The sequence below is a fragment of the Rosa chinensis genome, chromosome 6 (genome assembly GCF_002994745.2).
Source record: "Rosa chinensis cultivar Old Blush chromosome 6, RchiOBHm-V2, whole genome shotgun sequence".
NCBI lineage: Eukaryota > Viridiplantae > Streptophyta > Magnoliopsida > Rosales > Rosaceae > Rosa > Rosa chinensis.
In genome coordinates this window covers 37,998,177-38,070,265 of record NC_037093.1, presented here as the reverse complement: position 1 = coordinate 38,070,265, position 72,089 = coordinate 37,998,177, and the positions used below count along the sequence as shown (strand labels likewise).

Here is a 72,089-nt window from a genome sequence, read left to right as displayed (position 1 = left end):
TCGCTATGTTCCACTCACTCTCAAGCCATCAATAACCAAACCATGCAACTCAAATATGCATAAACATTTAATTCAAAAAGGAAAACAACTAACCGAATGAGTCCCGAGTCCCCTACCTAGATTCCGATGCTTTTCTTCACGTACTCTGAGAGTCACGAACCTTCCATTCCTCGGGTAACTGGAGTCCTAGATTCCGACATGATTCCATATTAACAACACTTTCTTAGGGAAATAATTGTATAAACCTCAACAAATTAAATTGTCCGACCATTCCCTAGTTTGACCAAAATTTACCAATAACTATCGATGAGCTTCCAATTTCCAATAAATATATGGAGTCTCTGTCCAAGCTTATAAATTAAGCTCAACCTTGTATTTGTATTTAATTGTGCTCACTGCACATATTTTAGATAGAACCAATCTCTACATTTAAAACCACTTAATCCCAAGGATTGAACAACGTGGTACTTCAATTCCTTTAAAGGCAACGTGACCTTTTAACATTTTTGTCACTACTTGCTTAATTAGGATATCAATTCCACCTTACAAATAGAACTAGTTTACAACTCTTGTCAATTGATCAAAACCACATCATTGCACTTTTACAGTAGCCTACTACTTTCACCAAAATATACCCATCAAATAGTCGGGTCCAACTATAATTATCCAAGGTGACCTCTCACTTACCTTGTAAAATCTTTAGATTAAACTCTTCCTTCTTGCTGGATTGTTGGACTAGAAACAACAGTATGCTTTCTCCTCCTGTTCTGGTTCAGTCAAACAAAAGCACTCAACAGTTAACACCGCGTACCATAACTCGTAAATAAACCCAAATTCAATTCAGTGCTAGAACCTTACCCTTAATTATCGGTTCCATCATTGATCATTCCTTCCTTCCAAAGTTCAATTATTGGCTTTGTTCTTACTTTCTCTTTCCTTAGCTTTGAATTTTCTGGAACCCAAATTTAACTGCAGTCTCCCTTCGGCACTGGCAACAAAATTGTCAACCAAAATCAGAACCCAATCTCTCTCAAAATCAAAAAGGAAATTCATACTGCCACCACAAGTGGTGGTACCATGGTGGCAGCCTATACCACCACTCACCAATTCAACCCACTCAAGGAATCGAGCTCCAACAGATGCCAATCCATGCTTCAGGAGGTCGGCGACGAACCCAGAAGCAAAGGACGACCAAGGAGGACAGCGGCTCCGCTGGTACCCGAACCACCAAAACATCAATTCGTCAAAACCCATCCAAAACTGAAAACTAAGTATACCAGTACGTATAGCTCATCGAGAGGATCGATTTCCATACCTCATGTAGCCCCGAAGATCGCCGGAAATTGCAGAAACTTTGCCGGAAAACTCGAAGCTTTCGGGCTTCCGTTCTCTCTCCTCGCTCCATGCATGGACGATTTGTGACCATAGGCAGAACTACGACCACAAGACGCGTCGAACATGACCGGTTCGCCGTCGTGTCGTTGCCGGACGCTGGAGTTCCCGGTTGGGTCACCGTCGCGGGTCTCGAGCTGCAGAAATGGGTCGATGCTTCTGTTCGTTTCTGGAACGATCTAGTGCGTCCATCAAGTCTCCTCTCTTATTTAAGGGGAAAACGATTTTGGATGGCTCAGATGAAGCGGTGAATGTTTCAACGGCTCAGATCGTGCCAAAACATTTCCTTTTTTATATAAAATGAATTTCCATAATTCCTAAACTTTGGAAATTCATAATAAATAGGTCAGTGTCCGAAAATTTCCCTGAAAATTCTCACGGACTCGTCACATCGCGTACTTCATTATAGAGTCTAAATTTTGAAGACTCCACCTTGTGAAAAATCTCAATAATTATTCCCGAAGATTTTTAACAATTACCGATATCGTCAAGTTTGGAATAACAATTACCGATATCGTCAAATTTATTCCAAACGATCTCACCTTATCTCGATAAATTTTTCCGGAGCTCACAGGGGGGGTCTTGATTAATTAGAATTCTTGACTGCGTATTGACAGAGGCTTCCTAATTTTTGTTGCTGCAGGTTCAGTTTTCATTGTGGCAATTTGTTGATCAACTGGTGTGCAGAGTTAGCGCTAGCCATCCTTTCAATTCTGGTGCGACAGACTCCTTCATAACCTTTTGTTCACAAACTAAAACAATTAAACTTGCTTTTGTCTTCTTGCTTAACACGTAGAGCACCAACTCAAGCAATTCTTGTTCTAATTAATCAATTAAGCTTGCCCCCCATTTTTGTCTTCTTACAGATCACATCATGACCTCAAAAGATCATTTAATTAAACTTGCCTATCATTTATTTGTCTTGTTTGCCACACACCACCGCTTCAAGCTCGTCACATTTTGGCTTTTTTTTATTAGACCACCGTTTCAAAAACAAAGCAAAGTTTAATTAATCCTTCCTTTTGCGTTTGAGCATCTGGACCATGTTCTTCCATCCATAAGAATTTGACAAATGCTTTTTATTGATTTTAAAGCTTTTGTCCACACTCAATTGTATTGCTTTAATTTAAACCCTTCTGCATGCTTTGGTTACTTCACCACCGCCAAACTCCACCGCCAATTTTGGGTGACGCTTCTTGATTGGTATTGCTTGTGAGCTTCGGGTTTTGTATGGCTTGTTGGTGCAAAAACAACTTGACTGCAGATTTGTTCACTTTGCGGCGTCATGATCAGCAACAACTTCAAATAAAAATCAACTGAAAGCATCGGTCGACCATGGAGAAAACTTTGGTAGTGTTCATGAACGACCTCAGTTCTCGTAAGTTTTGGTAGGACGACCATGACAGCGTCATTTTGGAGGGAGTTTTTAGCACTTTAACGGCTGTTCGTGAACAACCAATTTTATGCAATAACTCTTGCAGGAGCAGCACCATTTCGGAGGAGTTTTGAGCATGAAACTTGGTTGTTCATGAACAACCACTCTTGTTTCAATGCTTGAGCATTTGAGGCAACAACAATGTCAATTTGACAGGCATGGGAAGAGTCTAATAGTTGTGGTCGTTCATGAACGGCCTATTTAGAGTCTTGAAGGGCTGTAAGACACACGAGGATTAATTGGAAAAGCATGTATCATGAACAACCACTCTTAGGGCTGGGATTGGGCCCGGCCCGTGTAAAATTTATAGAGCCCGGACCCGGACCGAAATTTTCGGGCCGGGCCTAAATAACATTTTTTCAGTTTTGGGACCGAGTTGGGCCCGGACCGTTTTTTTCGGGCCGGGTTTTCGGGTTTTTTGGGCCCAAAAGGCTTAAAAAAAAAACTAAAAAAAAAAAAAAATAGCCAGATCTGAGAACAGATCTGCTCCAAACCCAAATTCCTCCGCCCCCAAAGCCGCCTAACCACCACCATCCAAATTCCAAAGTCGGGTTTATCCGTATTGATAAGCAATTAGTATACAAAATAATCAGTTTATTGATTGATGTGAACAAGGGTTCTTAGACTAAGTGAAAAAACCGGAGCAAGAAGAGAGATGGATGAAACCAGTTGAAAAGGAATCTCAACATATGCAGAGAGAAGGTGGCAGACCAAGTGAAAAAACCAGCCAAGAACCATTCAATTACAAAGGGAGGGAGCGTGAGAGGGGTACTGGGTCTCTAATGATCTACAATTGATCTGATGGAGAATGAGGACTAGGAAGAGCAGGGAAAAGAAAAAGAAAAGAGAAAGGAGGCGTATGGGAAAAGAAGAAGAAGAAGATAAGAAGAGAGAAGAAAAAATAAAAAAAGGGGAGAAAGGGAACAAGAAGAGATAGGATTCTCTTGAAAGAAGAGAAAGAAGAGGAGAATGTCAGAACAGAGAAGAAAGAAGGGAGAAAAGAATAAAATAGTTGTAAAAAAAAAAAAAGATAAAATAATCTATGCAATTATACATGATTCGGGCCTTCGGGCTTTTTTTTTCTTCTAAATCTAAGGCCCGAGCCCGGCCCGTTATATAATGATTTCGGGCCGGGTTTTATAGAACTGACAAAAAAATTTTAAGGGCCCGGACCGTTCGGGCCGGTCCCGGGCCGGTTCCGGGTCGGGTTCCGGGTTTCCGGGCTAAAATCCCAGCCCTAACCACTCTTGTTTCAATGCTTGAGCATTTGAGGCAGCAACAATGAATTTGACAGGCATGGGAAGAGTCTAATAGTTGTGGTCGTTCATGAACGACCTATTAGAGTCTTGAAGGGCTGTAAGACACACGAGGATTAATTGGAGAAGCATGTATCAAAGAGAAGGCATGTGTATACCTGTGGCTTTTCTCTTTCTTTCTCTGGTGGCTTCTTCTCTCGTGCGTCTCCTCTTCTTTGTATTTCTTTTGTTCTGCTGTCTAGCCTTTTTTCTCCTTTTCTCTGCTGCCTCCCTTTCTTTTATGTCGAGAGTCTCCTTTTGTAGGCAATACTGAGGGAGTCTGTTTTTGATCGGATAAGCCTTTATTTAAATTTGAATGCGTACATTCAAATTTCAAACTAAGTTGACTCAATCTTCATGTGCATTGATCACGTACGACTTTTATTTCTTTCTCTCTTGACCGACTCATGCATGATCTGTTTTGATTGCATGGGAGTTCAGATACTTACGGATAGGATCATAGATTCAAAAGAAACAAAAGAACTTAATAGTTAAGGCCAACTCGTCATTTCTTGTTGGCTGACTGTTTCTCTTCCTTAAGAGATAAGCATAGAGACTAATTAAGCAATGCTTGGCCTACCTCCCTGCGCACTTGTCTCTTTTGCTTTGAAACCCTTTGATCAGACAATTACATGAGATTGCTTTACGTTTGAATTGGTAAAAAAACCAACCAACTTCAAAAAGAAAGCTTATCAATATGAGACTGAATGTATTTTTTTTTTTTCTTGTCTCACAAAAGCTAGCTCTCTACAAGCATATAATTGTGCACCATCAATATATATTTTTTTTTTGTTGTAATGGGCTCCCACTTTTCTGATTTATTTTGAAAGACCACCACCATATAATTTTTGAACTTGTGATTTTTTTGGTTTCAATAGATAGCACACCCATTTATTTACTAAAAAAAATAAAAATATTGTTAGTTTTTTGTTTTTATCAGAGTAGGGAGAAAGGATCGATAAATTACTCCTTATTAATTACGTCACTAATTATAGCCTTGAACATAATTATAATTATAAAATATATTTTTTTTTGGTCAAATTTTTTTTGTGAGAAAATAGTTATATGTGATCTAGTAATAGATTTCGAAAATAGTTTAGTCACCGGCTAATTTAAAAATCGATGTCAGTAATATGCATAGAAATCGGTATTTGAGGAATCGATGTTAATGATATTTTTTTACATCGCGTGAATTCCTCACCGATGTAATTGTCATGATGTCTAAGGCCAAAATTCTAGTAGTGCGGGAAACGACACCGCCTTTCAATGCATGAGTTAGTAGCACATTAGGAGCCCAGGCACAATGTGAAGCCGGCACCACCCCATAGCATGTCGGCTCGAGGTGGGTCAATGTTGCCTTTGGATAACACGTTGACGGCGGGGTTGCTTTGGATCAGCTGAATGCTTGAGTTTTTGTGGCAAAAGCAAATGAAAATAATCGAAAGGCGTTTATGTTGGATCAACCTCTTCAAAGCTTGCACTGCGATGTCATTATTGATACCGCGACAATTCCATGCCAAGATCTCCATAGGAAAACAAGGGGATGGGGTGCTGCGCTAACCCTAGTTGAGCGCTCAGCAGTGTTCTAAAACTTGGCCACCCAGGTCGCTTAGGTGCCGCCTAGGCTGGGCGGTGAGTCTCCGACTTGATTAATATCTAATCGGTGGTGTTGGGCGGCTCGATTTTGGGTGGCTGCCTAAGAGGCCTAGGCGGGCACTTAGGCGTCTGGGCGGAATTTGCTGGGCGGTGAATCTAGGCGGTTTGGGTGTTTTTTCTTTTCTTTTCAATTCTGGGTCAAGGTAACAGTCTTGGTGGCTGTATCCTGTTATGTTCCGGGACAATCCGATTTGGGTCTTCGCCGAGGTTGTCGATCTGGGCTCGGTTGCCAGCGGTCAGTTTGAAAGTATGGGTAAATGATGCAGTGAATTCTGGATTGATGGTAGATGTATGGTTCGTCGATGCTTTGATCGGTGGTGATCTGATCAGAGGTTGCCGAAAAGGGTCTGGGTATGTTATTGGCTTCTTTGGTCCCATCACCTCTACGTTAGTTCAATTATGTTTGCTTTTCTTGTTTATCGATCCCTTTAGGTGTTTCAGATTTTTTTTGTCAGATGAAGTGTATAGCCTTCACAATTATGGATCTGTACTAATAATAGCTCCTGCAAGATGAGGTGTTTTCGATTTGGTTGGTTTTTTTATATCTATCAGGAAACTAAATGGGAATTGAATTTTTGCTATAAACTGGAGTTGTTCTTGCAGAGTTGTAGTCACTTTTTGTTTGGGGTTTTGAGTAATTAAGTTATAGTTTACTGTATTATTATCATATATGGGAAGGAATTCTACAAAGGTTTTCAATCACTGAAGGAACAAGAAAATGGGGATGAATTGAGTAATGATAATAAAAAAGTGTGATGACCTGGTTTTCTGTTATTTAAATTTGGTATTTAATAATGGACCAGTTGTACGAATAATTGTTATAATGCTTTATTCGTAGATTTTATATGGAGTAGAATGATTTTCGTACGTATAATAATTGAATTTCACAGTTTAGGGGGTCGTGTGAAGTTTGACTTTTTATATGTTGGGATTCTCGGAAAATTTCCTTCACGAAAGTTGTAGAGCGCGTCGATACGAGTTCGTGGACATGTGGAACGCGTAAATCGGAGTTCGTATGAGGAAGTTATGGCTATGGAAAGAAGTTTCCATTTTAGTATATAAGGGAAAATCAGAATTTTATTTCATTATTTCCCTTTCCATTTCCGGAAACCATACCCTCTCTCTCTCTTCTCTCTCGTCCGCTCCCTCAGTATCGAAGATTTTCGACTGACCCGACCCGAACCCGGCCGATCCGACCCGACTTTTCCGGCCAACTGCGGCGGTCTCCGGCCTTGAAACTTGGCCAGCAGGGTCGCCTCTTCCGTCTGGTCGTCCCTCTGGTGGTCTCTATCGCCGATTATTCTCCACGGCGGCGCTGCAAGGCGGTGCAGCCTTGTGTTTTCGGACCCGGCCGGAAAACACAGCTCCGACGTCGGCACGGCTTCGAGTTTTCTTGGTTGAGCTCAGAACTGCCTCGCCGATCGATCCTTGGTCGTTGTTTGGATCGATTCACGTGAAAATTGGATCAACTCGGATTGGATTACTGTTCACGGCTTGTGAGGTAGTTTTCGATCCCTTAAGCTTGTTTTCTGACTTCGATCCAGTTATGAAAGTTCACAAGCATGCTTAGATGAAGCTTTTTGATGTTGGGAGTTTTGTAAAATATTGAGTTTTGGCCGGCGACGGTGCGCCACCGTCTGTGGCGGCGTTCCGGCGGTGTTCTGGCCATGTATGGAACTGTTTCTGCTATTATATGTCTTCTACTCGTCGATACGAGCGTTTCGATATATAATATGCAAATTTTGGAGTTCGATTGGATTTGTTATGATTTTTGCAGTTTCATACCGATCAATTTATTTGATCCGTGAGGATTCGAGCGTCCGATCGATTTGTGGTTTGGTCACATCGATCGTGGACGTATTCCGAAGACTTGGGGAGGTCTCGGATGTGGTTTTGCCTCGATTGGCGCCACTTTGGGGATTTTGGTTCAAAACAGGGGTTTCGGACTTAAATCATATATAAATCATTACTAAGTTGGAACCATATGTGATTAGGTACTTGACGAAGTATTTGGGCGAGTGGTTAGTGATAGTTTTGGTTCGGTTCTGTATTGAAGACGCAGCAGGAGTTCAAGGTGAGTAAATCTCACAAGGATCTTTATGAACAGAAGTACCATTATTGTTTTGGCGTTATTTATTTAACTGCAAACTATAGTTGCTATTAGTAGGCATTCCTGAGCGAATGACTACACATATATATATATTTAGATGAAATATGTATCCTTGTGAATGATTATGATGAATAATAATATGCATGATGGTGTTCATATTATTGTTAAATGCGACTTTTCAAGAAACGATATTATAGAAAAAGATGTTTTCTATTGTTTGGAAAGTATTGAGCTTGATGTTACATTTTGAGTCAAGTGTGACTCATTTTAGATGTATTGGTTTTAGTATCAAGGGTCACAGATGGTGAGCAGGGATTAGGAAAACCGAAACTAGATGTTGTACGTTCTTAAGTCAGATGCGACTTACTTAACGTTGATCTCAAGACCAGATAGGGTCTAGGAAGATCTTACGTCACAGATGGTGATAGATCATAGATAGCAACAGGTTGCAGATGGTAACCTTGATGTTTGACTTCATGACCAGATGGGGTCTGAAGATCATGAGTCACAGATGGTGATCAATGGTTGAGATGAGACCAGATGGGGTCTAATGATTATAGGTCACAGATGGTGACAGGTTGCAGATGGCGACCTTGATGTTGATTTCCTGACTAGACGGAGTTTGAAATCATATGTCTCAGATGGTGACAGATCACAGATGGTGATAGATCACAGATGGTGATCAAGGCAGGAAATAGGTAATCACGTTCTGGTTAGGACGAGTGATTACAATTTCAATAGGGTTCTAGTTTATCTACCATGATAGCTTATGGGAGTAACAGTCGAGGTTGCTTGAGACTCATAGGTTCGCGGCTTAAAGGAGAGTTCAGATGGCATTCTTCTTTAATTGTCTAGATGAGACTTGAATTGCTACTTGATGGTTAAGTTAGCAAATAGGATATGGTCATAGCGGTGACTCATGTTGTCCTTTCTGTGGAAAGGATATTGAATGTTAGAAGGATTCATGGCTGCATGTTTCCTTAAGTAGATTGATGTGAGTTGTTGATTGATGTTCATGAGTTACTCATACGAGCTTGAAGAAGCTTACCGGGTTTGTTGTTTGGCAACCCCGGTGCACCATTCTTTTGGTGTAGGGGCTAATCCTGCAGGTCAGGAAAATCGTGGCTGAAGCTGAAGTAGCTTGTTGGCAGCAGGACGGATAGGAAGCAAATTTTGTTGGCTTTGCCAGTATATGACTTCCGCTATGCAGTAAGCTCTGAGGAGCATTTACGTTTTATTTGTGATGACAATTAAATTCGTAAATTTGTGTAATATATAACTCTGTGGAGCGAGTGTATGTTATTTGGATAGTTCAGTGTATCATTAAGTACTTGTTTTAAAGAAAGATGTTCCAGGTATTTGTATTGATGACTGAACATTCACGCATGTATAATTATGGGATTATATATATCGATTTTTATTGTTGTAAAAATCAGGGGCGTGACAGATTGGTATCAGAGCGTAAGGTACATATTTGGTGACATAATCAATACTCCTCGAGTGATAGCCCGTCTGCAGCGGATCCCCATCATATGCTCTTCGGTATTGATATAGTCATTGGATATGTAGTGAACGGTAGGATGTGAGTCGTCAAGGTAGTGTCGGCTCAGGGGATGAAGTGTAGGAGCTAGATGTAGCTTCTATGAGTTATAGACTTTTAAGGAATGATGACCTTTAGTCTAACTCAAGATTTACGTAGGGGATGGAATTGTATCCTTGACGTAGCATTGTGGTTGATTGAGTCATAGCGTTGACTTATACTTGTGTTTGAGAGTTATACATGTATTAACCACATGTTGTTATACTCCTTAGGTGATGGACCCTTGAGGAGGCAGAGCTAGGGGTCGAGGTAGACCCAGAGGCAGAGGTAGAGCCCGAGGTAGAGGCGGGATTCCTCCTCCTGTTGAGGAGATGTTTGAGAATGATGTGGAGGCATCAAATGTTGAGTTGCCTGTTCCACCTGTGGTGGAGGTTGCTAATGTTGTAGATCCTACTCGTTTGTCGAAGTTGGCAAAGGAGATTTCGAGATTGGGAGGAGTTCCATTTCAGGGAGGTACGGATCACATGTTGGCAGACCAATGGATTGAGAATATGAAGACCTACTTCGAGATGGTCGTCTGTGACGACATTGAGAAGAGGAAGATTTCCACATTTATGCTCCAAGGCGATGCACGGGTTTGGTGGAATGGCACACAGAGGGTGATGGACGTGTCCACCATGACCTGGAATGAGTTTGTGGAACTGTTCAGGAAGAAGTACTTTCCGCCTTCAGTGAGGGAGCAGATGGAAAGGGAATTCATCTCGTTAGTCCAAGGGACTAAGAGTGTGAGGGAGTATGAAGCTGAGTTCTCAAGGTTGTATCGCTTTGTGAGGCAGATGGATGCTGAGAGCTTAGCTATGAAGTTTCAGTGGGGACTGAATGCTTCAATCCGGCGCGATGTCGCTGTTCTGGAACTGAAGACGGTAGAGCTCATTTTTGTTAAGGCTATGGCCATTGAGCAGGAGAACTTGACTCTCCAAGAACACGAATCGGCTGAGAGGGATTTCCAAAGAAAGGGAAAGGCAACTGCGGGGAGCAGTAAGGCATCTGGGAATCGAGGTGGATTCTGGAAGAGACAGAGGACTAATCAGCAGGCACCAGCTAGGGCTGCAGCTGCACCTGCTAGGGTTGCACCTAATAGGCCAGTGGCGAACCCGAAGTGTTTCAATTGCAATGAGATGGGCCATGTTGCTCGAGATTGCACGAAACCTAAGAACTTGGCATGCTTCACATGTGGCCAGACGGGGCACTTCTCAAGGGATTGTACCCAGCAGCGTAGGGGACAAGGAAATCAGCAGAGGCATCTACCTCCGGGAAATGCTAGGGTGTTTGCTATTGGTCAGCAGAATGCCGGAGTGGAAGGTACCTTGTCCTTATTTGATTTCTTTGCTAGGGTGTTATTTGATACGGGAGCGTCCCACTCTTTCATATCTAGTTCTGTGGTTGATATGTTAGGTTTAACTCCTAGGCCTCTTGCTAGATCCTTGTGTGTTATTTCCCCACTTGGTGTTTCCCTTGAGCTTGATAAGTTTTGTGATGCTTGTCCAATTGTGATTGGTGGTAAGGAGTTTACCGCGGCCTTGATTGTATTAGCAGATCATAAGTATGATGTCATTTTGGGTATTGATTGGCTGAGGCCAAACCATGCTATGATTGATTGCTTTGAAATGGTAGTGTCATTTCATATACCTGGGCAGCCGGTGTTTCGTTATCGGTGTCTTAGGTCAGATACTGCTTTAAGGGCAGGATTCTTAGCTCATGTGGAGTCAGTGAGTTGTACGGCAGTTATGGCAGAGATTTCTGTGGTTTCCGAGTACAGTGATGTATTTCAGGAGATACCAGGATTACCTCCGAGGAGGGAAGTGGATTTTGCTATCGATGTGATACCAGGTACTGCACCTGTATCTATGGCACCATTTCGGATGGCACCAACTGAACTTAAGGAGTTGAAGGAGCAAATTGATGGTTTACTTGAGCAAGGGTTCATTAGACCTAGTGCTTCTCCTTGGGGTGCACCTGTGGTGTTTGCGAAGAAGAAGGATGGTTCACTAAGGTTGTGTGTGGATTATCGGCAGTTGAACAAGGTGACTATTAAGAATAGGTACCCTTTACCTAGGATTGATGACTTGTTCGACCAGCTTAAGGAAGCTGCTGTATTCTCGAAGATCGATTTGAGATCTGGATATCACCAGTTGAGGGTGAAGGATGATGATGTTCCTAAGACTGCTTTTAGGACTAGGTATGGACACTTTGAGTTTGTTGTCATGCCTTTTGGTTTAACCAATGCACCTGCAGCCTTTATGGACTTGATGAACCGTATGTTCAGTCCGTACTTGGATAAGTTTGTGGTAGTGTTCGTGGATGATATTTTGGTTTATTCCAAGACGTTGGAGGACCATGATCAGCATCTGCGGATTGTGCTACAACTTTTGAGAGAAGAGAAGTTGTTTGCGAAATTCGAGAAGTGCGAATTTTGGCAAAGGGAGATCAAGTTCCTTGGTCATGTAGTTTCGAAGGATGGAGTCTCCGTGGATCCTTCTAAGGTGGAAGCAGTGATGAATTGGGGCCAACCCACTACAGTTACTGAGGTACGTAGTTTTCTGGGTTTGGCAGGTTATTATCGGAGATTCATTGAGGGATTTTCTAGCATTGCTTCGGCTTTGACCAAGTTGACCAGGAAGAATGTCCAGTTTGTGTGGACTGAGGAATGTGAACGAGCATTCAATGAGTTGAAGGCTAGATTGACCTCAGCCCCAGTGTTGACTATTCCCACAAGCGGTGGCGGTTTAGTCATCTATAGTGATGCGTCTCATCAAGGTTTGGGATGTGTATTGATGCAGCATGGAGGTGTTGTCGCTTATGGTTCTAGACAGTTGAAGGTGCATGAGCGTAATTACCCCACTCATGATTTGGAGTTGGCTGCTGTTGTGTTTGCCTTGAAGATTTGGAGGCATTACTTGTATGGGGAGAAGTTCGAACTCTTTTCGGATCATAAGAGTTTGAAGTATCTGTTCTCTCAGAAGGAGTTGAACATGAGACAGAGAAGGTGGATGGAACTCATAAAGGATTATGATTTTACTTTGGAGTATCATCCAGGAAAGGCCAATGTGGTGGCGGATGCTTTGAGTAGGAAGCCCAGAAGTATGGTTGCTTCTATTATGGTTCAGGAGTGGCTTATGCTGGAAACTGCATCTGAGTTTGACCTTGTGCAAGTAGGAGTTGAGAATGGGAGTTTCCTTGGAAGTATCACGGTACAGCCTGCCCTGATTTCCAGGATCATTCAAGGTCAGAAAGAGGATGAGTTCTCACGCGCGAAGTTGGCAGAGTTAGCTACAGACGTACCCATTGATGTTCTAGGTGAGTGGACGGTGGGAGTAGATGGTGGTTTGAGGTTGAACCATAGGTTGTATGTTCCGGATCGTGTTGACCTCAGGGGAGAGATTCTTCGTCAGGGGCATCGATCGCGGTATACTGTGCACCCTGGAAGCACTAAGATGTATCGGGATTTGCGAAGGCAATTCTGGTGGAATGGAATGAAAAAGGACGTGGCAGAGTATGTTTCCAAGTGTCTTACTTGCCAACGTGTGAAGGCTGAGCATCAGAGACCTGCAGGTATGTTGAAGCCATTACCTATTCCCGTATGGAAGTGGGAGCAGATCTCGATGGATTTTGTCACTGGACTGCCTAGGTCCAAACGAAGTCACGATGCAGTGTGGGTGATCGTGGATCGTTTGACGAAATCAGCGCACTTTCTTCCGGTGTCAATGACGTATTCGGTTGACATGTTGTGCGAGCTTTACATCGAGGTAATCGTGAAACTTCATGGTGTGCCTGTGTCAATTGTTTCTGATCGTGATACTCGGTTTACTTCAAAATTTTGGAGCGGTTTCCAAAAGGCCATGGGAACTGATTTAGATATGAGTACGGCATTTCACCCTCAGACTGATGGGCAGACTGAGCGGGTGAATCAGGTGTTGGAGGATATGTTGAGAGCCTGTGTGTTGGACTTCAAGGGAAGCTGGGAGGATCATCTGCCGTTGATTGAATTCTCCTACAACAACAGTTATCACTCCAGTATTGGCATGGCACCATATGAGGCCCTGTATGGTAGGCCATGTAGATCTCCGATCTGCTGGGCAGAGGCAGGAGATAAGGTGTTATTGGGTCCTGAGATTGTCCAGGAGACCTCTGATAAGATTTCGGTTATCAGGGACAGGATTCGAACAGCACAGAGTAGACAGAAGAGTTATGCAGATTTGAAAAGGAGACAGGTTGAGTTTAAAGAGGGTGATCATGTGTTCTTGAAGGTCTCACCCATGAAGGGTGTGGTGAGATTTGGCAAGAAAGGGAAGTTATCGCCAAGGTTTGTCGGACCTTTTGAAATTCTGGAAAGGGTAGGAGATTTGGCTTATAGGCTTGCCTTGCCTCCTATTATGTCTGGCGTGCATAATGTTTTCCATGTGTCTATGTTGAGGAAGTATGTTCAGGATGAGTCACATGTGATTGATTATGGTACGATTGAGGTGCATGCGGATACGACCTTTGTTGTTGAACCTGTTCGAATTTTGGATAGGTCAACAAAGCAACTTCGAAGGAAAGAAGTTGACTTGGTCAAGATATTGTGGAGTCACCATGACGAGGGTGATGCTTCTTGGGAGTTGGAGTCAGATATGAGAGCGAAGTACCCACAGTTGTTTGTTGATGAGCAAGCGTGAATTTCGGGACGAAATTCCTTTAAGGAGGGTAGACTGTGATGACCTGGTTTTCTGTTATTTAAATTTGGTATTTAATAATGGACCAGTTGTACGAATAATTGTTATAATGCTTTATTCGTAGATTTTATATGGAGTAGAATGATTTTCGTACGTATAATAATTGAATTTCACAGTTTAGGGGGTCGTGTGAAGTTTGACTTTTTATATGTTGGGATTCTCGGAAAATTTCCTTCACGAAAGTTGTAGAGCGCGTCGATACGAGTTCGTGGACATGTGGAACGCGTAAATCGGAGTTCGTATGAGGAAGTTATGGCTATGGAAAGAAGTTTCCATTTTAGTATATAAGGGAAAATCAGAATTTTATTTCATTATTTCCCTTTCCATTTCCGGAAACCATACCCTCTCTCTCTCTTCTCTCTCGTCCGCTCCCTCAGTATCGAAGATTTTCGACTGACCCGACCCGAACCCGGCCGATCCGACCCGACTTTTCTGGCCAACTGCGGCGGTCTCCGGCCTTGAAACTTGGCCAGCAGGGTCGCCTCTTCCGTCTGGTCGTCCCTCTGGTGGTCTCTATCGCCGATTATTCTCCACGGCGGCGCTGCAAGGCGGTGCAGCCTTGTGTTTTCGGACCCGGCCGGAAAACACAGCTCCGACGTCGGCACGGCTTCGAGTTTTCTTGGTTGAGCTCAGAACTGCCTCGCCGATCGATCCTTGGTCGTTGTTTGGATCGATTCACGTGAAAATTGGATCAACTCGGATTGGATTACTGTTCACGGCTTGTGAGGTAGTTTTCGATCCCTTAAGCTTGTTTTCTGACTTCGATCCAGTTATGAAAGTTCACAAGCATGCTTAGATGAAGCTTTTTGATGTTGGGAGTTTTGTAAAATATTGAGTTTTGGCCGGCGACGGTGCGCCACCGTCTGTGGCGGCGTTCCGGCGGTGTTCTGGCCATGTATGGAACTGTTTCTGCTATTATATGTCTTCTACTCGTCGATACGAGCGTTTCGATATATAATATGCAAATTTTGGAGTTCGATTGGATTTGTTATGATTTTTGCAGTTTCATACCGATCAATTTATTTGATCCGTGAGGATTCGAGCGTCCGATCGATTTGTGGTTTGGTCACATCGATCGTGGACGTATTCCGAAGACTTGGGGAGGTCTCGGATGTGGTTTTGCCTCGATTGGCGCCACTTTGGGGATTTTGGTTCAAAACAGGGGTTTCGGACTTAAATCATATATAAATCATTACTAAGTTGGAACCATATGTGATTAGGTACTTGACGAAGTATTTGGGCGAGTGGTTAGTGATAGTTTTGGTTCGGTTCTGTATTGAAGACGCAGCAGGAGTTCAAGGTGAGTAAATCTCACAAGGATCTTTATGAACAGAAGTACCATTATTGTTTTGGCGTTATTTATTTAACTGCAAACTATAGTTGCTATTAGTAGGCATTCCTGAGCGAATGACTACACATATATATATATTTAGATGAAATATGTATCCTTGTGAATGATTATGATGAATAATAATATGCATGATGGTGTTCATATTATTGTTAAATGCGACTTTTCAAGAAACGATATTATAGAAAAAGATGTTTTCTATTGTTTGGAAAGTATTGAGCTTGATGTTACATTTTGAGTCAAGTGTGACTCATTTTAGATGTATTGGTTTTAGTATCAAGGGTCACAGATGGTGAGCAGGGATTAGGAAAACCGAAACTAGATGTTGTACGTTCTTAAGTCAGATGCGACTTACTTAACGTTGATCTCAAGACCAGATAGGGTCTAGGAAGATCTTACGTCACAGATGGTGATAGATCATAGATAGCAACAGGTTGCAGATGGTAACCTTGATGTTTGACTTCATGACCAGATGGGGTCTGAAGATCATGAGTCACAGATGGTGATCAATGGTTGAGATGAGACCAGATGGGGTCTAATGATTATAGGTCACAGATGGTGACAGGTTGCAGATGGCGACCTTGATGTTGATTTCCTGACTAGACGGAGTTTGAAATCATATGTCTCAGATGGTGACAGATCACAGATGGTGATAGATCACAGATGGTGATCAAGGCAGGAAATAGGTAATCACGTTCTGGTTAGGACGAGTGATTACAATTTCAATAGGGTTCTAGTTTATCTACCATGATAGCTTATGGGAGTAACAGTCGAGGTTGCTTGAGACTCATAGGTTCGCGGCTTAAAGGAGAGTTCAGATGGCATTCTTCTTTAATTGTCTAGATGAGACTTGAATTGCTACTTGATGGTTAAGTTAGCAAATAGGATATGGTCATAGCGGTGACTCATGTTGTCCTTTCTGTGGAAAGGATATTGAATGTTAGAAGGATTCATGGCTGCATGTTTCCTTAAGTAGATTGATGTGAGTTGTTGATTGATGTTCATGAGTTACTCATACGAGCTTGAAGAAGCTTACCGGGTTTGTTGTTTGGCAACCCCGGTGCACCATTCTTTTGGTGTAGGGGCTAATCCTGCAGGTCAGGAAAATCGTGGCTGAAGCTGAAGTAGCTTGTTGGCAGCAGGACGGATAGGAAGCAAATTTTGTTGGCTTTGCCAGTATATGACTTCCGCTATGCAGTAAGCTCTGAGGAGCATTTACGTTTTATTTGTGATGACAATTAAATTCGTAAATTTGTGTAATATATAACTCTGTGGAGCGAGTGTATGTTATTTAGATAGTTCAGTGTATCATTAAGTACTTGTTTTAAAGAAAGATGTTCCAGGTATTTGTATTGATGACTGAACATTCATGCATGTATAATTATGGGATTATATATATCGATTTTTATTGTTGTAAAAATCAGGGGCGTGACAAAAAGAAAACTAAGAACATGAAGGATGAGAAGATGCTTCTCAGTTTCTTTCATGTCGGTCACCAACCCTTTAATTCCAATGGGCAGAAGTACTCTTTTTTATTTTTTTGAAGGATGCAAAAGTACTCCTTTAAGGTTTGTCAAAATTTCATTTCTACTATCGAGATAGTTTGTTTTGTAAAATGATAATCTCGATTTTATTAATTTTTAATTCTTTATATATTCTTAATTTATAATTAAATGTTATAAAAATAAATTATAAATTAAAAAATACAAAACCAATTTTTAATTCTTTATATATTCTTAATTTATAATTAAATGTTATAAAAATAAATTAAAAATTAAAAAATACAAAACCGCCTAGGCACCCGCCTAGGCTTCTAGGCGCTAGTCCCATGCCCACCGCCCGACAAGCGCCTAGCGATTTTTCGAACCTTGGCGCTCAGTTTTATAGCAGTCACTAAATTTTATTAGTATCTCTACTTTTGGTGTTCACAAAGGGTATATATTGCAAAGGTTTTGATAAAGTTAACACTAATGATTTGAATTGACTAAAGAATTAATGATGAGGAGGGAAAAAAAAGAAGTAAAATAATAATAATAAATGTGTTTTAGGGAATCAGAAATTGAGAGAAATTCGCTGTGTGTTCTCATTGATAATAGGGGCCTCTTTATATAGAGGATTACAATGCATAGAATCTCAATCATACAAGGAAAGTAATTCTACATTGATTAGGATTCTAGATCCTTCTAATTAAATCCTATTACCACTAGGTCAAGTAACCTAGAGTTTGGGCTAAACACAAATTAGGTTTTCCTTGAACACTCCCCCTTGTGTTGCCCAAACGCGGTGCTTCTCTCGTTGCCTCATTAAAAACCTTGCCGAGTAACAAAAACCCAGTGGGACAAAACTAATCTCGGTCGAAGGGGGAAAAAGAGCACAACACACCCTTCACATTTCGAGGTGAACATGTAGACATCTCCCCCTGATGTCTGCGCCTCCCCCTGATGACTACGATCATGGGAGTTCAGATAATTTCTGCAAGCCAATTCTTGCCACATGTTTCTCGAACGTGGATTTGGGCAATGACTTAGTAAACAAGTCTGCCTCACTGTCCTCAGATTGAATCTAGTTCACTTTGATCTCGAGGAGTGTCTGTTGTTGCTGATTATGCTTGGTGTTATCGCTTTTGATGTAGCCTTGCCTCATTTGTTCAAAACAAGTAGTATTATCCTAAATGCTCGTAGGCTCATCTGTGGTAGACTTCAAACCACAATTGTTCGAACATGCGTAATTATGGATCCAATCCATATACATTCACGAACCACTTCGTGAAGAGCAATAATCTCTGCATTGTTCGAAGATATAGCGACTACGGTCTGTTCTGTAGACCTCCAAGATATCACGGTCTTTTCCCATGGTGAATACTTAACCAGTTTGGGAATGACCATTGTGTGGGTCAGAGAGATACCCAACATCAGCAAAACCTTCCAAAACACATGTCGTTTTGGGATGGGGGTAGTGGACGCAGGCCAGTGTTGGCGGCGTTCCTGGTGTGTGATGGGTCCGAATCCATCATCTCTTCGTAGGGATAGAACAAGCCCATATCACTCATACATCTCAAGTATCGAAAGATATCTTTTACACCAATCCAATGGCATCGCGTTGGCGCAGAGCTATATCTAGCTAACAAGTGCACAACATATGAGAAGTCCCGTCTTGTGCATTGAGATAAGTACAATAATGCGCCTATTGTACTAAGTAAGGCACTTCTGCCTCTAGCACATCTTCGTCATCATCATTTTGACGAAGAGGATCTTTTTCAGGATCAAGACTACGAACGATCACGGGGGTGCTTGAAGGCTTGACCTTGTCAAAATGCCTAAGCATCTATCGACACGATGCTCAAGTTCCAAACCGAGACATAATCGTGTTTTCCCAAAATCCTTCATCTCAAACTCGGATTTCAAGTGTTCAGCAGTTTCCCTTAACTCTTTAAGGGCTTTTAATGAAGATCATGTCCAACATGAACCGCGATAGAATCCGAAACTTGTTATAGAAACGCGTGGGCATATCCCTTCCCAATCAAGTAGTCACTTTAGTGAGCGTTTCAACCTCTTTGTAAACGCGCTCCATGGTCTAGAGCCACTTGACTTGGGTAAATGAAGTTCGCCATGAACCTTCATGTATATTCCGTATCTAGATCCCTATAGAGATACGTAGTGACCATATTTGTAAGCTGCATGTTCAGTTATTCGGAAACTACCAAACTGAAAAGGTAGTGGAGTGCAATGACATCCATTACGAAAGAATATGTCTCATCGTAGTCGATTCCAGGGCGTTTTGTGAGAAGCCTTGCGCCATAAGGCGAGATTACCATCTCTTTTTCTCATCACGCTTTCTAACGAAGACCCATTAGTCAATAGGTTTTATGTCAGGAGGTGTTAGCATCTCTAGCTCGAAAACCTTCCTCTTCGTTAGAGAATCCATCTTAACCTGGATCGCATCTTTCCATTTAGGCTAAATTTCTCTACGTTGGCATTCATTCATCAACGGAGCGTGGTTCGATATCATCAGACTCAACAAACTCATGCGCAACGAAATACGCAACTACATCACCAATTATGATGGAGTTTCTATCCCACGTCTCATGTACACTAGTGTAAGTTTCATAGAGCTCTATATTCTCAGGAATAGGTTCTGACGTTGAGGCATCCCCCAATGATAACCATAACCCGGAAGATACTCATGAGACGGATTTTGAGTGTCGATGATTCAAGGATTGGTTTGTGCCAATGTATCCTTCGAACTCACGGGCCTCCCACGCATCCTAGCTGGGGCCATGGCCTATAACGCCAGAGTGCCACTCTCTTTGGTGTTGGCGCCATGCCTACCTCCATGTAGGGTGGCGCTACGTCCTCTCATAGGGACGTCCTTCCTTGCAGGCATGTTTGCAACATATTTGTGTGATCTCGTCACTTTGACAGGGATCGAGATGAGACATAGTGGGGACAGGCCACGACAATCCCTGTCGTTCCTGCTAAACATCCGTGTTCTTATCTCCCCCTAACGACGGGAAGACTGTCTCATCAAAGTGACAACCCGCAAATCTAGCGGTAAGGAGATCACCTTGCAAGGGCATTAAGTGGCGAATGATTGTTGGAGTCTCAAATCCAATGTAGTTGCCCATTCGTCTATAAGGACCCATCATAGAGCGCAGTGACGGCGCAATTGGCACACTCAAATATGCGTAAGTACGATACTTGTACCCAGTCACTAGCTGTAACGCAGAGGTATATTGAGTGGCGGTGGGTCGTAGATGAATTAGCATGGCTGCATGTGATATTGCATCACCCCAAGCGGATATAGGAAGATTGGTGCGCATTACCAATGTTCAGACTACCATCGTAGTCGTCTCCGTGAGACCATTTGGGTGTGTTCATGGGAATATAATGTCCAACATTAGTCCCAATGCAATAACCATTGAAAGTCTTCAATGTAAACTCTCTAGCATAGTCAAATCCAATTGACTGAATAGGATGATTCGGGGAGTGAGCCCGTTGTCACATGATATGTGCTAGGAGTGTAGCATAAGCAGCATTACAAGTGGACAATGGCACAACACGTGACCAGTGTGTTTGCGTGTCAACCAACATCATGAGATATTTAAACGTCCGCAAGTTGGTTGAATCAATCCACAAAATCCCTACGGATTCTTTGTAAGAACAGAATGAGTAATGGCATATCCTTTGCATAGGACGGTCCCAGTCCTAATTTCCCTAAGGAAAAGGCTTAGTAAAATGAGCAAGAGGCCTTAGAAGCAAACATTGAGTATTAGGCCTGAGCGTTCGAAACGCTATGTGAAGCAAGTTGGTGATTGCAGCATCATCTAGGGCGCCATCACCATGATGGACACCATCCATGGAGTCATGGATAGGGACTATGCCAGCCCTAGGCTGGTGGTGGACAGAGGTGGTGCCCTAGGCAGCAGCGTCGGTCACACTTAGTCTAAGAATCAACTTTTGATTCATGCTTCATTTCGCTCGAAAGAAATGATGTCCATGTGAAGTCTTTTGTAGACGGATCATCATATCATGACTAGGATGATCTATCCTGTCGTGACAAAGCCAATATGTGTATAAATCCAAGAGATCTTCTCTCATAACTTTATTGGATTTAATAGCTCGAATAGTGACATAAAATCCACTAGAGTGACCCATAAACTTCTCTAAGATGCGCCTTTGTTCGCAATCATTAGAGGTAATGCAAAGGAACTCATTTCCGTTCTCTACATGCATTTTCGCATGGAATTCGTTGGCTATTCATAGGTGTGATTTTCCCTATGAGCGTAGAGAGCTTTTGCGACAATAATCAAGGTGCCCTTTGGCAAGGGGAACTTGGGCTATTCCATGTCCTTGAATTAATATTGATGGCCTAGCCATCGTAATCACAAAGTAATATGCTTAGAATCAAAATTGAGTCATAATGAAAAGAACTCGAAATTTTATTCATAAGCCAACGGAGTACATCATTGTTTCTATGATCAAAGAAAATCTAATCCAATAAAAAGTAAAATGGCAATCGCCTACATCTCTTGGAAAATAAAAAGACTTAATCAAAATCGCCAGTTTCTGGGTCTTGATCTTTGTAGTCTTCCACCCTTAGATCTAGATCGCCATCTTGATCTTCTTGTGCCATGTAATTTGCTTCCTTTGCTTCACGATACGTCTTGTATGCGTTTGCAACATTCTGGGGTGCGGTACATGATTTGGCCCAATGTTCAGTTGATCCACATCGAAAACAAACATCATTATGGTCAGGCTCCCTTGATCGATGCGCCATTGGGGCGCGATTTGGACGACCTATCCTCTTGGTGGCGTTACCACCATGGTCGGAGGCTCCGCCTCTCTCTCTCTTGGCGATTTCCTTCCTCTTTAGGGGGAACATATGGATCAGAATGTCCAGAATTGTCCCTATCCTTAGGGTTTCGCTCCTTGAGTCCTCCATTGGGGGTGCGACTATAGTTAGACTCCGGAATAGGCTTAGTTCCCACGGGTCTAGCATTATAGTTCTTCACAAGAATATTGTCGTGCTTTTCAGCTACGTTCATGGCGCCAATGAGCTCATGAAACCTTGTGATACGTCCTGCATTTACATCAATCCGATAATTCTTTGAAATCATCAGTGCAGAGACGGGGAAGGTAGAGAGAGTCTTCTCGATCAACATCGTATCAGTTATGGCTTGGCCACAAAACTCCATCAGAGACTTGATACGAAGAGCTTCCGAGTTATAATCAAGCACAGACTTGAAATCACAAAAGCGGAGGCTATGTCATCGCACTTCTAAATCAGGAAGCAGGGAGTCACGAACGTTGCCAAATCACTGCTCAAGTTCTACCCATAGCTTTCTTGGGTCTTCCTCATTGAGGTATTCATTTTGGAGCGCGTCATTCATGTGCCTTGTCATGAGAATTATGGCTTTAGCTTGTTTTGCTTCGAAAGCAGTAGCTTGCTCAATGGAGAGCACATTCTGACCAGGCTCTTGGATGGCTCCTAGAAGTCCATCAGCCTTAAGATGTTGGCGCACATCTCGGACCCACCTATGGTATCCTGTGCCAGTTGTTTCTAGTGGAACGAAGTTCAACTTGTTCAGGTTACTCATCCTGAAAAACAACACAAGATTAGGGTTAGTTTCGGAGCGAAAAGGCTACCACGAAAAACTATTAAATTTCTGAGCGTAGTCGCTTCCAAGAAATTAGGGATTTTCTGAGCGTAGTCGCTTCCAAGAAAATCAGATTCCAAGAGGGATTTTGGATTAGATCGAAACAACGATGTATGTGGTCGATCGTTTTCTTCTCAACAAACTTTAAGTTTGGAGGACTCTACAAGCTCCAAGCTTGGAGTGAGCACGAACCCCCACAGTTCGGCTTTTGGTCTCCCCTATAAAGAAGAAAAGGGGGGTAGAAGAAGGGATGTTGGAAGTCCCCGAGAAAAGAAGAAGAAATTGAAATAAAACTTCAAAAACGGGAACTTTTAGAAAAGTTTACCTTAAAAGATGGTCGGAAAAGTCGTCGCCGGAAAGTTACTGTAGCTGACTGGAAAAGTCGCCGGAAGTTGGCCGGAAAAATCACCAGAAAAGTGGCCGGAAGTCGGCAGGAAAGTGGCCGGAAGTCCTCCGGAAAATTTGCCGGCGGTGGTTGACCGGCGTTGACCAGTTTGGCTGACGTGGCACTGATGCTGACGTGGCAGCTGACTGGAGGCTGATGTGGCAGCTGATTGATGCTAACGTGGCACTGGCGTGGCAGATGACGTAAGGATGACGTTAGATGGGTCGGATGCTGGGCCTCAGGCTGTGGCTTGGGCTCGGCTTCTGCTTCCTCTTTTTTTTTTTTTCTTTCTGCCGGTTCGGTTTCAGCCTTTTCTGGTGGCCGGTTCGGATGGTTCTAGGCCGGTTCCGGTGGGGGATTTTCCGGTTCCGATTTTCTGGGGTGGAGATGCTGCAGGGGGTCGAGTATGGCTGCAGGAGGTGGTGAGGAAGGCTTTGAACCGGGCAGGGGAACTTTTGCTTCTTCCGGTGGCCGGTTCGGTGGTTTGCCGGCCGGTTCTGGTGGTGGGGCCGCCAGTTCTGGACTGCTGGAGTTGAGATCTTCAAGGTGGGCGGCGGTGATTTCTGGGATTTGAAAGCTACGAATTTAGGATTCCAGGGTTAGGGCTTCGTGCTGATAACGTGTTTTAGGGAATCAGAAATTGAGAGAAATTCGCTGTGTGTTCTCATTGATAATAGGGGTCTCTTTATATAGAGGATTACAATGCATAGAATCTCAATCATACAAGGAAAGTAATTCTACATTGATTAGGATTCTAGATCCTTCTAATTAAATCCTATTACCACTAGATCAAGTAACCTAGAGTTTGGGCTAAACACAAATTAGGTTTTCCTTGAACAAAATGCAGATTTTAGTGGAGAAGATGAAGATTAATGTTATTCAATGAAAAATTAAGTATCATTTGTATTTAGTTAATTGGTTATTTATTTAGTTTGTCTTCTAGATTTGAATTTTTAGAAAATTAGTGTGCTTATTAGTCATTTTTCAATTGATTAATATAATATATTTATAATTCAAATGTTTGTAGGATGACAATAGTCGCATTTTTTTATATATATTTTTTATTAAGAAACAAAACACCAAAGTTATATGTTGAGAAAGAAAGTTATTATTAACACCTTGTGGGAAAACTTTATCCAAGTTAGGTCTCGGCTTGAAGTGATAGCACATCCATTTATTTACCAAAAAAAATAAAAATATTGTTGTTCAAGAAAAATTGAAATTGGGAGAGAATTGAGTCGTGCTTTCATTGATAATTGGGGCTTCTTTATATAGAGGATTACAAGACATAGAATCAGAGTTGTACAAGGAAAGATAATCGTACAATTAATCGGATATTTATGAATATCTCTAATTCATAACCCTATTACAACTAGGTCAAGTAACCTAGAGTTTGGACCAGACACATATTCTGGATTTACTTGAACACTCCTATTTGTGTCGCCCAAAAGTGGTGCTGCTCTCGTTGCCTCATTAAAAACATTGCCGAATAACAAAAACCTTGTGGGACAAAAATAACCTTGGTCGAAGGGGAAAAAAAGCACAACACACTCTTCACATTTCGAGACCATACATGTAGACATCTCCCCCTGATGACAACGGTCATGGGAGTTCGGATAACTTCCGCAAACGATGCTACCAACAGTTTCTCGAAAGTGGAATTTAGGCAGTAACTTAGTGAGCAAGTCTGCTACACTGTCCTCAGATTGAACCTAGTTCAATTTGATCTTAAGGAGAGTCTGTTGTTGCTAATTATCCTTGGTGTTTTCGCTTTTGATGTAGCCTTGCTTTATTTGTTCAAAACAAGCAGCATTATCCTATACGCTCGTAGGCTCATCTGTGGTACACTTCAAACCACAATTGTTCGAACATGCGTAATTTGGATCCAATCCATAAACATTCACGAACTACTTCGTGAAGAGCAATAATCTCTGCATGGTTCGAAGATATAGCGACTTGGGTCTGTTCTGTAGACCTCCAAGATATCACGGTCTTTACCCATGGGGATCACTTAACCAGTTTGGGAATGACCTTTGTGTGGGTTAGAGAGATACCCAATATCAGCAAAACCTTCCAAAACAGATGTCGTTTTGGGACGGGGATAGAGGACGCATGCCAGTGTTGGCGGCGTTCCTGGTGTGTGAAGGGTCCGAATCCATCATCTCTCTGTAGGAATAGAACAAGCCCATATCAATCGTACATCTCAAGTACCGAAAGATCTCTTTTACACTAATCCAATGGCGCCTCGTTGGCATAAAGCTATATCTAGTTAACAAGTTCACAACATATGAGATGTCCGGTCTTGTGCATTGAGCTATGTACAATAATGCGCTTATTGTATTCAAGTAAGGCACTTCTGCCTCTAGCATATCTTCGTCATCATCCTTCAGACGAAGAGGATCATTTTCAGGATCAAGACTACGGACGACCATGGGGGTGCTTGAAGGTTTGACCTTGTCAAAATGCCTAAGCATCTATCAACACGATGCTCAAGTTCCAAACTGAGACATAATCGTGGTTTTGGACTTTTGGAGTTGAGAGCTTCAAGGTGGGCGGCGGAGGTTTCTGGGATATGAAGGCTACGAATTTAGGGTTTCAGGGTTAGGTCTTTATGCTGATAACGTGATCAAGGAAAACTGAAATTGGTAGAGAATTGAGTCGTGCTTTAATTGATAATAGGGGCTTCTTTATATAGAAGATTACAAGACATAGAATCAGAGTTGTACAAGGAAAGATAATCGTACAATTAATCAGATATCTATAAATATCTCCGAGAATATCTCTGAGAATATCTCTAATTCAAAACCCTAATATAACTAAGTCAAGTAACCTAGAGTTTGGGTTAGACATGTATTTAGGATTTACTTGAACAATTTGTTTTTTATCAGAGTAGGGATCGGCCTGGTCCTTGTTCTGTTTGATGCTTAATAAAAGGAGGCCCCAGATCTTCAAATAAAGGCTGTTGCTTGTGCCTTTGAAATTATTGAACAACAGTTCAGCTCTGATTTGAAGTTTGCTGCTTTGTTAGGTAACATCCATTCTCCCACTCCCAGTACTTATAATCCAATTTTGGTTTTATTTTAGATGAAAGGTAAAGACCCACTAGGTTGGAGGGACTATCTATATTTACTCGTAGAATTTAGTTGGCTGCCGCTGCAGTTTTGCTCTGTTTTAGCTTTGCTTATTTATGTGTTTCAGATTGCTGGTGAGTTGGTCATTCCATAACCACACTCCAAATAGCAGCGGATGGATAGCAGATTTTATTTATTGAAGGCCTCATATCCCCAATAAAGCTTCTTGCTTTTCCCTGTGAAATTGGTGCGGAAGTTTCGCTTTTCTTATTCATTCAGATTATTGGTGCAGTCAAATTTGTATGAAGGAAAGAATCCTGAACAGGCATGACACTCAGAAATGGTCCACCCCCCGAGAATTGAGAAATACAATGATCTCTTTCGACTTTTCATTTCTCCTCCAAATTTCATAATTCATTGTGTTATGTACCATAATACCAATAAAACAGTTGCAAGTCTGGTCAGATTGCTCACATCAATCTCAGAACATCGTTGGTCAGTTGGGACATGAAACAGTTAGTTGTGAAGAATTCTTTCACCAAAGCCCTGAGCTACCGGAAGAGACTCTTGCTTTTAGCTCTGATATTATTTATAAGCACTTCAGAGTCTGCTTTTTAAAGGAAAAATCCCGATCTCCCACTTCTCTGAATACTTGTATCTATCTCAGACAAGAAAAAGAAAAAAGCATTATTCCTGACAGTTAGCTGTGGAGGAGGAACTGTCAGCTAGCTGGTATATGTACGAAACATTTAAGTACTGAACTTTCTTTCATTGAACTAAGCTGTATTTATCATTAACAAACGTTCAGGTCTTCACTTGCTTGCTGGTGAATTATTTAATTTTCTTGATGTTGTTATGTGTATTTTCTCACTTCTGTAACATGGAAAAATTGTTTTGCCGTTGATTCACACGGTAAATCATAAAGCTTGAGTGAACCATTTGGGATATATTCTGAAAGAACATTGGTTTTTCTTCTTCTTCTTCTTCTTCAAGTGAGATTTTGTTTTTGTTGGTCACAAAATAAAATTATCCACGTTTCTTCTCTTCTTAAACGCAATGTATTTTTCATCTGCATGTATCACAACTTGAGAGCAATCAAATCATGTTTATAATCTGTTCAAAAGCACAAGTTATAAAAAGTTTGAGTAAACATAAATTTATTTGATACTAAAGTCAAACGTTATGTTCATAGTTCTCTTTTATAGTCTTGCACACCAACTTCTGCTGTTGTAGCTTGTCATCATTCTTGCATATCATATAATTTGATTCTCAATATATTCAGAAGAGGTTTAATGTTTTTACTATAATGCTTTTCAATTCAATGTGTATAAAATAGTTCTAAGTCCTATCATTTTTGAACTTCTCCAAAGTTTTGAAATAATTTTGCGCCTGTTTTTGTTTGAAACTAATCTGCCTCTGGTTTTTGTTTTGTAGTGGACAAATCCTCCATCAAGTTGGTAGACACAAAATAGCTGGAAATCATGAAAGAAAATTATACTTGGAAATCTCTCAAATTGTCTTTGAAGAGCATGGATTCCTGGCCTCTTGTTGATTGTGATTGTCTTTGGCCATCCGATATAATTGTAAGCATTATGGAGATTTTTAGCACCTTCATGTTACTGATATGTCATCAAACAAATTTTGGGAGGCAAAGTGTGTTTGGAATGAGGATTTTTGGGGGTTTTGGCGCAGGGTACTGTTTCTGAAATTTTCATGTCTCCAGAAGTATAGAGCTTCCTTAAAAAAAAGAAGTATAGAGCTTTATGGATCGGATGTTTCTTGGTTGTTCCTGTTTTGGTTCTGCTTAGGATTGATATAAATGACTTCTCTGCTTTGATATTTTCTTTTCATTATGTCAATTTCCCCACTGTTATCACTTTGGAAATTGGGAGTCTGGTATTGGGTTCTTTATATCATATGAATTTAATGATGTTCAGTTTGGGGTAGTTGGTTTTATGATGTCTTTCAAATGTAATTTTATAAGTCTCACATTTTGTTATATCCTTGGTATTTTAATACACTGTTCTGGATTTGGTTTTAAGAATATGATTGTTATAAGCATGCTTTGGTAGTGTTTTTGGTCTTTGTTATTAGGTTTTCTGAGGTAGTTGTGATACCTATGATTCTTAGTAAGTGGATAAAGAGATTGTATGATTTCTGTCTTTTGATATTGAGATTCATTTGTGAAAACCTTCATGTGTTAGAATTCCGTTCCTTATGCCCTTGGACTTGTGAGTTTACGTAAAAGTACTTATGTTTCAGATTTGTTTACTATGCTAGTGTTCATCATTTGAGTCACATTCGTAATTTGTTTTCAATGTGTTTGTAGTGAAATGATGTCTATTTTTAATTTCCGGATTTGTGCAGTGGGAGCATGAAAACTATATATTATTTTAGAATCCTCTAGCCAGTAAGAGAGTGGTACTGACAATGTGCACATTGCTATTATGACGTGACCATAAAATATGGCACAGTCATTTGGGTTGTGGTGACTCCGGGGTTGTGGTAGCCCACTTTAGCTAACAGGTTTGCAGTGGCATTCCTATATGATATTTAAAGGGTTTTTGTCCATCTACCCCATTTCTAGGGATTTTTTCCCCACTAACCCCATTAAGTTTTTTTAATTCCCTTTTACCCAATACACTCTAAGGGAGTCTTCCATAATACCCCATTAAGATTTTTTTTTTTTTTTTATAATTTTTTTTAACACAATTTTACCCCTCACCCTTTTGTTACTTAGAGAGAGAGAGAGAGAGAATGGATGAGAGAGAAACCATGGGAGAATTCGCTGGAGCACGGTCACCGGCCGCCGGATTCCGGCCAACTTTCGCCGGATTCCGGTCACCAGAATTTGTTGAAAATCTCACCGAAATTTTTTTTTTTGCCCCCAATAGACGTATATTGCCTCCCAATAGAACTTTCGATAGCCGGAATAGGAACTAATCTTCCTAAAATTAGACAGATAAAACTTTGATTAAAGAAAAAAACGAATAAATTATATCAATTTTAAAACGTTTATTGCCTCTCAATAGACGTCTATTGCCCCCCAATAGACGTTTCGATTACCGAAATGAGAACTAATTTTTCTAAAATTACACAAATATAACTTTGATTAAAGAAAAAAAAGAGGAGATTACATTAATTCAAAACGTCTATTGCCTCCCAATAGACCTGTATTGCCCTTGACATAACACATTTTGTATCTTGTTACTCCGAATAACACATTTTGAGAAACCCTCCCAGGCACAAACCTCAAGGAGCTCGCGAACTTCAAGCCGTCCCTCAACAACCGTCCTGAAGACCAAAGTCATGGAACACCGCCGGAAGTTTAGAAAGACTTGGAATTCGTCGATGCTATAAGCAAGGTAAAAAATCGAGACCCTATCTTGAAAAACAAAGAGGTCGAGTTATTTAAATCTGATGAAACTAAGGTTGAAGATGCTGGTAATGAAACTGAAGATACTAGTCTAGTGAAAGAGGAGGATAGCAAAACTAAGAAGAAGAAGAAGAAGTTCTACTTGAAGGATGACGCGGTCTGATTGCAGAAACATCGCCGGAAGTTTAGAAACTTAGGGCCTCCGATTCTCTCTACAGCAATTCATGGACGATTCGAGGAAGAAAAGCGGAGGCAGAAGAAAAGCAGATCGAGATTTTCCGGGAACGGGCTTCGAGAGAGAGAGAGAGAGAGAGAGAGAGAGGCGTTTCGAGGAAGGAATGCCGAAAATTTCACCGGTGAGATCCCGGCGACTCGACTCCAAGCCCAGCCACGACTCCTGCTCTCTTGTCTGCAAGTAGTGGCTGAGACTCGAGCGGCTAGGCTGCACCACCTCCGAATCGGCGCCTCCGGTCCGTCTGTGAGAGAGAGAATTGATCTGGGCACCCATGTCTCTTCCCACACGGCCACGATGTTATGCCCCGTACCTACTAGTTACTTTTTACCGTGGTTGACCGAGGAGTGACTTTTTCTCTAGTCCGGAAAATTAGGAAATTTCTTTGAGATTGTCGTAGAAATAAAAAAAAAAAATCGGGTTCGTAGATACGAAGTTTGTTTCGATTGGAGTTTTTACAGGGAAGTTGTGATTAAAGTGTTTAAGGTATTTTCTTTTCTTTCCTTTTAAATTTATTAGTTTTGTTTTTTTTAAAAGAGGAAAGAGGATAATTAAAAGGAGAGAGAGAGAGAGTGAATCGGGAGAACCCGATATCAACCCCCCCTGTTTTTCTCTTCTTTCCGTCTCTGCGCACCCGGAACCAATTCCGGCTGATTCTCCACCACCGGACGTCATTGGACTCACCTCCGGCCACCGTAGCTTCGTCTCTTCATTCTCTTTCTTCTCAGGTACGCGACTTTAGCTGGGTAGCTTCGATTTGAATGATTTAAGGGGAAGTAAGCCGATCGGGTTTGAGAACCTCCGGCTGGGTTTTCGATTTTCGGCTACCTCCGGCCGGAAATCCTTGTGCTTTTGGGTCGCTGGGAAGGATGGAACACTTTATCTACCTCATTGTAGCTTGATTTGGCCGGAGGAGGTGTTAGGGTTGATGAACAGTGGCGGTCGGATTTTAATTTCCGATTTGGGTTGAATTTTCGACCCTTTCTGCCTAGTTTCAGCTATTTGTTGCAGGGTTGAAGATTGTTCAGTTGTTTTAAGCTATTAACTGTTTGTGAGGGTTGTTTTGTTGGAAATTGTTGACTGTTGCAGGTTTAGAATTGGGTGGGTGTGTTGTGGTGTTGATTTTGGAATAGATAGGTTGTTTGGTATCGATTTTTTTTAATCTTTGAATTTTGTGTTAAATTTGAAATTGTTGGATATTGAGGTTTTGTTGGATTTGGATTGTTGAATATGGTTGTTGGATTGTCATGTTGGCAGTGTTGGGTGAATTCTCTTGTTAAAGGACTATTGTGAATTATTTGTTAGGTAGTAGAGTGAAATTGAGAAGGTGGAGTTGGATAGAAAAAGGGAAAAATTAAGAATGATTGTGGAATTTTTGGAAGGATTTATATTATCGATTGGTGGTAATTTGTGATGAAGGAGGTGAGATTAAATTGATTTAGTTGTTGAAAGGTTCTTGTGAAGATTTAAATTAAGTGAAGTCCTTGATCGATTGAGAATCAAATTAAAAAAAAAAAAAATCGGTTGAGTAATTTGAGTTAGAGGGCATTGAGATTTTAAGGAATTATAGAATTAATCCCAAATAAGTGTGGGAGTTTTATAACAATTTGTGAATAATGGATGCTTATTCCGAGGGAAATGAGTTGTTTTTGAGGGTATTTCCTTATTATGGTTAATTATATCCATGCAATTGTGACAGGACGTACTGAGCCCTCGAGCGAGGAGGACACAGGCAGGCAGCAGGGTTAGCTGCGGGATTCACTAGTGAGTGGACCTTTATTTTTATTTAAATAATGCATGCAGCATGGTATTAAGTTTTGAAATGTGATTTTATGGAAAGAAAAGGATTAAAAAGGAAACAGTTGACAAGGAGGCCAGTTTGGCGCATGCGTATCTTACCTAGTTGGCAGACCCTTCTAGGTAATAGTCTGGTTGGCAGTCCCTTCCAGACTACAGCTCGGTTGGCAGTCCCATCCGATGCGTCATCTGGTTGGCAGTCCCTTCCAGATGACTTGAGGTAGTTAGTCGGCAGTCCCGTCTACTACATGTGGCTAGTTGGCAGTCCCAACTAATCACCGCCTCCTACTCCGGTTGGCCGTCCCTTCCGATGCGTCATCGGATGGCAGTCCCTCCCCGATGGCATGAGATGCCTAGGAAGCAGTCCTTCCTAGTCATCAAATGAGTTTCTTGGAAAAAGATTGAGTTGGAAATTTTCATGAAGTCTCGCTGCAAGATGGTTTTGTTAAAAAGAGAAATGGGGAAGCATACCATAAATTGTTTTGACTCTCATTTCAGTTTTGTCCACTCACTCTAATGGATTTTATATGTTTTCCCCTGGGCCCTTCGTTTTCAAATGCCCAGATTTCAGATTAGCAGAGATTGCGTCCAAGCTCAAGGACTTTGGAAATCAGCGCTTCCGTTTTTGTCCGTAGGTTATTACTTAACCTACCTTGTATGATATCGGCTTAGTTTAGTATTGCTCTGATAAACCTTTTCTTTTAAGTTTGATGGATGTTGTGGTTTGGTTTGTTGTTGCTTACGGAGGATTATGTAGGGATTTGAACTTTCCGGATGTAATATATGTACTTGGATTGTAAAATTCGATATTGTAGGTTGAGTAGAAGATATAGTTGAAATCATGTCCAGGTTTGTGAAATTTGGGTAGCCCATTTTTAGGGGAGGTTCTGCCGAATTTTCTGTAGGATTTCGCTTAAAGTGGGTCCCGCAGGCTCGTATCCAGGTAAGTGGGGCGTTTCCTGGGTCGGGTCCTGTCACACGATCTCTTCCTTCATCTCCCTTCCGTTGCCGATGCTCTCCTCCATCTCCGGCCACGCCTCCGCCGCCGGTTGGCAGAGTTCGATCATCTCATGTCTCGCCGGAAAATTGATCTGCGAGGGGAGGAGAGAGAAAGGAAGGAAAACGTTTTCTGATGTAGATAGATTTGTAATTTTATAATTTTTCGAAGGTTAAAATTGACATTTTACTATTAAATGGGTTAGTGGGAATCTTAATTAGTTGGTGGGGTAAGTGAGAATGTTTTATGCAGAATCTGTGCTATGGGTAAATGACCCATATTTAAATTCATGAGTATGTAGTGGCATGCCAAATTAAATTTATGAGCTTGCAGTGGCAGGTTGTTGCCTATCGGCAAAATTGTTTGATCATGTTGATTGTGCTTCCAAGTGGTGCGGTTTGGTTACCAAACCGAGTATTATTTTAGTTTACTGGTCTGCAGTGGCATTCCTATATGATATTTAAATTCATGAGTATGTAGTGGCATGTCAAATTGAATTATGAGCTTGCAGTGTTGGGTTGTTGCCTATCGGCAAAATTGTTTGATCATGTTGTTTGTGCTTGCAAGTGGTGCGGTTTGGTTACCAAACTGAGTATATCTTGGTGTTATGTTGTGGGATGGTTTTTCTGATAAAAGTACGTACTTGAAAAGTGTTTCTTTATTGCTATGATTTTTTGAATCTTCTGGCTGTGATGTTCGAGAATAATGTTATTGGCTTATCACTTGAGTCATTCACTGAGCGTGCTTTTTGATCATTCCTCATTTCTTTTTGTTTGTAGGTTCTTTTAGTTTTCGGTTCAGAAGAGTTTGGATGGGCAGCGAGTAGGATTTTCTTTTTTGGTTGACTCTTGTAAAAGTAAAGTACTTTGCCTTGTAAGTAGCACGTGGAATCCTTTTGGGATTTAATTAATAAATGAGTTCTGCTATGAACTTTTCTTTACCTTTTTATTTACCCGCAAATTTTCACCCTACTTTATTTCATATATATATATAATTTTTTTTGTTTAATTCAGCAAATAAAAATGCTTTGGTTGAGTTCTCGGCCAGGTTTTTACAAATGGTATCAGAGCAATAATCCTAAGATTTTGTTCCTTTAGTACTTCATTTTTTATTGTTTTTAAATTTTATTATTTATTATTATTATTATTTATTTATTTTTTGCATTGTGATTTTAATAGAGTCAAAACTTTTCTATTAGTTTCAGACGTTCAGTTTACCTTTATTTGTTAAAGTTAGAGACTAGTAGTCTGGGCAGTGTTGTGGGTAATTAGATCTACCTGTTTGCTATCAGCGCTTATTGTCATGATTGAGGAAGTTTAATTTTATTTATTTTTTTTAGTTTCTTTTGTTTTGGGTAGTTGTTCCTTTTAATGTTTGAGCTGTTCAGTTCCTTTGGGACTTTGTTGGTGGGATTAATTATGTTTTGCAACTTTGCTGTGGAAGAATGTTGCATTGGTTACATGTTCTATTGTGGGTGGCACCAATAGCTATGGTTTTGGTTAATTGCAGTCCAGGTTTTTTTTTTGTTTTTCCCTTTCTTCCCTGGAAGTTGAACTTTCTACTTGATGTAGTGTTTCAATCTTTTGCTTTGTGGTAGTAGTTGAGTCAAGATTTTTGTTTAAACTGTGTTTTACCTTGTAACAATAGAGTGAGATGTTAGTACTACTTGCTCAGGTAATGTGTTGGTTGCTTAAAGTTCTAGCATTCTGTCTTGCACTATTCTTGTTGTCTTTGCTTGTTTTCTGATATGTTTTTTGTTTTTTTGTTTTTTTTGTTTTTTTTGAGTTGTTACTTTCTTTAGTCTTGTCTATTCCTAAATTGAAAACAGAACTCCATTTTGCTTTCGGATAACACTGTACCTTGATGTTTGTTCCTTGCAGTTGTGTTTATTTACAGATTAAATTTGAGGCATGACACGGCTGGGTTTGGTTTTTTGGAAATTTTCTTCCTTCAGTTTTATGCTTACGGGTTTGAATTTGTTGAGTCTGTTTATAGCCTTCTGTAGAACAGGTTGCAACAATTGGTTGATTATTAAGGGCCTACTCTAGTAAATAGAGAAAAGAGAAAGAAAGCAATAAGATGAAATGGTAATTCTTCGATAGATCTCAAAACGGTCTGAAACCAGTACATATAGGGAGCAAGATAGATAAGAAGAAAGGATTAGGACACCTGTCCCATTTCCTATAACAATGACAGCTCATTCATATAAGGAAATTCTAATATTAACTGATAAATGAGTGAACATAGTTGCTTCTTGTATACAATACGATGGCTTTCCAGCTGGTCAGCATAGTTGCTTATGCTCTTGGACCTTCACTCACTACTTACGCAGAGTTTACACAGCATGAGGACATGCCTTGAGCTAAGGGGGCGGGATTGTTAGGATCTGTTTGTCTTATGGGCCAAAACTCTTACATGTTTTATGGGCTTAGTAGACTTTATGACCATCTTATATAAGCTACTGAGTTGTACTAGAGGACTATCATTGAAGAATATTGAAGTTTTCATTTACTTATTTCCTTTAGTTTTCTTTAGCTTCCTTCGTTTACAATGCCATTTTCCGGTTATGATCCCGTGGATCGTAACATTGATTAAAGTTGTTCTACTTTGTTTTTGCCATGAAAGCATATTTGCTTTATTGCTGTTTATCAATTGATGTGGCACATAGTTGTAGTTGTGGTTCGAGCTATTTGCAATCCAGATTTCTTTTCTTCTTTGAAGTTGGATTTTCACTGTGTGCATTTTAATTATTCCAAGTTTGGTAGTTCTCATATTGGCTCTTTGGTGTGTGCCATCGGTCTACCCAATGATGGGTTTCTGGGTTACCATGTTCTTCCGTTATTGGCAAATTAATACCTACCGCAGTTAACAGCTAATTTCTACCTCATATGTATGCCATGTGTATGGTGAATGATATGGTGGTGATTTGTTTCTTTTTAATATCGCTTTTTAGTCGAGTGTTTCTTTCATTTTATTATAAATTGTAATATCAGGAGCACCTTTGATTTGAATGGGCTATGTACCATTTAGTTATTGTACCAGTAATTTTTAACACGTTCCAAGTATTAACTGGGGTTGGACTTGCAGAACTTGTGTTTTATTTATGCAATTGCAGCTGTGTTTTTTTACTTATATGTTTCTTTCATATTGTCGTGCAGTTAACAACTCCAAGTCATCAATCAAGTTATCAGCGGACTTACCAATAAAGGCCAGATTTCCCAATAAAGCCTCTTGCTCTGGCTTACATTTTATGTTCAAGCGGCTACCTGAACTAAATGTTGCAGCTTTTTTAGGTAAAATCTTTTTCTTGTGCTATATATTTGAGAGACCAATGGTGACTTTTAGGTTTCTTCTTTTATTTATTTATTCCTAAACCACAAAAAGAATGCTCTTCCAATCCATTATTCATGATTAGCTAGTTCATGGAATAGGAACGAGTATCTAGAGGTAACAGCTAGCTACCACTTAGTTAGGCCCGGTATTGTGTCCCATTGTTCTGTTCCATTAGTTTCCAAAGTTGATCTTGCTTGCTTGTGCCAGCAAATTTTACCAATATTATTCTGTGGTTGACATGTTATTGTGTCAATTTGATTCATGATTTATACTTTTATAGCATATTGTATGCTAAACATTTGGTGAATGATGGTTATTGAGATTTAGTTGAATTACACTTAATTTTAGTCTCAATGAATTATTGTTCATATATGCTGCTAGAATAACAAGAATGTTCTTATTATCTGTTCCTAACCTTGACCCTTATACACCGTTTAATAATTGTGTATTTGATTGCTTTTGATTTTGTTGCTGTGCATGAGTGTAGTAGTTGATCTTCTTAGGAGAAACTTTTAAAACGCCTCTGCCCCCTATAGACTTACACATCATTTTGTATATACAGCGTTTACCAAATAAGTTCCAGTGTTTGGATCACTGAATTTAAATAATTCTGTATGTGCAATATCTGATTATTTTTACAAGCAGAAATTTTTTATATTCGGAGCCTTTGGCAAACTACTTTTATTAAGTTGGTTTAGATTTGCTCTACTTTTCTGTTTATGTTACGGGTCCTAATTGGTGATTAGTTTTGCCTCTCCTTGTTTATTCATTCAGATTACTGGTAAAGTTTGTTATTCCAAATCAAAACACTTGGCATATGTTTTTTTTTTTTTTTGGCTTTCACCAATGAATACCTCTCAATAAAGGCCTTTTTGCCTTTGATATTAGTTATGAGCGCTTCAAAGTCGGATTCAGTTATTACCTTAACTGATGTGCAGCTTGGTTGGGTTAAACCCTTCTCCCAGCACTATAACAAGCACGATTGGGCTCCCGCTTTCCATTTCTAATTTCCATTTAACCTTTTGTTTACTTTTTGTTTACGTTTGCTTCTGTGAGGTTATATCTACCTATCTTTTATTGATTTTTTTTCACAATAGTTACTTCTATTTTTCTTCAGTTCAAATGTATTTATCTTTTCAATGTGTATTTATGTCAATTAGAACTTTTGTGATAGAGCACATCAGTTATAATATAATGCCAAGATGTTATTGTTGGTATTTTGGCTCGTTGATACAGTCTGGAAAAGCTAGGATTCAGAAGTCAAATCGAAGTACAGAAAGGAAAGAGGTTTACGCAGCTTTTCTATAAGTTCTAGGAAAGTTGGTCTTTAAAGTTCTGTTAGGGTTTGTAATACAGGCTTAGAAAGGTCAATTATGCCTTAGTCTATTAGGAATAGGAATCCTAATCCCATGTTGTATCAGCAACTTCTATGTGCTATAAATAGGAGCAGGAGGTTTTATGAAATCAAGACAGAGAGTGCAGAAAACTGAGTCCGAGTGACAGAGAGGTAAGAACTAGTTTGAGGAGTGTGAGGGATCTGCAATAAGTACTTGTAAACACCTAAGTTCTTCATAGTGAATCTCTCAAGAGAGATCACGAAGTGGATGTAGGCTAAAGTTTTGGCTGAACCACTCTAAAACTGCTGTGTTTTGTTTCTGTTTTCAAGTTCATCTATTTTCTATTTTGCTTAAGTAGTCAAACACAAACGATTCAAAGGGGGCTTACACTACAGTTATAATTTTCTGTGTATATCTTTTGCAGCCGGGAGTATATATTAAGAGGAAGGTCCCCTTCTGACTTTATTTGTGTTGGTGAATATGAGAGGTATGGAAGGCACTTCTGCTAGAAAGAGAAGAAACAGGAGTTTATCCCCCCCGGCCTCTAAATCCTATTCATCACTTGAAAACATCAAAAACTTCATCATCAAGTTCAGCAGCATCAAGAAGATCACCATCAAAACTGATGACTGCTAATATTGAAAATCTTCCCGAACATGTTTTGGTTGAAATTCTCTGTCGACTTCCTTGCTATAAATTCGTCTCTCAATGCAAGTCTGTGTCCAAACGTTGGTGCACTCTCATGTCAAATCCTTCTTTCATTGGCCGCTTCCTGTGCCTGCAAATGGAAAGGCCAATAATACGTACCATGATAAACGCTGAAGGGGTGGAATTCCTTAACAAGACTTCATCATTGTCCAAGCCACTAACTCCTTTGTTCAGAAGACTGATGAGTATCTACAGTTTGGAGAAAGAGCCAATTGTGGTTGGTACATACAATGACTTGGTTCTGTGTTGTGCAACCGAGTATGAACAACGTGATTACTGCATCTGCAATCCATACACAATCCAATGGGCTGAACTTCCTCCCCCGCCTCGAGTATACGAGTACACACCTGTGGGATTAATCTGCGATCTTCCCTATTATAACAGTAAGTCAGGTGATCAGGAATCAGGAGATACCATCAAGCTTAATTCAGAGTATAGGTGCAGGGTTGTGAGAATTATTTTTTCCCCTGATCAGGAATTTTCCTGCACATTGGGAGTGCAGATCTTCTCTTCTGAGACGGGTGAATGGACAGAATCAATCGTATTCCCCCCAACTGCCGTTAGGTATGAGTCCATTGATCCCAGCATTAGCTTTGCTTGCAACAGAATGTTGTATTGGATGGGTCGTCGTTGAAATTTTTTTATTTTTGGGTTGGATCCATTCATGTTCAACAGTAGTAAGAATAGTACTAGCATTAGTACTAATGGGAATAATACTATTGATCGCTGTAAATGTCGATTGATTGAATTTGATAACTGTGGGTGTGAAATACTTCGGTGCGTAGGAGTCCATAGAGGGTGTTTGTGCATGTCCGAGTACGACTTTGTCAGCCGTGCTGTATTTGTTGCCGTGCTGTATTTGTTGCGGATCTTATTGTAGGAGAACAAGGTGGTTGGATGGTCAAGTGTCATGGAGGAACTTCCAGATTATGTATAAAAGACATGGTGAGGATTTATTCACTGGATGAAGAAAAAATGGATTTGCAGATTGATGAAGAAAATTTGTGTATATTGCTAGCTTTTGACCCAGACGATGATGATATCTTTTATCTGCGGGTAGATGAGGACATTTTCATGCGCAACATTTTTACAAGTGAATGGTCAAAGGTAGCAGAAAAGAGTCCAATTGATAGTCCTTTCTTCTACCCATTTGTGCTCCCATGGTGGCCAACACCAGTTCCTAGACTACCGCAACATGCACAACCAAGCGGGGACAACCTCTAATTCTCCCTTGGTAGGTATTTGACTGGCATCAGAGTATTGAAGTTTTCAGGGGGTCAATCTGACGGAAGGCAGACTTGTGTGATTTCTGTATTATTTGTTTTTGCATTTTTTAAAATTCATAAATGCACCAGTGCAAGTTTAATCTGTTCCAATAAAGTGTGCTGTAGGTGTTACATATCAATGCATGGGACGATCGTTCTGTTGGTTACTATTTGCATTCCTCAGTATTGATCGAGGATATGTTGGGACATTTAAAAAAGTAACCCGTCGTAAGGGTTCAAAACTTCAAATTCACTGTTGAATGGGAAAAGCTTCAAATATGGTGATGTGTAAGGACTTGTTTTTCTTTCAATAGCAAATATGATCGAGTCACCTGCATTTCTAGAATGTCTTTTCTGTTAACATCATTATGGGTCTTATACCTGATATTGAATCTTGTACTACAATATTTAGTGAGAAGCTCGATGCATTTGGGGAAGGAAAAAGCTTTTATTCAGGTGTGGTGTAATATAGTTGGGGTCATGTATAGAATCATTTCCTTTTTGTTTTGGGGGCTGGTTTTTACAGATTGAAGGTTATAGTATTTATAGGAAATCTTCCCTTCTGTTGAACTTCTCCAGGCGTTGTTGTGGACAGGTCATCGCAGTGGTTGATCTACATGTCCACACCAAAGCCAAGAGCAATTCAACTTCCAAACTAATACCTAAGGCGCATAATAGCTACTGGAAGATTTATGGTCATTGTAGATGTGAGATTTAGTAAAAGGGGCCGTGTAGGAGGAAGTTTATTATTGTCTCTTCTCCACGCATTCACCATGCGTATCCTTCTTTGGTGTTGGAAGAATTGGAGAGAAATTGAGAAGACGGAGAGGAATGAAGATTTTACGTTTATGCACAGGAATATACTCGGTGAGTGTAGATTACAGTCAACAAAAGGTAACGGTGCGAGGACCAAGAGAAAACAGCTCCCTCGCTTTTGGAATCCTGAAGACAATGATATTGAAGATGATGGAGACGAAGCAGAACTACCACCCACAGTGACGATATCGGAGTCACGACCCAACACCACCGATTGCAAAAGAAAGTACTTGTTAAGACAGCCTTCTTCAATGGCTCTCACTAGGGTTACCTCTTTGAGCTTGAGAGCATGGAAGGAAGTCTTCACCAGACCCTATTCATGCTCATGACTTAATTAACATATAAAGTACTTACAATGTGAAATCATTTTTTTGGTCTGAAATGATTGTTGTAATTTGTATAACAAGATCGATGGAAAAAGGGCAAAAAAAAAAAAAAAAAAAATCGATGATAATCCTCTCCTCGGTTTATAATTCTTGCCATAATTGAGTGCAAGTCTACCAAACTAATTGGCTAAGATTGACAACTTTGAATGAATCTATTGGTAAGATTTGGCATTCAAGTTCCATTCCTTGACTATTATCAAAATCTTTAGGGGTCAGCATGAACTTGTTCTCATACTACTAGCAGCTACTACTCATCACCCAGACTTGTGTAACTAACATTAGAATTGGCCAAAAATTTTGTACATTATCAATTGAAAGACTTCAAGTATCATGCACATGAATAATGCATTCTAATAACCCAAACATGAGATGGACTCTCTTCATCAAACCACTAAGGGCTAGTTTGGGATTGCTGTGACTTTAAAAAAAATTGTTGTTGCTGTGTTGTGAAAATAATCAGCTGTGAATTAAAACAGTTTCGTGTTTGGTAAATAATATTTTTAAAAGTGTTGTTAGTACATAAAACAACTGCAGAGTGTGTTTTGATCCACATCAGCTTCTAAAAGCAACCTCTGGGCTGCTTCTAAAATCTGCTGCCAGTGACCTATAACTTTCAATTAAAGCTGTGTTTTATTTATTTACCAAACACAATAAAATCTAAAATTTTGAACAAAAGCTGATTTTTTTAAAAGCGAATCAATCCCAAACGGGGCCTAAATGTAATATAAGCTGGTTTTGGATTAAAACTTTATAAACATAAGTCCAATCTATATGAGGTCCAACCCATCCAAAACCCTCCAAAGGGCTCTTGCCACATCAGCTAACTAACCGTTTGTGTGTTCAAAAAAAGCAGCATGATGTCTAAAAGAACGTATCTGGACCCGAGATTTCAAACATTTACTACCCACCCCTCTTCTTGGTAGGCTGCAAAGCAATCTTGAGATGAGAATTGGTGAACAAGTTACTCATGCTTTTAGGCTTGATGTGCACGAGCAACTCTGGAAAACCCTTTATGAATAGGTTCTCCTCATGCTTCCACCATCTTCCATCAGCCACAAACCCCTAAAATGTAAACCAAAAGTGTTAAACCTAAAAATATAACAACAACAGAATTGATATCCTAGAGAATACAATTTTATACCAAGTGTGAAACAAAGAGATGAGAGTACTTACATAGAGGACAAGTTGTTTGTCAAAATTACTATAATCTGTGCCCGGAAAGTGAAGCGGAAAGATTTCTTCTAAACACTTGTCAGAAACTACGCCGAATCTGGTTCCATCTGTAGACCACTGTAAGGCATCGCTCACACTTTTCTGATTAGTGCAGAGCAAGATATATAACTGACGGATGAATGGAACCACCCCAGACGGCAAAGAGTAGTCTACAACTAGACTAAACATATTCGTCTGCCAAAAAAAGAACGTTGGCAGAGAGGTGTCTTGTGAACTTGAACCTTCCTTAGTGAACACTTATCGGATTTACCTTGCGACGTAGTGAATATAAATCTTGAACTATTCGCTGTTAGAAATGGGTACTGTAAGTGACAGATCAATTCAAGAAACAGAACGTTATTTGCAACCAGATATGTATATATATTTACGACTAGGATTGGAAGTAGTTAGCAATCCTAAAATATTAAAGTAAAATTTAAAGGTAGATTGAAATATGACAAACGATTGCAGTGAAGTTGCAATCCTAAAATTAAAAGGAACGAAAACAATACGTAAAGAACAAATGAAAGTATATCAAGAAAGGAGAAATCGAATTCACTGACTTGAATCTTTGAGAGAGGCTTGCTTTGGTGCAATGTCCTAAGACATAAATACGTCCCTACACACTTGCTGTAGATCTTCTAGGACGTCTGCCCTGTAGGATTCAACTCTCAATCCAAGGTTAGCAGTGTTGCCTTGGATTCTATCGCGAACGTCAATATGTGTTTTCTCTCAGAAGATTTTATGGAAGATATGTGAGTCTCAAAAACGATTATTTAATAATTTGGCCTTTGTGAGTCTTTTATAGAGTTCAGATTGAACTGGTATGAGAAGTTACAACTGTTCAATTTGAATTTCAAAATCGAACAAATGTGTCCTTTGTAATTGTAATTGCTTTCATATCTATCTGAAACAAAGAAAGACGTCAAAAGATGTCTGTTCAGCCAAGACGACTGTTCGGGCCTGAGACCAAAGGCCTAGTCTTTGATCACCACAATGTAATTTGCATATTAGGAGTACTATAGTCTGCGCATCCTAATTTAGGACTGCAACAATGTATCTATCCTAATATCATATTAGGAGTGCTATAGTTGGCGCATCCTAATTTAGGACTGCAACAATGTATCTATCTTAATATCTGCAAATGAACAAAGTACCAACAATACCCCACATTTTCTATTCAAACATCAACCAACAAGATCAACATGTCAAAATTCTAACTGAAACAACAATAGAACATGAGCAATAAAATTTATGCATCAAACCATAGTGACCTCAATAAATCCTAACAAGGTGAATGGTAGATATAGAAAGACCAAACAATTCATAAGCATTCTTATTTCTCTTTTTTATTTTTATTTATTTATTTTATTCAGTGTGATACTTGACAAAAACTTGCATGAACTCAGTGCTGTAGAATTTGGTAAAACACTCTAACTCTGTCACATGATTCTGAACCAGTTAATAAGACTCGATGACCAACGATAAATTTCATCATTGAAACTAACAGATGACTTCAAACATCACACATTAAAGAACATTTATTGACAACACTAACTCTCAGAAAATCTACCACCTCATGTTTGAAAAAATTGGCCAAGTCTGTTCTATGGCTACATCTTTTTTCTATTTAAAGAAAAACATGTGTTTACCACATGAAGGCAATAGTTTATTTTGGCTATTGGCCTCCTTAAAAGATCATAGTAATCTGTTCATGTAATAATTGTTAGTGACAACAAGATCCCTGATTGCTAGAATTGCAACTTTTGTTATGTTAAAGAACAAACAATAATGATAAACCATGAGGTACCTCTTCTGCAGTTGTGTTCTTTTTGTTACCCCACAGCAGCTTTTTCTTTCGGTCAGCAGTAGGGCTGTCACTCGGTCGGTTCGAATCGATTATAGGCATTACTAACTTCAAAACCAAAGCTTTCGGTTTCAAAACTGAGCTACCAATTACCAACCAAAATTTTCGGTTTTTAATTATATCTACCAAATTCGGTATTTCGGTTTTCGGTATTACCAACTTTAGAACAACTAATTCTTTATAATATAAATTAGAATGAACATTTGAATTTTATAGTCTAAACTTTTTTTTTTTTTTGAGATGAATGATGTCAATCTTTATTGGAAATTAGAGAAATTACATGGAACAAAGGTCAGCTGCAACTGCAGCTAATAGAAACTGAGGAGGAAATGAATAAAAACAAACTTGAGAAAAAGAAGAAGCTTGAGAGGCTAGCAAGTGTGCCACTTTGTTGGCATCTCTTCTAGCATGCACAATAGTCACATTTGGCTGTGACTCCAGTAACATCAACAGGTCATCATACACCCTTCCTAGTGTAGATGTGTTAGGCATAGCAGCAGTAGTCAGTTGGCGCTGGACCTTGGTAGAGTCAGTCTCCACTACCACCTGTTGCATGTCATGTTCCATTATATAATCTAGAGCAGCTTGAAAAGCTGAAAGTTCTGCATGTTCTGGAGATAACAATTGACTGAGAGGACCTCCCCCACCAACAATAAATTGTCCATCTGAATCCCGTATCACAAAACCAAATCCACCTTGTCTTGTAGACTCATAGAATGAACCATCAATATTAACTTTGAGAGTTCCAATTGAAGGAGGCTTCCATTTCTCAACCCTCAGACATCTAGTTGCTTCACTCCTTAACTTTGAATTATGAAAGCGGTAATCATGTAGTCGAGACATTGACCTGATCAATACATCACAAGCAGGCGTGCGTTTAGCTTCCCAAACTCGACAGTTTCTTTCTTTCCAGATACCCCATAGAAGATACATCAAGTCGCCCAACTCTTTGATGGACAGTTCCTTAGCACAAAAACGTAACCAATCCAAAACATTGAGGTGATCAGTTTGTGGATCATAGCAGGTACGCGTAAGATAAGGATTGGCATATAAAACCTGATTTGTATAAGAGCAATTCCGGCAGAGATGTAACGTTGTTTCCATCTCCACCTCACATAAAACACAAGTTTGTGACTCCACATTCACATGTTTCGAAGCTAACCGCTCCAAAGAAGGGAGAATATTGTTGCACACACGCCATACATGAACCTTTGCAGAGTTAGGTATCAAAACTTTCCAAAGTGTCTTCCAGAAATCCATACCCACAGAGAGAGAAAATGGACTATAAGAAGAAGAGTGAGCAAAAGAAAAGCGATATGCTGTTTTCACCGAAAATTTGCCATCCTTTTCTAAATTCCATACACATCGATCATCCAGCATTCTAGAACTCAAAGGGATATAAAGAATAGCTTCTGCCTCAAGCAAAGAAAAGGAGGATCTAATAATCATCTACTAATTATAGTTTTTAGTAAAAATGTTTCCAAGTGTATGCAAGATGAGGTAGCTAGCCTTTTGGGGGTGGAGATAGTTGATTCTCATGAGAAATACCTAGGGCTTCCGACTTATGTTGGCCGTAAGAAAACTGCTACATTTCAGTACATCAAAGACAACTTAGCAAAAAAGTTGACGAATTGGCAAGGAAAGCTTTTGAGTGGCGCTAGAAAAGATATTTTAATCCGGGTGGTGGCTCAAGCTTTACCAACGTATGCTATGAGTGTCTTCCAGCTTACAAAAAATTTTTGTGAGGATTTAGAGCAAATGTGTGCTCGGTTTTGGTGGGGAAGTACCCTAGACAAAAGGAAAATACATTGGAAGACTTGGAATGCTTTATGCAACCCTAAGGAGGAAGGAGGATTAGGGTTTCGGAGTTTGTCGGAATTTAATTATGCAATGTTAGCAAAGCAGGCTTGGAGGATTATCCATAACCCTCATTCCCTTATTGCAAAAATCTATGAAGCTAAGTATTATCCTTCTAGCTCCTTTTGGTCTGCAGAACCACATTCCTATCCCTCCTATTCATGGAGGAGTATCTTTTCTACAAGGGACCTAATTAAACAAGCGTCAACTGGCAAATTGGAACTGGCGAGTCGGTGCGTGTCTTTTCTGATGCTTGGGTCCCTAGTTTGCCTCTTCTCAAACCGGAAAAACCTTCTACAATTATTAATGAGGATCTCAAGGTTAGTGAATTGAGTCATAAACTTTGTATTCATCTACTAATTATAGTTTTCTTTTGTATATATGACATCAAGTTTTAGCAATTTGCAATAAAACTAGGTTATTTAACCATCTTTGACTAGGTTACTTAAAATACATGTACTATTAATGTAGTATATGTAGTAATGTTCATACCATTATAAAAGTTTTTATGTTTATTTCTTAATATACATGTATATGTATTGAAAACTGTGGTATATAAATCTAATATTTAGATAATCGGTAAATTCGGTATTTACCAAAACCAAACTAACTTTTTTGGTAATTTTCGATTTCGGTTTTATCGGTCTTGGTTACTAAAAAATCGGTTTATCAAACCTAAAACATCGGTTGGTATTTGGTCGGTTTGGTAATTACCAAACCAAGTGGCAACCCTAGTCAGCAGTCATGCAACCCACAGGACCCGCGCCAGCAAGGTTCCTATTAACTGTAAATATGCAAAAGTGCTTTTAGACTGAGTAAGCAAGGGAGGTTAAAGTCACTGGATCTACTCTGTAGCCGGAGTCTATACCCAGTTCCTGATTGTGTTAGTATTAATAAAGCAAGGGAGGTTAAAGTTGCTGAATCTATGCCTGGTTATTCAATAAAGGTTGCATGTTACACCTACATATGATTATGACAATTAGAAAGATGGGTAGGAATCTAGCTTAGTGTTACCTAATTAACTCCCCCACATGACATACCCCATTATTAATCACAAGCCCAGAAATGAAGGTCGTGAGCAGTCAAGTTAGCTAAATTTTTAAATATCTTTTAAGTGCTTCGAACAGATATTGAAGACCAGGTAGGAATCATGGAGAAGAGCAAAGTTTCAGATGTGCAAGGGGGAATTGTACGCCTCTCTGTTACATCAATGGGAGAAAAAAGAAATTGTTCTTCGACCTCTGAATCTGAATCTGAAAGCCAATAAAAGGGAGATGAATGGTTTTACCAAGAAACTTTGAGTGTTTCTACAGAGACAGGGTACGTTCTTTTGTTCAGAGTATGGAGTGTTTGCAAGAAAGTGAAGATTTGAACTTCCGACCCATTTACTACGTAAAATAAATTGACCAAAAAATTAATTAATTACTAAAACACTAGTAAGTACAATATAAATATTAGTTTTGAGTATGATTATTAATTATATAAATTGAAATGTAATGGGAACACTAGAAACAAGCGTAACGCATACCCAATTACCCATTCCATATGCTATGCCAGGTAACACTATTCTAGCAGGCTACGTCAACTCTGTACGGACACATTCCACTATAGAACGTTTATTCCATTTTTGCAGCACATTTGAAAGAATGTGACAGTAAAATATAAATTTCCATATGAGCAAGGAGTTTGTTTAGCAACAAACAGTTTCCTATCTTGTACTAAAGAGTTTCCTCCATTAAAGTAACTTTCATATATCATCTCTCGTTTCCTTCTTTCGCAAGAGGGCTTCAGAGTAGGGCCAAACAACTTAACATGATACCCTAATGATACATTACACACACACACACACACACACTTTGAGAAGCAGTACCCTATTGATAAAAGATATTTAACGAGATATACATACATATTTTGGCTTTATCAAGAGACTAAATGCTTGCATTTCGGTTTATTATAAAATATAATAAACATATGCATAAGGACTTGTCACAGCTGTTTGATCAGTCAAACTAAGAAGAAGTGAATGAAATGCTTGTCAACCCTTCACATCATCTAACATATGAGATGCACGACCCCAACTTAGGTCCTATATGGCCACTAAACGAAGATAAACGGAGTTAGTAACCATCAACCACTAAATATAAAGATTGAAAAACTCCCACACCAGGATTAAAGACTTCATTTTAAGGTTTCAATCCCTTGTAGCAAAGAGATCTACAAACTACTTGTCTTAGCAACCCCATTTTAACTACACTTAATAAAGCTACCATGTTGTGTGCGAGCATATGTGTGTATCTTAGAAAGGCCACTGTGACCTGTTCAATCGTCATACTAGAATCTAATCGTACTACCATTCCCTACATTCCAAATAATACATTTTCTCAAAACCTGCATTATGAAGAATACTACACCACAATCTGTCAATGTTATCACAAATGTGAATAGGAATCTTAGTCATTCGCGCTAGCATACACCGATACACGTACAGGAATAGATAGAGTAACAGTTTGTATTAGAGTGAGCCTCCCAGCCATGCTCTTCAAGCTAGTTAATTTCCTAAAATGAAATAAAGGCATACCTAAATATTAATTTCCTAATTAAGTTCCATCCATCATAGATATGCACCATTACAGTCGATCTGTATTTTCTGAACTGATCCATCATCATTCATAAGTTCTCTTAGTTCTCAATTGTTCTAAATCTTCAATGATTCAGTTAGCTTATCAACATAAAGAAGGATGCAATTATCCAAACGTCACATTTATGTTCTATAATACGATGCAAGATGATCTCTGCTTAATCCATGTATATATATTACAATTATAAACCTACGTACCAAGATGGTAAAATTGAAGTGCAAACATGCATCCCTAGAAATTTCCCACGAGGGGATTATTTGATGGCAAACAAACAAAAAATCAAATGAGACGTACTAAAACATAAAACAAATTTAGCATCCGGGCATGAGTGATCAATCGAGTTGGTACTTTCTTGAAGATCCAATGAAGGAAATGCTCACCAATTATCTTTTTATCTTCATCCTGATCAATCTCCACTATTGTAATGCCCAAGGCTCCAAGGCGCAATCCCTGTCGAGGGTACCAATCAAAACGCGATCTTGGAACTTGAACAACTTCATGATCCAAGTCATCGTAATTTCAAGAGAAAAATTGAAGATCTGCTAAGTTTTGATCATTGTTCCCATACTCGTTTCGGGGGCATACTAGTTGGAGACCACAAGCTTTCAAGGAAAGTGGTTTAGAAGAAAAAAATCTCACTTCACACTTGCTCAAAAGTTGCTCTTCATTACACTGTCTCCCCCAATGCCTCATATCAGATAACGAAACATACTGCAGCCACACATGATTTGACCCCGGACGAATAAGTAGATGCTGGTGAACCCAAAATATTTCATCACCATTAATGTAGACTCGGACATGAAACGCGTGTTTTCCATAATCATTATAATCATAGGTTAGTGTTCCATCTATGCTTTCAAACACAGCCGATAAAGCCAATCTCGAATTCTTTCCACCGAAATTTGGAGGAAGTTTAATAACAAACTCGCAATACTCATGATCAGTTGGATGCTTACAAAAATTGAACCACTTTGGAATATTATTTCCTGGAAGTACAACACCGAACTCGAAGTATGAATCCTTCCCCTGCATTCATCAATATTGCATAGTATTAACAAAACGATCGAATTAATCATGATGCATGAATATAATTGCACAGTATTAATTAACTTAATTAGTCATGATGCTTGCATGCATGCATGCATGCTTATAAGCATATTGGTACATCCCTCTAATTCCAATTTGCCGCGGAATATTATTAACAAACTTCCACTGCAAGAATTTGTTAAAATGTAAGTGGTCCTAAAAGCTTAATTTGTCATCATGCATGTAATTTTCATAGAAAATATTAAGCAAAGTCTACTCCCAGTTTCCATCACCGAAGTTGGGAATTGGGAATTAGATAACGACGACGTATCACATTTAGGCTAGGTGACATGGTTCACAGGGGAATAAATAATGCAGTTTTGCCACTAGATTTATTTTAGACAACTACTAGCTAGTTTCAAAAACTCAAGTTGATAGGAATTAATCAACAGTCAACACTTTATATCGAGCATCCAGAGTTGATGCAAACATGCTGTCTTTGTTGAAAATGGGAAATGATCTATTGACCACCAATAAAGAAAACAAAAAAAAAATTAAAAAAAATTGCAGAGAAAGAGCAAGATATAGAGATCAGAAGTGAGAGAAACCTGATCATGGTGTTGGTTAAGTAAGATAGATGCCATCTTTTCCACATCCAAGTCCATAGTATGGAGTAGTTTGTGGCATTCAGATAAGTCGCTCCACTGAAGCCAACTCAATGAGTTTTGGTGGTCCAAAATATCGGAAAATTTTGAAAATCTTTCCAATGATTTGCAGCCACTTGCATTTATTCCTTTTATGCTTGGAGAAAGCTGTGGAATTTCTTGAAGCCTCTTGCAATCGCGTAATATGAGCCACTGCAAGTTACCGAACTTGATAATCCATGTTGGAAGGCTACCAAAACTGCTTCCTGATAGATCAAGAAAGGTGAGGGTGGACAAGCAACTAAATGGAATCAAGAAATCACATTCTGAAATGTTGCAGTCTCCGACCCGCAAAAACGTCAGCTCAGGAAACACCGGTACTGAGCAGTCTTCATCATTATTGTCATCAGATAAATACTGCTTGATGGTGGATGTTGTCGTTGACATTGGAAATGTAAGAAGTTTTGGACAGCCTCTGACCTCAAGTTGCAGCAGATGTTTCAACTGATAGATGCTGATCGGAAGAGTTTTAAGGTTTTCACAACACTCTAGATTTATGTACTTTAATTGTTCCATGGTTCCAGCCTCAATTTCAGGAAAGCTCTCCAGCAGTTTGCAACCTTTCATATTAAGAACTTTCAGTGATTTCATGCCAAGTCTTGTGAGAAACCTTGTAAGGTTAGAGCAATCTTGCACAGACAAACACACAAGCTTATCAAGGGTTCCAACAGAATCATGAATCCCGACTAAACTCCTACATTCTCTAAGAATCAATTTCTGTAAATTCGGAAATCCTGAGAAGTCCGGGATTTCTTTTAGCATTTCACATCCAGTCAAGTCCATAGATTTCAACCTATCAAGTTTCTGTACATAAAAGAAGTAATTGAACAAGGATTTATCAGGTGATACTTGAGCTTCAATTAATTAAACAAAATAGTTATTTGAACTAATTTTTATATATTAGAGCATGAAGCACTTAAAACTAAGCAAATCAAAAGAACATACCGTGATCGACTGTCCGAAACGTGATATGTTGCTCGAAGGCATATTGAGTGCAACAAGTTTCTTTGGATTAAAATTGGATGGTAGGGATTCAAGAGGATATTTGTACCAATCAAGGAACCTTAACGAGTTGGGCAGATAACCAATGTTTCCAACAAGGCTTGCATTTCGATTTATCAAGTAGCTGAGATTCCTCATTCTTAACAAGGCTTCAGCACCCACATGGATCTCTTCCTTTTTGGGCATTTCTATCTTTAGGCCTCGAACTTTACTTGTTCCCTAATAGGAAAAAGCAACGAATTAAACACTACCTTATTAGCAAGTATAACTATTGTAACAAGTATATATCATCATCATTAGATAGAAGTCTACACACATATCTTTCAATGACTAGAAATGTAGAATATCAAGATTTTTATATTAACAATGACATAATTTACATGAAGACTCATGAAAACAAAGATATAATTTACTTACTGTTTCTTCAGTTAGAACATGTAAAACATCCTTATGAAACCACAACCTACTGCGTTCACCCGGTTCTGTAGGTGATTCTTGACGCACTATTTCCTTGCCCATGCCTTCGATTAAGTCATGCATACATAGCGCATTACTTTCACCAATCGCTAAGAGGGACTTATCTATGAGCACTGCAATACTTATTACTGGGTATAAGTCACAACTTCTTAGGACATCCATTATAATATCTTTATCTTCTCCTTTGAAAAAACATGCAATGTCAAGGAAAACTTCCTTCTGATGATCTTCTAATCCATTGAAACTTATTTTAAGTATTTCTTGGACTTCTTTATTAGGAATTCTTTCATAACTATCTAATGCATCTTGCCACTCTTCTATGCTTCTACCAAAAAGATGAGAACCTAAAACCGTCAGAGCTAATGGAAGGCCTTTGGTATAATACACAGCACGCTCAACAAGTTTCATATAATCATCCTTAGGTCGGTCTTTTTTGAAGGCATTCCAACTGAAAAGCTCAAAAGCCTCACAAAATTCTAATTCCTTGACTTTGTATGTTAAACTAACTCCATGAGCAATTAACAGATGTCTATCTCTAGTTGTTATGATAACTCTACTACCCACACCAAACCAATTATATCCTCCTGCTAGGTTTTCTAATTGCTTGAGATGATCCACATCATCTAAAATTATAAGAACCCTCTTATTCCAAAGTCTTTTCTCTATATCATAAGCAGGATCATCAACATTGCTCAGCTTCACTCCTACACCACCTAAAATCTTGGAAAGAAGAGTTTCTTGCAGTTGAACCAAGCCTTCATGTGGCACTAATGACCTTTCTCTCACATTTTCCAAAAAACAGCTACCTTCAAATCGATGAGCAATTGACCCATAAACAGCTTTGGCAACAGTTGTCTTACCAATTCCTCCAATTCCCCATATTCCCACCATGCGAACATCATTTTCCTCAACACATAGAAGCTCATGCATATCCCGGACACGAGATTCCAGTCCTACAGGATTCTTAGCAACTTTCATGTATGTCCGATTTGATACTTTGAATTGAGATCTCTTCAACAATATTCTGGATAAACTTGGATTCATGCCTGTCAATTAATCAATCCATCGTAGGTTACTGTTTTTTTTTGGGTAAGTGAATAAATATATAGAAGAAACCAGGCTTCAAACAAAGCCAGGCAAACAACAAGAAACAGTAGCTAACAAAGCAATAACCTCAGCAAAGAGGGAACAGAAAAAAGAGAAACTAAAATAGACAACCTAACAGCTACACATCCAAAGATGACACCATTAAGAAGGGTTACCGTTAATGTGAAGCTCTCGTTTTGCTTTAAACAGAAAGACAATTTCAGTAAGCAAAAGTTTCAATTGCTTGAACATGCTAATTAATAGAATTTAAAAGCCAAAGTGCGCATTTTTTTTTTGAAATGAAAGAGACTTTTATAAATGCCCCTACTGGGGTTGATTACAATCAAATTCAAGTACATCCAGAATGCAATCTGGTGCACTATCAAACCAATACGAACTAGTACCAGCCTCATAGGCTATGTTTGCTAAGCGGTGAGCCACTGCCATTACAAGTTCTGGGGGCATACTTAATTGATACCATTGGCATGTGTTGGAGGAGCTGCTTTATGCCAAAGTGAGCATTATTCACCAGAGAGAGATAAAATAAGAAAAATAATATTCAATCATAACTAAACTGGAGGAAACCTGCAAATGTATTGCCAAAGTGATTATTTAGTAAAAGTTGACTTCTCTTTCTATACTAGAATATGTGCCCACGCGTTGCTGCGGGATTTGAAACTTAATCTGAAAGTTTTAGTGTGGCCTTCTATTGAGAACTAAACCTAAAATGATAGAGAGTGTAGTTGATACGATCACTGCATAAAGTACAATATTCTGACGGCAAATCATTTATAACAGAAGATGTAGATCATTTGGTCATCTGAGATCTAATCCCAAGTGCTTTCCATATCTGTTTCCAAGGAAATATAGTTACAGTAAAAAAACATTTTGAAGTTTATGTGATGCACATACACAAAGAAGTTGCAGTCCTGCGACAGACATGAGTAGAATTTTCTTCCTTTACTGTCTGGTATTAGCAGTTCGTAGACACGGTGCACCACATGTACATGAGACAGATATTTGCCCTGCTAAAAGAACACAATATAAGAGAGAGATTATAAAAATCAGGAATGAAGAGTGCAAGGTAAGGATCAAATGAGACAAATATCATCTGGTTATGCTTCATAAAACTGAGATTTTTTGTTTTGTTTTTTGTCTTCTTTGAAGGAAAGTAATTCTTCAGTTCCATAATATTTCTCATTGCACATGATATGGTCATACTTGACATAGGGGCATCACACAAATAAATAACTATCAAACTCTGGAATGGATTCCTGAAAACCTATCACTAATATAGGATCCATATCTTGAACCTTCATGTCAACTTGGTTACTGCACACTGGTAATACTTGAAACACTTTTTAATCTGATAATAGCACCTAAACATACCAGAAGTCATTTTTTCTTTTCTTTTCTAAAACTTCAGAAACTATCATTTTGGTTATTCAAACCTCCTCAGTTGCTGTGAGAGATGCATGCTTTGAGTTGTTCTAGAAACAAATTTTAAAGCATGCATCTCTCACACACGTCCTTGTATTGAAATATGATTGAAAATAATCTTCACTTTTGCCAAATCTGCGATCATTGTTCAATAATACCATGCAATAGATGATATTTGATACCGAGATAGTATAGTGAAACTGAAAATCACAGTTCTATGAGCAATGAGCTTCACAATTGTTGATCTGGCATTGACTCAAATGATGCTAGCAATTCACAACATAAGTTTCGGTGTATGATTCACAATTGCATCGTGTTCGTAAATGAACAGGTTTCCATGGAGGAATTAATCATATGATAGGAGAGAGAAGGTTTTGGTTACCTCTAAACGTAGTTTAGCATGATGCCTCCACTTTGATGAAGGTCTTTCTCTAATCAATCATCATCAAATTAGTTCTTTCAACCATCTGCTCCAGAAAAAGAATAATGAGATTAGAATATACAATTGAAACATACCACTTGTCAGATTTCTTGTTCAGAAACTTGCATAGAAATTTCTACAAATTTCATGAATGCAGCTAAAATAAAATTCAATTAGTCCATTGGACTATACAACAAACAGAATACTGAAAGTGTGTCCATCACCCCCACGACTCTTGGATTGTGCTTGATAACCCCTCAAAACTCCCAAGGTTACAGCTTGTGTGACCTTAACAACAGACCCCAAAAACTCATCCGACCTAGCTACTTTCGAAACTTGCTTCAAGCTATTCCGAATTTCATCAGAATCAGAATGCAGAAACTCCTTCAAATCTTTACACACAACTCCAATCGACTCAGCAGAGTCTGAAACTACTTCAGCAACAGAAACTAAAGACCCTAGAGGCTTAAAAAGCCTCTTTCTTTTTTGACACACTGAAGGCAAGTGATAAACCCTACAAGCACCATAACCAGAGAAGCCCAAAGCAGCCATCACAAACAGCCACTTGTTCCTTTTCCGGGCGTAATCGAAACCCTTTTCCGCCAATTCCAGGTCCATCAAGGACACCAACCTCAAAGACCCAATTTTTATTTTTGATTCAAACTTTCAGCAAACCATACAAAAAGGGTCCAAAAAGTTGAGGAAGAAAAGATTGGGTTATATGGGCACTTGGGTTTTTCAACAACGAATTGGGTGTTGTCGTTTATATATTGTATCAACAAATCAGACACAGAAAGAATCAGACCTGTGAGAGTGAGAAGGGGATGAGCTAAGAACCGTTGCAGAGGAGGATAAGCCGTCTGGCGTTGAAAATAATGAGAAGCTTTGTTGATGCGTCTACTTCTTTCTTTCTCTGGTTGTGATCAACCAAAGGCAAACGGTCATCGGCTTTATTTCAACTTGATCAATACAGTTGATGCCTGCGTCTCTATCTAAGAGCGAAACCGAAAGTAGAATGAACTATTTGTACCTGGCTGCACTCGATGAAGGCTTCCAGAGTTCCAGAACACACTACAAAACCGTCATCACCCCCAAGGTGAACAGTTATGAACGGTGCTTATGAACTAAATGGTCAAAGTCGCTACAATTGGAGTTTTTATTTTTTATATAATAAAACTTTCATTGAATTAGTGATGGATATCGCTTAAGATGGCATTTTTATAATTTTGGGAGCATACAAAAATCAAGAGTGAGACAGCTCAGAATGGAGAGCCGTCAAGCAAGAATTACGGTGGGTTCAAAACTAAGACATTCATCATCATTCATAAGTTCTTTTACGGTAACCACCACAGGTGGTCGAGTTGGTAAGAGCCTCCAGGTGTGGAACCCCCACACCCGGGTTCGAATCCCGCCGACGCTTATTGAAGTTAAATTCCAATATATTCTTGGTGGCCAGGGGGGAGGAAGCGTTCTGACAAGATCTCCCGAGCACGGATTAGTCTCTGGGCCTAGGAAGCCTTTGAGGACACCGTGTGATTGACAAATCAAAAAAAAAAAGTTGCGTTTGGATGAAAAAATTATAAAATCCGTAGGAATTTATAAATGATGGAATCTTTAACTCCATCAAACTAAAATTCCATTAATTTCAATTTCTGTTGTTTGGTTGCTTCTATTTAGGATTTGAAATGTATAATAAATTAACAAAGTTTAAAACAAATAAAAATATAAAATAGAAAAAAGTCTTGTTTTGAAAAGAAAAATTGAATACTGCAAAGGAATTCATAAATGACACATATTTTGGCGGAAATTGAAGTGATGAATTTAATAACGAATTCCTTCATTTTTTTCCATAGAGAAATTTAAAATTTCCAATCTGATAATGTCAAACGAGGGAATTAACTTTTAGGAATTATAAAATCCTCACTTTCAATTAAATTCCATCATTTTTCCCTCATCCAAACACACTCTTAGCTCTCAATTGTTTTCATCCATGTATATTTATTACAAATTATAAACCAACGTACCAAGATGTTAAAATTGAAGCACAAACATGCATTCCAAGAAATTTCCCAAGAGGGGATTATTTGATGGCAAACAAACTAAAAATCAAAATAAGACATGCTAAAACATATAACAAATTTAGTATCTTGGCATGAGCGATCAATCGATTTGGTACTTTCTTGAAGATCCAATGAAGGACATGCTCACCAATTTTCTTTTTATTTTCGTCCCGATCAATCTCCACTAGTGTAATGCCCAAGGCTCCAAGGCGCAATCTCTGTTGAGGGTACCAATCAAAACGCGATCTTGGAACTTGAACAACTTCCTGATCCAAGTCATCGTAATTTCTCTTGTAAAATTGAAGATCTGCAAAGTTTTGATCATTGTTTTCATACTCGTTCCGGTGGCATACTAGTTGGACACCACAAGCTTTTAAGGAAAGTGGTCTAGAAGAAAAAAATCTCACTTCACACTTGCTCAAAAGTTGCTCTTCATTCCACTGTCTCCCCCAATGCCTCATATCAGATAACGAAACATACTGCAACCACACATGATTTGACCCCGGACGAATAAGTAAATGCTCGTGAACCCAAAATATTTCATCACCATTAATGTAGACTCGGACATGAAACGCGTGTTTTTCATAATCATTATAATCATAGGTTAGTGTTCCATCTGTGCTTTCAAACACAGCCGATAAAGCCAATCTCGAATTCTTTCCACTGAAATTTGGAGGAAGTTTAATAACAAACTCGCAATACTCATGATCAGTTGGATGCTTACAAAAGTTGAACCACTTTGGAATATTATTTCCTGGAAGTACAACACTGAACTCGAAGTATGAATCTTTCCCCTGCATTCATCAATATTGCATAGTATTAACAAAAAAGAATTAATCATGATGCATGAATATTGCATTGTATTAATTAACTTAATTAGTCATATATGATGCTTGCATGCATGCTTATAAGCCTACTGGTACCTCCCTCTAATTCCAATTTGCCGCGGAATATTATTAACAAACTTCCACCGCAAGAATTTATTAAAATATAAGCGGTCCTAAAAGCTTAATTTGTCATCATGCATGTAATTTTCATAGAAAATATTAAGCAAAGTCTACTCCCAGTTTCCATCACCGAAGTTGGGAATTGGGGATTAGATAATGACGACTTATCACATTTAGGCTAGGTGACATGGTCCACATGGGAATAAATGCAGTTTCGCCACTAGATTTTATTTTAGATAACTACTGGCTAGTTTCAAAAATTCAAGTTGATAGGATATCAACAGTCAACACTTTATATCGAGCTTCCAGAGTTGATGCAAACATGCTATCTTTGTTGAAAATGGGAAAAGATCTATTGATCACCAATAAAGAAAACAAAAAAAACAAAAATTAAAAAATATTGCAGAGAAAGAGCAAGATATAGAGATCAGAAGTGAGAGAAACCTGATCATGGTGTTGGTTAAGTAAGATAGATGCCATCTTTTCCACGTCCAAGTCCATAGTATGGAGTAGTTTGTGGCATTCAGATAAGTCGCTCCACTGAAGCCAACTCAATGAGTTTTGGTGGTCCAAAATATCGGAAAATTTTGAAAATCTTTCCAATGATTTGCAGCCACTTGCATTTATTCCTTTTATGCTTGGAGAAAGCTGTGGAATTTCTTGAAGCCTCTTGCAATCGCGTAATATGAGCCACTGCAAGTTACCGAACTTGATAATCCATGTTGGAAGGCTACCAAAACTGCTTCCTGATAGATCAAGAAAGGTGAGGGTGGACAAGCAACTAAATGGAATCAAGAAATCACATTCTGAAATGTTGCAGTCTCCGACTCGCAAAAACGTCAGCTCAGGAAACACCGGTACTGAGCAGTCTTCATCATTATTGTCATCAGATAAATACTGCTTGATGGTGGATGTTGTCGTTGACATTGGAAATGTAAGAAGTTTTGGACAGCCTCTGACCTCAAGTTGCAGCAGATGTTTCAACTGATAGATGCTGCTCGGAAGAGTTTTAAGGTTTTCGCAACACTCAAGAGTTATATCCTTTAATTGTTCCATGGTTCCAGCCTCAATTTCAGGGAAGCTCTCCAGCAGTTTGCAACCTTTCATATTAAGAACTTTCAGTGATTTCATGCCAAGTCTTGTGGGAAACCTTGTAAGGTTAGAGCAATCTTGCACAGACAAAGTCACAAGCTTATCAAGGGTTCCAACAGAATCATGAATCCCGACTAAACTCCTACATTCTCTAAGAATCAATTTCTGTAAATTAGGAAATCCTGAGAAGTCCGGGATTTCTTTTAGCATTTCACATCCAGTCAAGTCCATAGATTTCAACCTATCAAGTTTCTGTACATATTAGAAGTAATTGAACAAGGATTAATTATCAGGTGATACTTGAGCTTCAATTAATTAAACAAAATAGCTATTTGAACTAATTTTTATATATTAGAGCATGAAGCACTTAAAACTAAGTAAATCAAAAGAACATACCGTGATCGACTGTCCGAAACGTGATAAGTTGCTCGAAGGCATATTGAGTGCAACAAGTTTCTTTGGATTAAAATTGGATGGTAGGGATTCAAGAGGATATTTGTACCAATCAAGGAACCTTAACGAGTTGGGCAGATAACCAATGTTTCCAACAAGGCTTGCATTTCGATTTATCAAGTATCTGAGATTCCTCATTCTTAACAAGGCTTCAGCACCCACATGGATCTCTTCTTTCTTGGGCATTTCTATCTTTAGGCCTCGAACTTTACTTGTTCCCTAATAGGAAAAAGCAATGAATTAAACACTACAAGTATACCTGATCACGAAGTATAACTATTTTAACAAGTATATATCATCATCATTAGATAGAAGTCTACACGCATATCTTTCAATGACTAGAAAAGTAGAATATCAAGATTTTTATATTAACAATGACATCATTAACATAAAGACTCATGAAAACAAAGATATTATTTACTTACTGTTTCTTCTGTTAGAACATGTAAAACATCCTTATGAAACCACAACCTACTGCGTTCACCAGGTTCTGTGGGTGATTCTTGACGCACTATTTCCTTCCCCATGTCTTCGATTAAGTCATGCATACTTAGCGCATTACCTTCACCAATCGCTAAGAGGGACTTATCTATGAGCACTGCAATACTTATTACTGGGTATAAGTCACAACTTCTTAGGACATCCATTATAATATCCTTATCTTCTCCTTTGAAAAAACATGCAATGTCAAGGAAAACTTCCTTCTGATGATATTCTAATCCATTGAAACTTATTTTAAGTATTTCTTGGACTTCTTTATTCGGAATTCTTTCATAACTATCCAATGCATCTTGCCACTCTTCTATACTTCTACCAAAAAGATGAGAACCTAAAACCGTCAGAGCTAAAGGAAGGCCTTTTGAATAATAGACAGCACGCTCAACAAGTTTCACATAGTCATCCTTAGGTCGGTCTTTTTTGAAGGAATTCCAACTGAAAAGCTCAAAAGCTTCACAAAATTCTAATTCCTTGACCTTATATGTTAAACTAACTCCATGAGCAATTAACAGATGTTTATCTCTAGTTGTTATGATAACTCTACTACCCGCACCAAACCAATTATATCCTCCTGCTAAGTTTTCTAATTGCTTGAGATGATCCACATCATCTAAAATTATAAGAACCCTCTTATTCCAAAGTCTTTTCTCTATTTCATAAGCAGGATCATCAACATTGCTCAGCTTCACTCCTACACCCCCTAAAATTTTGGAAAGAAGAGTTTCTTGCAATTGAACCAAGCCTTCATGTGGCACTAATGACCTTTCTCTCACATTTTCCAAAAAACAGCTACCTTCAAATCGATGAGCAATTGACCCATATACAGCTTTGGCAACAGTTGTCTTACCAATTCCTCCGATTCCCCATATTCCCACCATGCGAACATCATTTTCCTCAACACATAGAAGCTCATGCATATCCCGGACACGAGATTCCAGTCCTACAGGATACTTAGCAACTTTCATGTATGTCCGATTTGATACTTGAATTGAGATCTCTTCCACAATATTTTGGATGAACTTGGATTCATGCCTGCCAATTCAATATTAAAGATCAAACATTTAATGAATCTGCAATTTTGCAATAAATTTCCATAAATTACGAATACGGGTACAAAAAATAGAGGGCCAAGAAACCAATATCAGCAACTTTTCAGAAAAAATGTTTGTATAGATAATAGATTCAAGAGGAGGAAAGATTCGGAGTTTGACTTGTGTAGGCAAAATCATCTCAATCACTAGGACTAAAACCCGATAGTTGAGTTCTATAATTTGCAGGTTTACAATTCGTAGGTTAACTGTTAAAATTGAAGCTCTCGTTTTTGTTTTATCAGAAAGACAATTTCAGTAAGCAGAAGTTTCAATTGCTTGAACATGTGGATTAATAGAATCTAAAAGCCAAAGTGAGCATTATTCAGCAGAGAGAGATCAATTAACAAAATAATATTCAATACATCATAACTAAACTGAAGGAAACCTGCAAACGTATTGCCAAAGTAATTATTTAGTAAAAGTTGACTTCTCATTCTATATGTCAAAGTCAAGCTACAATTGGAGCCTGTTGATTTAGATGGCACTGAATGCAAGCATATAATTGAATAGTACTTTTCTTCATTACTTAAAAACAATAAACCAATTCTCCAGCTATACTGTCAAATGAGGCCTATAAAGATTTTTAAATTTTGGATTGAATCCTTCCCTTTGCTTTGATTGGTTAAAAGATAACAAGTGATAACAAATTAAGAATTATTTTCTGTTCATCAAGAACATCTTCACCACCAGTTTTCAGTTTATCAAAGAGGTGAAGTAATTAAGAGGTTAAAAAATGCCTGATTGAAAAAAAAAAAAAAAAATTGATGATAATACAATTCCTTCTGGTTCTTATCAAAAGCAATCCCTGTTTGTAAGGGTCTTAATGCCTTGTATATGTATATAGGTGATAGAAATGATCATACTTACCCGTCCGGAAAATGCCATCCAGATAGACTAGCTGCGTGAGTAAGAGCTGTCCTCCATCTCCGCACCTTGTCCATGTTGAAGTTGAACCGCACTTCATGTTGATGCATTGCCTCAGCAAATCTGCCTCTCTGATTTCTTACATCTGAAGGATCCACCTTGTAAAAAATGGGCCAAACAAGTTGTCGCTTTGATTCTTTACACTCAAGGATGATGAGGAGTTCATCCAAGCACCATTTGGAGGATGCATAGTTTTCAGAGAATACAATGACAGAAACCCTCGACTCCTGAATTGCTTTGACAAGTGTTGGTCCAATCTCTTCTCCTTTTCTAAGATCACGATCATCTATGAAGGTGTGAAGACCCCTCTGGCACAAAGCAGTATAGAAATGGCCAGTAAAATTATCACGTGTATCTTCACCTCTAAAACTCAAGAACACATCGTAACTCCACCTAATCGGAGTAAAAGAAGAAGAAGAAACGCCTCTGTTCATATTGCAAGCCATATGATCACAGCCTCAGGTTAAGCAAGCTTCGAATTCAGAGTAGTGGTGCAACTTAATTAATATGGACACAGCATATGTACATAATGGACAGAAGGGACGACTTTCTTGAACCAGCACATGGCAGTTGGCACCGGCGATTACTATATATGAACGGAAAAATGAAAAGAAAAAAAAATTTGAATTGCACAGCCTTGGCCTCTATACGATTATTAGTAGAGCATGATGAATTGAAGTGGTTCATGAACCTTTTATTGACTAAGCTAATATCATTATCAGAATATTAGCTAAGCTAAATTCCTGGGGAAGAAAAGAAATTATAAGATGCCTTTGAAAATGAGAAAAAGGGTGGTTGGTGGCAATCAATTCAGTATTTGCTTTAGCAACAGTACTTCGATCTACTCAGCTTAGGATCTAAGCTCATGCTATGTCCACTAAACGAACCCGACACAAGCATGAATGTTGCACAACTTGCTAAACACGGCACGAATTTCGGTTGGTGAAACATCTGGAATTTCTTGAAGCCGGCTTAGAACAGAATTACAGAAAATGACTTGGCATGGGTTGTTAATATATATTGCACTCGCTGATCAACTTTCTCATTCCAAAAATTGAACCAGGACAAAGCTAGTCTGAAGTCTAATAGTCTTCTCCAGACAAGTATGCCTGTTTCTAAACACAATATCTAACAAACTGAACTTCTCTGCTCCGATTAAAAAAAAAAAAAAACAATAATAATAATAATAATAATTAAAAAGCAGCTAGTAGCAATTTGGCATTTGTTAATAACACAGCGATTAGCTATTAGGAAAAATGAAGTCTCATATCTGACTCGTTGTACAGTAGTTTGTAGTTAATATACACGGCATTAGTTATGCATGTAAGAGAAGAAAAAAACATTGAGAGTAAATACTGTGAGTTCAATTGATTAGTCCACCCTAAGGTTCTAAATCTCTGCGATATTTTCGATATATCCCCCGATATCTCATTTTTTCGATGGACTGATATATTTAGGGGGGTAAATATCTTATCTGTCACCGTTTCTGCGAAATTTCTCCGACATCATCAAATATCCCCGATATATTAGATATTTGTGATATATCCCGATAAAGTGAAGAAATATCTGTAAAATTTGAGGTAAAAATAAAAAAAAAAACTCAGTAATTCTCTAAATGAAAATATGTGTGAAGAGAGATTTCCTAAAGGCAAATTTGAGTGAGGAGAAATCCCCTCAAGGTGAATCTAGGTGAGTAGAAAATCCCCTCAAGGCGAATCTAGGTGAGGAAAAAAATCCCCTCAAGGTGAATCTAGGTGAGGAGAATTGGATAAATACCCTCAAGGCGATTTTGGGGGAGAAGTAATTATCTAAAAGTCTAAATGCAAATCTTTGTGAGGAGAGATTTGGTACTATGTAGTCTGTGACTATTTTTGTAACTCTGTATGTAGTTTGTAACTCTGTAGTTGAATAATAGAAAGAAGATAAAGCCATAAAGGTTCAATTATTCAAATGAGGCCAAATGACATTGCAGAAGGAAGTCAAGGAACCATATATGAATGACATGATGAGAAGAAAGTGCAGAGTACGGAGTATTAAATTTTGGCTATGCATCTTGAAAAAGTGAGGAATAACGAATCTACTGTGTAATCTGTGTCTTAAACCTGAAATTTTTTTTTGGAAGTTGTCTCTTGTTTTAGTGGATCAACATAATTAAAAATAGAAAGTGATATATGATATGAAGCAAACTACAGACGGTTAAATAGTTAAATGTAATTCATTTTTTTTATTGATTTTATTTTATTAAGTGCAATGTTTATAAAACTATACAAAGGGCCCCAAATTGATCAGGGCCCCAAAGTGCCACCGGAGATTAAAACAGAGGTGATAGCATGGATAAAGAGAAAAGATTCTATTAAGCAAGAAACGGCAACTGTTCAAGATGATATTAGAGAAGAACTCCGCAATGATTATCTTGGCAATCAAACAAGTCTGTACAATGACGATGACGACAATGATGATGATGATGATGATGGATTTCAGTATCCACCAGACATGCACCCTGTAGAAACGACAAGATTATCGTGCTGCAGTAAGACGATCAACAGTAGATCATGATAAGAACTCTGAGTTTAGTAGAAATGCAAGATTTCAATTTCCAAAACAATCGAGAAGTGGTAGTAGCAGTCAACAACCGCAACAAGTTGATCGATCAAAAACCTATCGGTACTCATTTCCTGAGCCTCCAGTAGCAATGCCATCAAAAGATAGTCAATCAAAACAAAGCACAATTAAATCCTTACTAAAAGGTGGTAGAGAACTATTGGCAAAAATGGTGTCCAAATACCACATATATGATGCTGTCCCTTTTAACAAAGCTGATTCTCCACATTTCCAAAAATGTTGACTACAGCTGGAAGCGGAACAGGTGGTAGAGATGAAAGATATGAATATGGACAATCTTCTGTGGATGGAGGATTCCAATTTACATGTGAAGGTAATTTTGATCATGCCACCCAAGATGAATACCACGGAGTGAGAACAGTTGGTCATGGTGCCCAAGAGAAGACCCGATATGGGAGGAGGACTAGGGGTGCAACTGATGATCAAAGTACCCCATCAAATGTTTCTTCAATTGCCTTAAGTTTTGACTCTATCAGTTTAGGCACAGAGCGCAGTGGGATCTCAAATGAATCTCATGAAAGCAACAATCAATTTGGTTATGATGCTTATGGATATAATCAATATGGAGAAGTATATGATCAGTCATCTAGTTGGGTTCATCCTTATTATCCCCTTATAGGGGAAACAGTCGGCAGCTCTAAAGAGATCTATAACTATCATGTTCATCACTACAATTCGCACTATATGGGTCATATGTCTTGGTCTGATTATTGCATATTCGTAGACCAGCGAGCGGCTTTTCAACCGCCTAGAGTCTCTTTTTGGATGTAGATGAAGTTGACATTCATATGTATTTATATGTAGTTCTAAATTTCTAATAAATTGACTTTTTTCAAAAATGATATTTTCGTACACTGTATCTCCGATATATCCGATATCTCCCTTTTTCAAAGTACCGATAGATATGAAAATACCGATATTTAAAACCTTGGTCCACCCACAATAACTAACCTCAATCAAAGCTTCAAACTGCACATCAATTATTTAGTCAAATATGATATCTCTACTCGACTAGTAGTATCTAGTTATGAGTAGTATCTAGTTAATTAAGAAGGAAAAATTTTAGTTTAGTATCCTGAGATTTGACCTTGACATCATATTAGTTCTTATTCTTTCATTTTCATCAGCAACACCCCCTGTGCTCTCAATTTCCGTCACCCGTACCCACAATTTTCTCAGGCATCCAAATTGAACGTTAAGTGCTGAGTTGGCACTGATAAACTCACATGAAAGGGTAAATTGGACAATTCACATGTTTTCCCTCCAAAAACTTAGAATGTAGCTAAAATCACATTCTTACAATCCAAAAATACATTCTTTCAATTCAAAGTTTCAAACACATTGAATTACATTCATATAACCTACTAATACTAATAGAATGAAACAATAACAAGTAACAATAGAATTAAAACACCAGTTTTTTTTTTCCATCATAAGGGTCCCTGAGAGATCGAGACCTCTGAAGGACAACCAATTAAGTCCCTCAAAAGTGACCTATATATTGGCCAATATGGGGCTGTGCTTGTGCATATGGTTCTTTAAGTGAAATCAATGTCACCATTTGCATCCTTGAGAATCCTATCTTGGACAGCCCTGGTCATGATCAGACCATCTACTTCCATTTGTAATCAATTAAACACCTTCCATCAAGAAGATAACACTAACTTCAAATCAATTAACCCCATTTTCAATTATAACAACACACCTGCAATTTTGCAAAGTCCCTCCAAAAGCATAATTTCTCACTCAAACACAATAAAACCCTCAATAGTTCATCATAAATAACACCAAAGCACAGATCGATCTTTACAGTAATAAACCCAAATGGAACCCCAAAAAAAAAAAAACAACACCAGAGACCCAACTCCCTCACAGTCCCACTGTAGCAACTAAACAGAACCCACTTTCCCAAAACCTTAGAAGTAATCAAAACACCAAACCCTTTTGCTCTCAGACCCAGACTCCTCCTCTATGACAAAAATGGTACAGAATTAACATAAGGTTGAGATAGAAAGAAAATGAAGTAGCATCCAACAAAAGCAAAAAGCTGAAAAGAGTACACTCCAATCACCTAAAATCAGAAAAAGTTGTGAACCTATTTTCGATCATTAACTCCACCCAGATCTCTCTTCACATGCACTCCATGAGACCCTTTTGCTTTCAGAGACTACCAACACCTCTAGAAATTGTGAGAGAGAGAGAGAGAGAGAGAGAGAGAGAGAGAGAGAGAGAGAGAGAGAGAGAGTGAGAGAGTTCAGGAGCAAAAGTGTAGTGAGAGAAAAGAGTGTGGGCATTTTTATGTGGGGAGAGAGAAGAGAGATGTGGGTGAGATATGTTAGAGCCATAAACAGAGAGACATCAAAACCATCCGCATTCCACTCTAATGGAAGACCTAAATCAACGTTTTCATCAAACATGAACTCACCATAGGTAGGGATTTCGTCGGCTCCTTATACAACTTGGGGTACCTATTCATCCATTTCTGGTGCTTCAATGGATGATTCCTTGTAGTGGGTTGCTCAATTTCAAGATAGGGTTTAGGCGAAATTGTTCTAGGTTTCTCGAATTGGGATAGAGTTAGTTTAGAGTTTCTTGGTTTGGAGAGAGTTAGGCAAGTTTTGTAGAGAGATGTTGTTATGGAAGCTTATCTCAGATAGACACACCAAAGGGTATAATAGGAATTTTGTTTCAAATGGGGCCCACTTGATCAGTTGGATGCTGCCACATAAGCACTTAATGTCTAATTTGGACGTCGGAGAAAATTTTGAGCACGAGTGATAGAAATTGAGAGCATGGGGGTGTTGCTAATGAAACTAAAAGAGTAAAGACTAACATGATGTCAGGTCAAACCTTAGGATACTAAATTGAAATTTTTCCAGTTAAGTAACTATCATAAAATTTTCAAACAACTATTCCTAAAGCACTAGCTAGAATAATAGGATTGAGTGGATTGGGTGCAATCAATGTGTTGCACAAATGGGGTCTAGATCAGACTTCAGCTCGACCAAGTTCAAATAAACACAAACTAAGCCTACCTTAATATCTCAAGTTGTAATTTAAAGAGGGTCAGGCTCATTCAGTTCACAAGTTTAATTTAGCACATTAGTTAGTCATTAATCCATCCTCTCCCTTTACACTTCTTACTAGAGACTAAAACTACTCAAATTAGAGGAGGACATGTATAAACACATTCCACCTATCTAGAATACAAAAGAAAATATGCAAGACAACGACCTCCATGTTGGTTAAACATGTTGTTTGAGCCTAAAATTATTTTTGGCAAGATCCCTTAGGGGATTTAGCATAGCGGGCCGATACATGCGGCCCAAAAATAAGCCTACTTGGTTTTGGGTTACAGCTTCACTCATTCCGTGATCCATAAGGAAAACGAGTCCTTATTGGAGTCAAGTAGCGGAGATCGAATAGGAAACTTCAATTAATAATCCTTCTATGACAAGGAACAGTCGAAACCCTAGGTATAAATACCAGGTTTCAAGGATGAATTACACACAACTCTTCAATCAACTAATCATACAGATTATCAAAGCCTCTCCAGAGCAAACCTACCCGCAACCTAGTTGCAACCCAGCAAAGCAAGGGTAACCCCCTCGCAACCCAGCGAAGCTAAAGATACGCTTTAGCAAACCCGTGCTTTCTCCAAACTTCCCAGTGATTACTCTGCTCAACCTACAACATTGAGTATCGATTCGGTGACGCGAAGAGATCACGACCAAAGCCCTTACCTGTAAGGCAAGAAGTCTTTTTCCGGAAGGCAGAGAAAAGAACCTTATGACGAGGTTGGTGCTCTCCTCGTCCACATTGTTTGATCAAGAAGTCAGGTCAAGGGATTCTCCAACAACTGCACCCCACGGTGCTGGCACGCCTGCACACACGCTCAAAAGAGACAGTTTGCACCCATACTAGTTTTGGAGCCAAACATTTTTGCACGCTGACTTGGTTCATAAACTCTCGCAAGCGTACGAATCGTTGTCAAGTAAGGGAAGTATTAAAACCTTGATTATCGTACGTCGGGGATTAGGTGTTGGACTCAACCGAGGTAATTGACGCTAGAATAACTTAAAAGCATACAGTGAAAAATAAAAATAAAATAAAGTAAAATAATATTCACAAGGCACCCAGCCTCGGCAATGCTCGGCTTAGCTCACACTAAGTCTAATCAAAGCCACTAACTTGTAGCCCAAATGCGTTATACACAATGGAAGGTAGAAGTTTGTTTGAGAGTTTTGAATTGGGAATCAACTAAATTAAATACAAACTAAAATAAAAGCAAACAACTAATTATCAAGCAAGAAATTAAAATTCGGATTTCAAATTAATGGGAGCATGGAAGTGTCGGGTGATTCACACTAACTATCTTGTAAACATCGATGCCAATCTCATAAATGCATGTATTTCCTAGATGTGTCAAGTCCCGGTTAAGGCTACTAAACCAATTATCCTTTCAAAGTATTGACTATGCTGATTAAGGCCACAATCAACTCTCTAACTTGGGCATTACGCTGGTTAAGGCCGCAATATCCAAAATTAGAGGCCTAGAGAGCAAGATAATAGAGACCCAAGCAAGCTTAGCTACAATTAAGCTAGCTAATGGTCACCACACTTAAATCCTAGATGCAACAAGACCAATAAGTTGTCAATTTATCAATCTACTCATCACAATTGCCCACAACATAATTTCAAAGGGTGACAAAGCCTAGAAACATGCTTCTAAGGACCAATAAATTCAGATTTAAAGCATACACAATGGAAATTGTATTTATTAAAATTAAAGCATCAATATTTATATAAGATAAGTTAGGGCTTCACAACTCTAACTCCCAAAATTGAACTACTCACAACCCATTATCAAATACATCATCAAATACATAAGAAATTAGGAGAAATGATAGAGGAGAGAGGGAACACAAGCTAAGCTCACAATTTGCTATAAGCAACTATGAACCCAACTTGAAATTAAGCCCCCACTCTTTACCAAGGCCAAAATCCCTTGTGGTGATGAAGCCTTGATGATGTGAAGTGAAAACCCCTTAATTGCTCCTTCCAATTTTTGAGAGAAGATGATGAGAGAAAGAGAGAGTGGGGAGGTGGGTTTCGGTGAACAAAGAAAATAAAAGATGGAATTGGGGGTGGTTGCGGCACTGTTGGAGAAGAGAGAGGATTTGGGGTGTGCGGCCACTGTAGGGAGCCCATATCGGCCAGGCCATGCTCGTGCCCGGTCAATAACTGGCCGTGCTCGTGCCTACCCATTATGAAGCACGATTTAAAAATCTTAATTTAAACAAATAAAAATTAATTTTATTTAACTATTTAGAAAATTAAAATAAATTAAGTTCTACAACGTTTTTCTTAATCTTAGCTTTTTAAGATTAGATTTCTAATAATTTTTTATATTCCACTATAAGAAAGAAAGAAAGAAAAAACTCAAAATATATTGTTTTTAGTGTATTATTGTGAGATTAATCTTTATTAATATAATGAAGATTTAGTATCTATTATTCTTTCTTTCATTCTATAGTTGTATTATTGTGAGATTAGTCTTTATTAATAAACATATATTTAATATTTAGAAAAAATACTTATGTCAAAACAAGGATATAATGTTTTGTTTCATTATTGTGACAATATAAAAGAAAGCATTGGTGGAATTGTCATGAGATTTTAAATTAAAAGGTCTCATATTCAAATCTCATCATTGTAGTTTTTTAATATATATTTTTTAAAAATGAAATTTTGCGTTTGTAACGGGCCGGCCCACAATATGTCGTGCTCGGGCCGTGCCGGGCCCATTAAGGCCTCAGGCCGGGCCATTGGGCCAATATTCTTAGGCCCAGCCCGACCCGTTATTCTTACGTGCTCGGGTCGTACCGGACCACTAAAGGGCTTGGGCCGTGCCGGGCTGCTTTTAAGCGTGCTGGGCTCGTGCCGTGCTCTTGCTTAGTGGCCCGTTTGCCACCTCTAGCTGGGGTTAATTAATCAAACCAATGTTTAATTAATCTAATCATTGGTTAATTAAATAAATCAGCCAATGCTTAATTAATTAAGCCAATGATTAGTCAATTAATTGTTTCTTTTCTTCATCCCCTTCTTTCCTTCTTCGATCATAAAGCACATTAGAAGACATCATCTTGAAATACTCGGATTCGACTTCCTCATTCATGTTGAATATGGTTGACCGGCATCGACTATTTCTTCATTTTGTCGAAATATTCCAATTTGCACAATTTCACACCATTTCCACTTGATTTCCGCAATTCCACTTATTTCCTATAATATAAATAAAAATGCATTAACTATATATTAATTAACTTGCGGATTTGTTTAATTCTAGTATTTTAGATATAATTACACGTATAAAAATGCGTGTAATCACACGCCCAGTGGGACCTAATAGCGTTTCTTCGTGATCGCAACCATTGGGAAATCAAGCGCAAACCCTTACCAAAAGGTTTACGTTAACTGCCCAAACCACCGAACTTCCAGTTACGGGCCGCACTCTCGCGCCGACTGTCGTGGTCTTTCTGACGAACAGGTAACAAAAAAAATTCTCACTCAACCTACCATCACCAGACATGTCAACAGAACAGGGTGGAATTCCCCAGCCTGCTACTAAGGGCAACAAAAATCCTCCTGTCCAGCCTAACAAGGCTGGCAACGCGACCAACATTGCCCAAGTGGCCGCGAGCGAGGAGACAACTGATTTCTTTGTGCCCATTATCGCCCCGGCGAATGCGAGCATTGAGGAGCGGCTTGCTATCTTTCAATAGAATAATGCTGCATATAATGAAAGGATGGAAAAATCCCTCACGAAAGAGCGCCGAAGGCTTGATGAGCTTTCGATCTCACTGCGAAATCTTGAAGTGAGTTTGCGACAAACGTAGGGACATTGGCAAGATACATACAAGAAAAGCCGGGAAAACCACAAGGAGCTTGTGGATATGATGACCGGTCAGGCCGCTCAGAGCAAGCGCATCTCTGCTGACATCGCGAACCAAGCCAAGCATACTGAGTCAGAATTGGTAGTGCTTCGCAACGAGGGATCCAATCTTGCGACCCAAGTCACCATGCAAAGAGCTGAGTTGGACCAGGCTAAAGAGGTTCTGAATAAAGCCTTGGGGGATCCTAGCGCTATTCTTGGTTCACTTGGACAACCTTCAGGTACTGGAAAATACATACCTCCTAATGCTCGGGAGAAGACTAGCGGCAACACCGTTACACCATCTACAACCGCCTTTGCCTCAACAACAAAAAGCAAGGACAAAGCCCTGGTAATTGGTGGTAACAAGGCCACTCCAACTCCCCCTCAAAAGAGTAGGACTCTGAAGACCGGTGAAGGTAGTCTTGTTGATCCTGTTGTGTTTACTCAATACGACAGCGACGGGGTGGAGAATGTCTATGAAGAACTTCCAGGGAATTATTATGGCATTGACCAGGCTGGCACTCCGATCAAGATAACGGCCTTGGTAAAGGATGTGACTGCACTAGCTATGACACTGCAGCCATCTACTATTCCCCCAACAATTCGCCTTTGGGAAGGTACAGTAGCCGCTAGCCAGTCTATACCTCTACAACATGCTAGCCAGACTGTGGGAACACCTCCTCCCCCTGGTCCGAACTACGTCAGACGCGACGAGGTTGAGGAGATGATCCGGTTGGCTAACCCTAGGGCCCATCTAGATGGGGTTTATGAGGGGCCTTTCCTACCGCATATAATGCTTGCGCCTTTTCCCATAGGCTATAAGAATATCATATTCTCTACTTTTTCAGGAGAGGATACTGAAGATGCGGCAACCCATCTGGCCAGGTTTAGGGTGCAATGCGGCCAGTACCAGAATGATGACATCCTCAAGTGCAGGATCTTTGCCACTTCTCTATCTTGCGCAGATTTTGGATGGTTTTCTAAACTGCGGCCAGGATCAGTGGCTGATTGGCCAGCAATGGAAAAGCTCTTTCGAGAGACTTTTGTAGCCATTGAGCCTGAGGTTGACTTGGCCTCTCTTACCCAGATGGCCCAACAGCCCACCAAGTCTGCTGTTGCTTATCTTCAACGCTTCTAGATCCAGAAGGCTAAACTAAGTATGATGTTGCCTGAGAAAGAATTGGATAAGTTGGCGATCAAAATACTAGAGCCACGCCAGTAAAAGAAGCAACATGGCAGTGTGATCCAATCAATGGGAGAGCTTATCATATAGGTAGGTAGCTTTGAGCATCTCCTCAGAGAGACGGATGCTAGAAAAAATGCGTCC

General features: G+C 39.2%; 2 protein-coding genes and 2 long non-coding RNA genes across 12 annotated transcripts in view; 1 reads left to right on the top strand and 3 right to left on the bottom strand.

Moving 5' to 3' along the window:
- LOC121049829 overlaps positions 1 to 2,231 on the bottom strand; it is a 3,022-nt gene extending 791 nt beyond the window's left edge. Inside the window, exons 1-5 of one of the 3 annotated variants that reach the window (XR_005801427.1) lie at positions 1,316 to 2,231; positions 1,105 to 1,212; positions 859 to 988; positions 688 to 767; positions 1 to 178 (exon numbers count right to left, since the gene is read on the bottom strand). The exon at positions 1 to 178 is cut by the window's left edge and continues 791 nt beyond it. This is a non-coding gene — a long non-coding RNA (uncharacterized LOC121049829). Of the gene's footprint in view, positions 187 to 687; positions 768 to 858; positions 989 to 1,104; positions 1,213 to 1,315 lie in introns of all 3 variants that reach the window. The other 2 variants (XR_005801426.1, XR_005801425.1) reach the window with 2 other exon arrangements.
- A 32,681-nt stretch (positions 2,232 to 34,912) lies between these two features.
- LOC121049678 lies at positions 34,913 to 39,372 on the top strand. The gene is made up of 2 exons (XR_005801034.1): positions 34,913 to 35,855; positions 37,657 to 39,372. It is a non-coding gene; the product is annotated as an uncharacterized LOC121049678 (long non-coding RNA).
- Positions 39,373 to 43,762: 4,390 nt separating this feature from the next.
- Positions 43,763 to 44,746, bottom strand: LOC112171284. The gene has a single exon (XM_024308488.1). The coding sequence runs from the start codon at positions 44,744 to 44,746 to the stop codon at positions 43,763 to 43,765; it is 984 nt and encodes a 327-aa protein (XP_024164256.1).
- Positions 44,747 to 48,072: 3,326 nt separating this feature from the next.
- On the bottom strand, positions 48,073 to 61,749 carry LOC112172895 (disease resistance protein RPV1). Of its 7 annotated transcripts, XM_024310396.2 has the most exons (8): positions 55,169 to 55,297; positions 54,944 to 55,051; positions 54,100 to 54,184; positions 53,190 to 53,302; positions 51,132 to 52,237; positions 50,658 to 50,933; positions 49,617 to 50,516; positions 48,073 to 49,008 (listed from the first exon to the last, which is right to left on the bottom strand). In XM_024310396.2, exons 5-8 carry the CDS (start codon positions 52,233 to 52,235, stop codon positions 48,502 to 48,504), a joined length of 2,787 nt encoding a protein of 928 aa, XP_024166164.1. In that variant the 5' UTR covers positions 52,236 to 52,237; positions 53,190 to 53,302; positions 54,100 to 54,184; positions 54,944 to 55,051; positions 55,169 to 55,297; the 3' UTR covers positions 48,073 to 48,501. The 7 variants fall into 7 exon arrangements, with proteins under 7 accessions (XP_024166164.1, XP_024166163.1, XP_024166166.1 ...); XM_024310395.2 differs by having other exon boundaries at positions 53,190 to 53,305; positions 54,944 to 55,292; XM_024310398.2 differs by lacking the exons at positions 54,944 to 55,051; positions 55,169 to 55,297 and adding an exon at positions 54,338 to 54,477 and having other exon boundaries at positions 53,190 to 53,305.
- Positions 61,750 to 72,089: the final 10,340 nt, after the last annotated feature.

Bases quoted from the DNA above. Each gene is read 5' to 3' on its own strand.
- LOC112171284 (XM_024308488.1), bottom strand. From the start codon at position 44,746: ATGGATTTCTGGAAGACACTTTGGAAAGTTTTGATACCTAACTCTGCA.
- LOC112172895 (XM_024310392.2), bottom strand. From the start codon at position 61,649: ATGGCTTGCAATATGAACAGAGGCGTTTCTTCTTCTTCTTTTACTCCG. The intron at 58,910-59,115 runs GTAAGTAAATAA...TTTTCCTATTAG, and splicing joins ATGTTCTAACAGAAGAAACA to GGAACAAGTAAAGTTCGAGG. The intron at 56,993-57,589 runs GTTTCTCTCACT...TGATGAATGCAG, and splicing joins TTAACCAACACCATGATCAG to GGGAAAGATTCATACTTCGA.